The sequence below is a fragment of the Lutjanus erythropterus genome, chromosome 3 (genome assembly GCF_056507025.1).
Source record: "Lutjanus erythropterus isolate fLutEry1 chromosome 3, fLutEry1.hap2, whole genome shotgun sequence".
Taxonomy (NCBI): Eukaryota; Metazoa; Chordata; class Actinopteri; order Lutjaniformes; family Lutjanidae; genus Lutjanus; species Lutjanus erythropterus.
In genome coordinates, this window is record NC_139319.1 from 42551432 (window position 1) to 42623520 (window position 72089).

Consider the following 72089-nt stretch of genomic DNA (forward strand, 5'->3'; position numbering starts at 1 on the left):
CGTTTTTTTTTTTTCGAGAAGGGGAGAGTTGGGCTTCTTGTCACATGGCTACGTTGACACACGTTATATCTCCAAAACCACCGTTGACAAGTCATTTTTCTCTTGACGTGCAATAAATGTGATCTGAGGTGAGAACAATTTTCAGAATTTTCAATCACCTAAAAAAAAAATTAAACTAAAATGAAATATTTATGAAATAAACCTTTCATAAATCAGTACGTCAATGATATTGTTTTTATACAGTATAGTGCAGAGTAAGTGTGTATTTTGATACCTAAATTCAAGTCATATATTAAAGTTACTTTGTGATATAGCGAGCAACAACACATGTGACTCTGAGGCAAGTTGTCTCAGTGACTTTGCTGCAAATGGTTACATGTCACAATTTTCCCCAGTGTGCAGATCTGACCACAGCCCTGAAGAAACTGACTCTGTTAGCTGCTAAAGTTGATTATTATTAGTTTTAATCATATTCACTTACTGAAAATATCAGTGAGTTTAAGTCACATTTTAGTCTCTTGTTTTTGATGCTTTAGTTGTTTTTTGTGCTTTTTGTTCAAAACTGTTTATTCTTCATCCTTAAAACTAAAGTTCTTTCATACATGTGGATCTTAAATCAGCAAACTTCCTCTCATTGTTACATCTATCACCAGCTCATGTTTCAACCCACCCCAGCGGTGGGGCAGGTTGTAAGAATGGACCTGCTCATATGTCACATTAACACACATAATCTGTGATTGTGTAGGAGACGTCCAATAGAGTTTTATATGTAGTAGACACATCTGAGCGCTGTGCATCAAAGCTTGAGAGATCGAGCAACAACAACCACTGACTTACTGATGGTCAAACAAAAAATGTCACTAACAACCCCGGTCTCCCCTATTATGTACAAATACATGCATCGGTGATGACAGGATGCTTCTTTACTTCTGGGGGAGCGTTAGAGGGTCTCTCTATTCCTGCACATGCGCAGTCTGGAGCACAAGTCAGCCAATCCTGTGTGAGTAACAGCCCACTACTCTTCACCTCATGCACATACATATAGAGCCTCTTGATCGCTCTCAAGTCACTCGTTTGACCAGTCAGTTTGGTTGGAAGCGAAAATGCCTGAACCAGCGAAAGCACCGAAGAAGGGCTCAAAGAAAGCCGTCTCTAAAGCCACCAAGAGCGGCAAGAAGAGGAAGAGGACCAGGAAGGAGAGCTACGCCATCTACGTGTACAAGGTTCTGAAGCAGGTCCACCCCGACACCGGCATCTCCTCCAAGGCCATGGGCATCATGAACTCGTTTGTGAGCGACATCTTTGAGCGCATCGCCGGTGAGGCCTCCCGTCTGGCTCACTACAACAAGCGCTCCACCATCACCTCCAGGGAGATCCAGACCGCCGTCCGCCTGCTGCTGCCCGGTGAGCTGGCCAAGCACGCCGTGTCTGAGGGAACAAAGGCTGTGACCAAGTACACCAGCTCCAAGTAAACCCGCTACACTCACTCACTCACTCCAACAACACAAAGGTCCTTTTCAGGACCACACAACACTTCAACTGAGAGCGGAGCTCCTGATTCTTTCGTGATTTCATCACATGTTGGATTTAATTTTAAACAAGTTGACTATGAGGGATTAAACGATTATTATTATACCAGTTGTAGTTTTCTTGGAAGGCTTTTATTTCTAAACCTTTCAACTTTGGTTGAACTAATAAATTTCGTTCCAATAAAACCTTAACTCACTATCTTTTCAATAATATATATTACCATTGTCATTTTTTTTCTAAGTGATCAAAGAAAATGTAGATCTTAATGTTGATTGAAATCATCTACATGAACACTGAATAAAAACTCTGGTGGTACTTGAGGCAGAGGAGAGGTAAGGAAAAGCTTAATGCCTCAGATTTACTTTACTACTACTTTACTGCTTTTTTTAAAAATGAACTTTCGTGTCTTCATCACGTTTTTCTTCAAGTTTGTACAGTTTCGGAAGAAGTCAAACATTACAACTTAAACTGAACAAATAAATCCCATTGGCTCTGGCTCACAACATTTCTTCAGTTTGTCACAACAGATTTTTACCCACCATTAATTTTCACGGTAATCACTATTTCACAGAGTGAAAATAATTATTGGTTGCCTCGCAATATTGTAATTACTAAAACCTTTATAACCCCATATTGTTCGTTTGTTGTTGTTTAATGTGAGGTAAATATTTCATAAAAAACGAAAACTTTTGATAAAGCTTTGATTTTGATTTAAGATTTTTTTCAATTAACTTAATGTAATTCATATAATTATTTAATCTAATCTATATATCGATCTAATTTGCAATGTCTTAAAAACATTTACATTATTACATTATTAAAATAATTTTTCTTAAAAAATATTACCCTTTTCTGCTACAAGGAACACTGAATTTTTATTAAATTCAGATTTTTTTCTTTAGGCCAAGGAGAGTAAAGGAAGAAGCACCCTTGAGGATCCCACTTTACACACATTAAATATAACATTTTGCGTTTTCAAAATCTGAGATAACGTCATAATAACAATAGTTTATTAATACATGTATAACAGTATAATACCTACTTTGTTCATTAATCATACCATATTTTGCAATATTGTAAATTAAAATCCCTTAAATATATACGGAATAAAAATGATGTAGGAATATTGTATATCAAATTTACCAACATCCATATCCAACATGAGCTTTTTCTTTTTTTAACCAAAGTCTACACAAATACTGACAAAATAAATAGTTTGTGGTACAAAAGAGTAAAGCAGCTTAGTGCCCCATACCAGATTTATTACTACTTCACATATATCTTTAAATTTCTCATTTTAAAAATTTGAGATAACATTAAATGATAGTTTAAAAGATAAGAGTACTGATGAAGGACTTGAGCTCTTGACAGAGTGAGTGTGTGGTCCTTAAAAGGACCTTTGGTTTTTTTTCTCTAAAGACACAGAATGAGCGCTTTAACCTCCGAAGCCGTACAGAGTGCGTCCCTGTCTCTTCAGAGCATACACCACATCCATGGCGGTCACCGTCTTTCTCTTGGCGTGCTCGGTGTAGGTGACGGCATCACGGATGACGTTCTCCAGGAAGACCTTCAACACACCGCGGGTCTCCTCGTAGATCAGACCGGAGATGCGCTTCACTCCACCACGGCGAGCCAGACGGCGGATAGCGGGCTTGGTGATTCCCTGGATGTTATCACGGAGAACTTTACGGTGACGCTTAGCGCCTCCTTTACCCAGTCCTTTTCCTCCCTTTCCTCTGCCAGACATTTCGTTCGCTTTTTCTTTCACAGACTGAATCGAGTCTGCTGCTTGAGGACAGACAGTCTGTATTTCTAGACTTTCTGAGGACCTGATAGAGAGCAGATGGAGGGAGTTTCACTGGGCGGTCACTCAGTGGTCATTCCTACATTTTTAACAGCTGAAAGTGAAAATTGTTCCTTTTGATTTTCTTGATTAGGAAATTGTTACATTTTAAAAGAGAATATTGTCCAGATGAAGTGACAGTGACACTGATACTGACTGTGGTTTTACTTCATTTTTACTGATAATCTACAGTTACCTACAATAAGCAGCTTAAATATTATTCATAGTAAAATCAGACTTAGTGAAGTTCTTTAAAATACTACAATCATCATTCAGTGTTTCATGATTTAACATTTAATTCCACACACAGCAGTTATAAATGATCCATACAGGTGGTGATATACTGACATTAATAAACATTTAGAAGTAAAACCTTCTTCACTCAAAAAAGACAAAAAACAAACAACAAAGAAAAGGAAAACGACAAGAAAATACATCAAGCCAAAATTCAAGTTTATAAAAAGCCATCACAGCTCCTGGACAAAATGTAAATATCCCATCTGAAGTATTAATCATTATTATTTTTAAAAAGATGTGATAAATGAATATGATCATTACATTTAGATTGAAGTCCACTGAAAAAATCAAGACAGGAGATTAAAAAAGAAACAATAAAAAAAGAGAAAGAAAGAAGATAAGATTTTAAAGAGCTCATTATCTTTCTTCTATTTCATGGCTCCAAAACAAAGTTTTCACATATTCAAAACACTTTTTAGGATGATTAAATTATTAAGAAGTGAGAGGGTTTAAAGACAAAGAAACAGCCACCTATCAACAGCCTGCATTTATGAATCTTTTTACTTTGAAATCCTGATCTGTACCTGCATTAGATTTGTTCTTCTGGACATTTCTTGCACAGAAAAATATACAAGTGGTTGTACCTGTGCTTCATGTGACCATCTAAAAGTTGTTTACTTTGTAAAATCAAACATGGTCACACTTAATATTTTATGAGTTTATTTGTGAGCAACTTCTTCAAAGTTTGACCATATCTGAACAAGTTTCCAGTCAGATTATTTTTTACATCATATTCACATTCACAACTTCATTGATAATGATAGATATGATGCATGGTGGGTAAATTCATTGAAAAAAAAAATATACAGACAGTTGTGATAAAGTGAGGAGATATCAGGAATATCACTGACATTATTTCAAAATAAATGTTTGTGCGACATTCTGAGGAAGATGGGGTTAATTTGTTGAAATAGAATTAGTAAAAACACAATCAAAATGTAAAAATCACAGACTATCATAAATTCTGTTTACAATTACATACATGATTACAGATACAGATATCACATGAAATGGTTATTACACTGTTATACACTGAATTGATCAAGTCAGCTGAAAACACTTTCAATAAATTATGATATATTATTACTTCGTTATTGTTGCTGTTCTTATTTGTTTTCTATCTAATTCAATATTGAGTAAATCTGGGGTGAGGCATGAAGTTTCTTTTATTCTCCTCAGCCTCAAGTACTATCACAGAATCTGACTATTTATTCTGTGTTCATATAGACTAGATATCAGTTAATTTCAACTTAATTTCGTTGTATTTCATTGCAATAACGTTATTATATACTCTCCTCATTTCATCATTTAAAAAAAACAAAAACAAGACAAGACAAATGGATTGGTAATAGGATTTAGTGAAGAGCAACACGTGATGAAGACACGAAAGAATCAGGAGCTCCGCTCTCAGTTGAAGTGTTGTGTGGTCCTGAAAAGGACCTTTGTGTTGTTGGAGTGAGTGAGTGAGTGTAGCGGGTTTACTTGGAGCTGGTGTACTTGGTCACAGCCTTTGTTCCCTCAGACACGGCGTGCTTGGCCAGCTCACCGGGCAGCAGCAGGCGGACGGCGGTCTGGATCTCCCTGGAGGTGATGGTGGAGCGCTTGTTGTAGTGAGCCAGACGGGAGGCCTCACCGGCGATGCGCTCAAAGATGTCGCTCACAAACGAGTTCATGATGCCCATGGCCTTGGAGGAGATGCCGGTGTCGGGGTGGACCTGCTTCAGAACCTTGTACACGTAGATGGCGTAGCTCTCCTTCCTGCTCCTCTTCCTCTTCTTGCCGCTCTTGGTGGCTTTAGAGACGGCTTTCTTTGAGCCCTTCTTCGGTGCTTTCGCTGGTTCAGGCATTTTCGTTTCCAACCAAACTGGTCAAACGAGTGACTTGAGAGCGATCAAGAGGCTCTATATGTATGTGCATGAGGTGAAGAGTAGTGGGCTGTTACTCACACAGGATTGGCTGACTTGTGCTCGAGACTGCGCATGTGCAGGAATAGAGAGACCCTCTAAAGCCCCCCAGAAGTAAAGAAGCATCCTGTCATCACCGATGCATGCATTTGTACATAATAGGGGAGACCGGGGTTGTTAGTGACACTTTTTGTTTGACCCTCAGTCAGTCAGTGGTTGTTGTTGCTCGATCTCTCAAGCTTTGATGCACAGCGCTCAGATGTGTCTACTACATATAAAACTCTATTGGACGTCTCCTACACAATCACAGATTATGTGTGTTAATGTGACATATGAGCAGGTCCATTCTTACAACCTGCCCCACCGCTGGGGTGGGTTGAAACATGAGCTGGTGATAGATGTAACAATGAGAGGAAGTTTGCTGATTTAAGATCCACATGTATGAAAGAATTTTATTTTTAAGGATGAAGAATAAACAGTTTTGAACAAAAAGCACAAAAAACAACTAAAGCATCAAAAACAAGAGATTAAAATGCAACTTAAACTCACAAATATTTTCCACAAGTGAATATGATTAAAACTAAATGAAAAACTATTGACAAACTTAACGCTGTCTCCTTCCTTCATTTCCTGATCCTGTTTGAACATCCCTACAAACATATTTTATCATTAAAATCATTTCAGTAATTGAAGGCTTATTATGCATCCTCCTGTGAATTTAAACCATTCTGCTCATGAATCCTTCAGTTATTTCACTTACTACTAATCCAGAATAATTCCTCCTTCTAATACTGTGTGAAGCAGTATATCAACTGTAGCAGCTAGCAGAGTCAGTTTCTTCAGGGCTGTGGTCAGATCTGCACACTGGGGAAAATTGTGACATGTAACCATTTGCAGCAAAGTCACTGAGACAACTTGCCTCAGAGTTACATGTGTCGTTGTTCGCTATATCACAAAGTAATTTTAATATATGACTTGAATTTAGGTATCAAAATACACACTTACTCTGCACTATACTGTATAAAAACAATATCATTGACGTACTGATTTATTAAAGGTTTATTACATAAACATTGAACATTCTGAAAATTGTTCTCACCTCAGATCACATTTATTGCACGTCAAGATATAACTTTTGTCAACGTAGCCATGTGACAAGATGCCCAACTCTCCCCTACTTGAAAAAAACGTCATGAAAACGAATTTGACTCCTGACGGATTTTATCCTGTAACGTTTTCTTCATTTGTTGAAATGAAATTCGGGTGTCTATTCTGGTTGCTGCTAAAATGCACCGAGTTCTTTTCCTTGTTAGTTATTTTTTGTGTAGTTGTAGAAGTGTTTTTGAAAGAGTCGACAGCTGTTTGTCTGAAGGTCTACATGTTGTTTATTCTTCCTCTGTATTTCTCCAGGCAGATTTATAGTGAATTTGACTCATTGTTGATTTTCTTCTGTAAATTCAAAATGTTGTTAATTTGTTGAGAGAATCTAAGGGTTCCACTCTGGTGTCTGTTAAGGTGCACTGACTTCATTTCCTCTCCTGCACTTGTTCGTTATTTTGCTGACCTGAACTTCATTTCTGAAATAAAGAGGCACATTTAAATCTTTATTTTTATTTTATTTAAAGCGCTGCAGTGACTTGACTGCAGACGGTAATTCATTATGGACAAAATGACAGAGGGAAAACATGGTGACTATTGGATGTTGAACACATCCAGAAAAGTCATTAAAGCAAACTAATCATCTGTTTCTGGAATAATATTTCAGCGAGTGTATTCATATTAGAAAGTGCGGGGAAGAGACAGCAGGACGTTTTCTCTGGTGAACTTTGAGTGCGTCATGACGGAGAAACTTCCGTGGGATCAAAGTAGAGTAGATAATCCAGTCACGAGTGAGAAGATGTTGAATTAAAGACCACAATTGTAATGAGCTCATATATGTTAGACCTATTTAAGTGTAATTAAGTGTTTGAACATTTTAACTGAACATGAAATATTTGTAGTTGTAGAACCCAAATAAAACACATTTATAACACTGACATCGTCATTTCCATCACAGTATGTCTTTTCCTCCCTGAATCTGCATTTTATCCAGTGTGGTGGAAATGAGGGTGACCCAAAGGGACAGCTGTTCTTTTTATGAAAAAAGACATAAAATACTAATAGTTCTTACAACACATGATACATTTCACTAAAATGGGCGGTTTTATTAGATCAATATTCAATTTTAAAATAATGCAGAGTTGGATGTCTTTGAGACAAAAAAAATCACACGTTAAAGGCCACTTTTTATATCATAAAAATAATGACTGATTTACCATTATTTTTTTGTAGGTTTGTTTTAGTGTCAAGTAAGTGTGACAAAAAGAAAAAATGCTAAATGTTTGTTTTTTTAATATATTGCAAAAGTTGAAGAAGCGCTTTTCACAAGAAAGTTACAAAGTGATTTACAGAGCAGAGAGTGAAACATTTGAAATGTTGAATTTCTTCTTGTTGTGTTGTTCAACATGTTGTGAGTGATGACTGTATTATCTACTGTACTTTGACTCCGCGTCATGACGCACTGACAGTTGTGGACTGTAATGTAGTTTCCCTCAGAGAAAACGTGTTGTTGTCTGTTGTGTTTGATTTGTCATTTTAGTAATAATTGTAACAGTTGGTGTTTTCACTGACTGGACTGTTAAATGACGGATAGTTGGCGTTACTTGATCGATGGCGGAGAGAACAGCCGCTACTGCGAGAGGAAATGAAAAGAAAGTTGTTGTAAACTCCTGCAGCTTAATGAAGATGATGTGTGGTGAAAAGCCACTGTGGTTGTAAATGATTTTCAGAGTTCCACAACATTAGTAAGACATGGTGAGAGTTCCAGTGTGTTTGTGTGCTGTGCAGTTGTCACTTAGCACCCCCTGCTGGTTAACTTTTATAGCAGTCATGTAGATCACATGGTGTGTGTCTCTTGGTGATGACATCATCAGTAGGCGACTGATATTTCTCCATGTCAGATCCAGGGAAAAGCTCTTGCGTTTTTGTTTAGTCGGACATCATCCTGGTGTTCGGGCGTTTGAAAGCATCGTTGGTGTGTAAAAATAGACCTTGGTTTCATTCTTTATTCATTTCTATGTATATTTTTATATATTTGACATGTTTGATAGATTTATGGAGATAAACATGTGCATAGTGTATTCATGTCAGCCACAGCCAAATATGCTTAAGATATATTGTGCTAGCAACATTATGCTTCCTGTGGCCAACTTGTGGTATAGTTGGAAATTATTTGTATTGTTTAATGCACTTAATGCTTCCTTTATATATATTGTAATAGGGATTTGGACACATTGTAACTGTATCTCTTTTCTTTGTCAGCGTTACTCTACTGCCAGTTTCCTCATTAAAGACGGTCAACATGTTACATCGCTGTCTGCGTGGTAATTAGGGATGGAGTTTATCTGCCTGTCCATTTATGCAAGACGTATGAAGAGGACAGGACATATAGTTATATAAGCATTTAAAACACAGGCAGTCATTTCCATCATAATATCTCTTTTCCATCAACAGAGAGTTGAAAATGACTGTTGTGGAAATGACATTTTATCAAATATCAAATATCTGCTGATATATTAGCATGCTAATGTCTTTTTTTAGATTTAGCTTTAAATATAATCAAAATAAACAACAACAAAACAAAAAAATGACCTTGATATTTTGTGATTTCAGTTCCCTCCATGGAGCTAATTCAGTCCTCTGGTCATGTGTCCCCTGTCAAATGACTGATGCTGTGATCACCAAGTACACAAACCCCAAAAAAACCTCCCTGATTACACATTTTACCCAGTGTGGTGGAAATGACAGTCATCCCAAGAGACAGCTGTTCTTTTTAGGAAATAATGCATCAAATACTAATGTTTCTTACAGCACCTGGTACATTTCATTAAAACAGACTTTTGTGTCACTTATATTTAAAGTTAAGATTTGATCAATATTGAATTAAAATTCAGCAGGTCTGAATGTCCAGAATCTTTTAAAAAATAATAATAATCACTGATTTACCTTTGAATTTGTTTGAAAACGGCTTTTGATGGAGCTCAGATTCATTTCCAAACATTTTAGGAGAGAAATGAGTTTGAAAAGTGGCTGAGCAGCGCTGACATCAAGGTATCAAGGTCATTTTTATCATTATACAACACAGGCTTACACAACAAAATGGGAGTTGTAGTTCCTTCATGCTACTGAATTCAGAATGGAACCAAATAAAATATAAAACTAAATAAAATAAAGCAACTTTTACACTTAAACATCCAGGAAATAATTCTGTATTGCATTTCTTGAATTTGCATCAGGTTGAATGTTAACAGCAGCAAAAAGTTCAAGGTGTTGATGATAATATGGTGGACGTCTTCACAGAAGAAGTTCCACATGTGGAGAACATTGTCCATCATCTTTGACTGAGTTTGTGTTTGAAGCATCATGATACACAGCCCACCTCCCCTCATCCTGCTCCAGTCTTGCTTGTTGTGTCCTGTCAGCTCAGAGTTCAGTCCCCTCAAGTGCAACAGCTTGATCCTGTGATGGAGCAGCAGCCTGTACTATGAAGCAGGTTCAACATACCCAGAGTATCTTTGAGTGATCTGACTCGACTAAATCTAACAAAGACCATCAAGGAGAAGCCGTCACATGAAGCTGGTTATCAACTCTGTAAGTCACCCCAAGGTTTCCCAATATAGACACAAACATGTTCACATAAACAGGGTGGCATTTGTAGTATCTCACCGATCGCAGCATCAACAAGACTACTGACAGCACACAGGCATATTTTACAAATGAAGAGCAAACCATAATATTAGACAAATAATAAAGAAGAAGGAGATCATATCCATCATAATCCAGACTGAAGGAAACACTCCTGCAGCTGCCACATGCAGGAAGGACAGTCAGCAAAAGAGAAACAAAAAACTGCAGACTGTGTGAATAATGATAATAAGGATCATATGTTTCTTCTATCCAGCTCTTTTCAGGATACTCAAAGACACTTTACAAAGATTAAAATGATCAAAGAAAACACACAGTAAAATATTTGTCACACAAAACATTAATCACACATTAAAAACAGTTCAAGGCGTAAGTTAAGAGCGGGTATTTTGAATTGTGGGTATTTTCATAAGGGTGCCTGATGTTTTCAGCTGGACACAGGGCTGTATAATATCACTGCTCCATCAGTAGAGCACGAGTACATCTGACCATCATTACATTTGTGGATTCAGTTAAATGAATGTTCTGCTTAGATATAGACTATTCTTATTTCTTATGGTGTGTGAGAGTTATATATGATTTAATACATTTAGTCATCATCTGTCTGTCATCTGATCTGCAGACACATGATTAAATGTATTGAATTATATACATGTGAGTGCAGCTTTCTCTTTTTTATATGGGAACATTTAGAATAACACACCAGTCCATCAGAGCGCAGTATAAAACTGACTTGGGAGCAAATAAAAAGTCAATATAAAAACATCATTCAAAGCAGTCAGTAGACTGACTTTCATGGCTTTATAAGTACAACAAGTACAAGGCTTTAGTGCTTCAATCAGTCTGTGTTGTAGGATGAAATTGGTTTATAAAAGTACAATGAAGTAACACTTTTCCCTCCTCTGTACACCGAGAATGAAATTAATTTCACCTTTGACAAAGGTTTAGTCTTAATATCACACCTTTATTCAGTTTAATACACAAACATATTTGTTCTCCAGTGACATCATCAACATCAGTCATGATGACAACAGGTTTGGATCAAATGAACAGTTGTAGACACATTTTAAACTCACTAGGTGGCAGCACCTCTCAGCAAAAGACAAAAGACATCAGAGGACTGAGACAACTTTGTTCTAATGATGTAAAATGACACTGTAAAGAATTTCTCTGTAAAAACAGTAAAGTGCTGCCTACAGAGCGGAGCGCCAACATGGTTGAAAAGAAAGTACATTTGGCCTCAACATAATATTCTGCATGATCCAAGAGGTTCACACGGTAACTGTTATTTTACATTTATTTGGTTTGTATCTGTTTCTAACATTTGTGACCTTGAATGGACAATTTAATATGTTTTCTGTTGTTATGCTAACGTGTCGGGACCTGTCTATATCAGATATTCATGTGAAAGTCTATTGTTGAGCCTGTCTAAATGCTGGACATTTGTTGAGAGACTTTAAAATAATAAGAGATTTATTTTTCAAATTCTTTTTTATGTATTTTATTTTTCTAGTTTTCACGGTGTCTGCGGAGGATAAAGACATGGAATAAAACTCAAAAAGACATCTGTATGATGCGTGGCCATTATTTTCCTTGGACCGGTGTAGTTACAATCCTCATACTAGCTTACTACTATGTTATAGTGCATAAAAATATTAATGTAAATGTTCAAATCTTTGTTGAGTTAGGATGTAAATTGTTTATCGTAATATATGTTGTATTGTTACTGGGACTGACAATTATAACATGCACATACTGTGAAAAAATCAAAAAGGGAGCACATGTCAAGTCTGTGAGGACAAAATACTCACATTTCAGTTATTTATTTGTCTCACATCGCAAAAAACAAACGCTTACGCGTTTCGGCACAAAGCCTTCATCAGAGCGTTTGTAGTACTATGCAGGTTCAATATGATAATATACACAAGGTCAGAGAAAGAACACAGCTGGGGGCGGGACCCAATTATTTAATAACCAATCACTTTTCTTTATCTATGCCTCAGATAACTCACTTCCATATAACATTACGTTTCGCAGAACATTATTACTGACCACCTTTAAACTGTACCTTACATGTGAAAAATGAATAAATAAATAACTAAATAAATAAATAATAGCGACAACGACAACGACAACAACAACAACAACAATAATAATAATAATAATAATAATAATAAGAATAATAACAATAATAATAATAATAATAATAATAAATAAAAAGAAGAAAAAATCATTAAAAATAAATAAATGAAATGAAATAAAATAACATTAATAATAATATTATTAATATATAATAATATTATATAATATCCACAACCAGTTGGGTTTCATTCAAACTTAACCCTTATGCCCTCCTCAAATTTACTACCCTCTGGACACCTTCGTGGCAAAAATGGCCATGCACAGAAAAACTGCTATTAAATCATCATACATCAATATTTTTTTCTCCTTTTTTCATAAATCACATAAACAACTTAAGACTTGCTCAAAACTACCAAACATTCAATCATTTTCAGGATTTTAACCCTTTAAATGCCAGTTTAATTATTTGAATTACTGATGATTTTTTACCAAAAAATCACAAAAAATTAATTCTTTTCCATATAATAAATAGTAGGGGGATGGGACTTTGGTGGTGATTAGAGTCTTGGATGTGTCAAAGATTATCAACAAAATTGATTTGATTGCATTAGTATTTTTTATGTAGTGCCAGATACTCCCTCTGGACACCTTCATGGCCAAAAATGGCTCATTGACTATAAAACCATACATTCTGTAATGTCAGCATTTCATTTTGAAGAAAAGTAGTGATATTTGACATTTTTACCATATTCCACCAAATTCAACTGTTTTCCCATTGTAGGCCAATGTATGAAATTCTTGTATTTTTGCCATTAGATTACATTATATTATGGAGCTATGTGACTACCAGGGGGCCCTAAGAGTGATTTGTGGGTTTGTTTGTGTGTGTGTTTGTGTGTGTGTGTGTGTGTGTGTGTGTGTGTGTGAGTGTGTGTGAGTGTGTGTGTGTGTGTGTGTGTGTGTGTGTGTGTGTGTGTGTGTGTGCACATGTGTGCGTGCGTACATGTGTGTGTGCGGGGGGCCGGCAGGTGTGCGTGCATGTGAGAGAGAGTGTGTGTGGATCTGTAAGCACACACTGATCATTTCAGGGGTGAAAAAAGGGCATCTTTTGAGGGATGTGTGTCATTTGTCTTTGAAGAGGTGCTCTTGCCTTTGCTGTACTCAAAAACAAAAACATAAACAACTGTTAGTTTGTATATGCACCTGCTTTCACAGCCAAAGATAAACATGCAGCTTGGCTGAGGAGTCATTTCATTAGTGAGCAGAGACGGAGAAAGACTTGGAGCAAAAAGAGAGTGGAGAGGACCATGAGGATCCTACCCATCCTAGCAGTGAGTAGACAGCAAAGAACAGGCAAACTTGGTCTCCATCACATACACACACTGTCGGTCAAACACACACACACACACACACACACACACATACATCATATGTTCAAAGTCTGGATATTTCTGTTTCAAATTTTTATTCATATCTCATATGTTCTGTTGTGTTCTCTTTTGTTGTTGAAGTTTACAAAGTTGTTGTTGTTAATAACAATAAATGTTCGGAGTGATGAATCAGATGATGATTTAGAAATTATTTCACAAACACACACACACACACAGACACATACACACACACACACACACACACACACACACACACACACACATACACACACACACACACACACACACACACACACAAACACACACACAAACAAACCCACAAATCACTCTTAGGGCCCCCTGGTAGTCACATGGCTCCATAATATAATGTAATCTAATGGCAAAAATACAAGAATTTCATACATCGGCCTACAATGGGAAAACAGTTGAATTTGGTGGAATATGGTAAAAATGTCAAATATCACTACTTTTCTTCAAAATGAAATGCTGACATTACAGAATGTATGGTTTTATACTCTAATGGCAGTGAGAATTAAAAAATGTGTTTATAATGGAAGTCAATGAGCCATTTTTGGCCATGAAGGTGTCCAGAGGGAGTATCTGGCACTACATAAAAAATACTAATGCAACCAAATCAATTTTGTTGATAATCTTTGACACATCCAAGACTCTAATCACCACCAAAGTCCCATCCCCCTACTATTTATTATATGGAAAAGAATTAATTTTTTGTGATTTTTTGGTAAAAAATCATCAGTAATTCAAATAATTAAACTGGCATTTAAAGGGTTAAAATCCTGAAAATGATTGAATGTTTGGTAGTTTTAAGCAAGTCTTAAGTTGTTTATGTGATTTATGAAAAAAAAGCAGAAAAAAATATTGATGTATGATGATTTAATAGCAGTTTTTCTGTACATGGCCATTTTTGCCATGAAGGTGTCCAGAGGGTGCAAAATGCGTCACGGGAGTATGAATGACATGTAAAAGACACTGGATTTCAAAAATTTTACACAAAAGAAAAGTTCTTACAAAAAATCATGCCACAAGCTGTAACACAGCCAAAATGATCACCAAATGAAAAAAAAAAAAAGTTGAGAAAAATGTACAAAAATGCCCGAGGAGGGCATAAGGGTTAAAGTAAGAATATTAATGTTTCCTTCCCAGCTCTTCACTCCATTAATAAACTGATGACTACCTTTGATATTTGAAGCAGCAGCTAAACTCAAGCAGACAACATCCAAACAACAAGCTGCAAGAAAACACTGAGGAGAGCTGAGCTCATACTTTTACTCACCTGACACAAGTCTTTCTATTATATCATACTACCATGTTATAATGATTTATTCTTATAATAATGTAATTATGTCATTATATTAGTGATTTTACAATAACAATACAATGTGTGTGTGTGTGTGTGTGTGTGTGTGTGTGTGTGTGTGTATGTGTGTGTGTGTGTGTGTGTGTGTGTGTGTGTGTGTGTGTGTGTGTGTGTGTGTGTGTGTATCAGCCTCTGTGACGTCACAGACTTCCTTTGAAGATGTTCCTCTGATGACTCGTCAACATTCTAGAACCTGGTTAGAACCATATATAACAGGGAGCCTTTAGAACACTCAGGACACACACAGCTTCAGAGGGTCAAAAGATGCAGTTGGACTGGACAGGACTTGGTTTTCATTAAGAGGTAAGGTAAGAAACAATGACTCTTTGACATTTCAGACAGATTACTTTCAACTTGTTACTCTTGGTGATCAAGTGACCAACAGTTCTTTTAATGTGCATTTTGGAAATGTGAGTTTTGTTTGAAGACACACTTGAAAAGTATGTGAACCTATTCTTTAACTTCAAACTGTAACCAAGTTGTTTGTGTTGGTGAGACTTTAGATGGACAGAGGTTCAAATGTCTGCATTTGAGGTTGGTGTTTGATGCATTCAGTTTATTCCCATGATGCTTCTTATTAATGTTAACTTATTGGTCTTAGTTTGTAATGACAGTTCAGTAGAGGATTTTAAATGACATCCTAACTATTTGCTTGTCACTAGGAGGTGGTGTCTCATGTCCAGCTGTGCAGTTGTGCAGACAGTGCATGTTTGTGGTATGGGAGCTACAAAAGTTTTGCCCACCAGCAGCTGCACCGTGACAACCAAGATGCACAAGATTGTCCTCCTGAATGCACGCTAAGAGGCAAGTTATCAGGGAAATCATGGCTGGTATTTCCAACAGTGAAGCTGAGGGCACGCGACGGTTACTCCGGTTGATGGTGCTGTCATGTTGTCTGTCCTCATCTGTAAGAAAAGGTGCGTCACACGGCAGGTGGAGGAGACTCCGCTCATTAAGGCTGCCAACAGGCGCAGCAGCGTCAGTAACTGCAGTGATGCGGTCAACTCACAGAGGTCGGAATAAGTTATTAGTGACTTCCAGAACCATTGTGTGCAACAGTCCACAGTCCACCTCCCTCTCCAACACACACACATGCTGCTGCAGCCGTGTGCACAGCCACGCATCCAGCGCGCTCTCAGGTCAGATTATCTGAGCTCAGAGCGCGATAAAAAGGGTTAAACCCTGAAACTGTGGAATCCCATCTTTTTCTACACAGTTCAGACAAATCCCCTGGATAACAGGAGACAGTATAGTCCTCCACATGTGGACTACTGTTCTGTTAAAATTCGCTGTGAGGACATGAGGGGAAAAAACACAAAGAACGAGAGAGACAGAGAGTCCGTGTGTTTGATGAAGCCTCATTGTTTTGCTGCAATAATGAGGAATATATTTAGAAAAAAAAAGTCTGTTCATTTAAAAGTGCAGATCTTCACACAGAGACAGAGACGCAGCTTCTCTGCTCCGAGCGCAGGATCAGCACCTTGGACAGCACCGTGCGGACATCCTGACTGTTGAGCTTCTTCAACTCATCAAGTTTGTGATTTTAGAGGGAAAATCCTCACCTTTTTTCAGGTCAGTCAATATAATGACTGAACAGCGCGTGATATTCATACAGCAGGACCCCCCACCTCTGCTGCCTTTCCATGTAAGTCTTAAAATGTTTTTTGGGTTAGGTTTTTTTTAAATCATTTCATTTCATTTATTTATTTTTATTTATTTATTTATTTCTGTTTTATTATTATTATTATTATTATTATTATTATTATTATTATTATTATTATTATTATTATTATTGTAGCTTTTTTATTAATTATTATTTTTTATTTATTTATTTTTCACATGTAAGGTACAGTTTAAAGGTGGTCAGTAATAATGTTCTGTGAAACGTAATGTTATATTGAAGAGAGTTATTTGAGGCATAGATAAAGAAAAGTGATTGGTTCTTGAATAATTGGGTCCCGCCCCCAGCTGTGTTCTTTCTCTGACCTTGTGTATATTATCAAATTGAACCTGCATAGTACTACAAACGCTCTGATGAAGGCTTTGTGCTGAAACGCGTAAGCGTTTGTTTTTTGTGATGTGAGACAAATAAATAACTGAAATGTGAGTATTTTGTCCTCGCAGACTTGAGATGTGCTCCCTTTTTGATTTTTTCATTCTCATAACAGGGTTCGTATGAGGATTCCGAAAAGTCAAACACAATATTTCGTACAAAATCATACGAAATGGGCCACAACTCGAGCGACCTGTGCGCATGTGCAAGCACTGCCGCGCAGAAGCCTTCAGCATTTCACCGCCTCAGGTAAGACTTCTATGTTGTGTTTAGAAAAACGCTAATTCAGATTGCTACTTTGTAATTAAACCAGTCGATGTCGTTAACAACAACACACTTGAATGATCAACATTTTGAAACATGGTTAATTTGACCAATTTCTTTGTTAAAACTTGATTTTTTATATAGCAGTGCTAAGGCTACCGTCAACATAACTACAAGGCTAACAAATTAGGTTAGCTTATTTTTTTTTTTTTTTATTTCAGTCACTCTTTACCCCTCGTCTTTAAATGCAGTGCATGAAGTGTGTGTGTATGGTCACGCTAGTGTACTCTAACAAAATCACTCCCCCTGTGTTGGATTCTGCCATGAAGGAGTTTGGGAACCACTTCTGTAGAGTCTAGACTTATTAGCTAATGCTAACGTTATTAGACAGACGCGACTGTGGTCCCTGATGAACAGATTACTGCAGAACACAACTGGGAAAAGTTTAGTGCCTGTTACACTCCGATGCGCACTGTGTTTACCCCCATTAAATCACCTGAAAACGACACCATTCTGCTACAGACCTCTGAAGACATCAGACTGGTCAGTTATAACTCGTTATTAGACTTTTTGATTAAGGAAACGCTTTACTGAGCTGTCGGTATGACATTTAACTGTGATTGGCACAGCTGTTGCGGAGCGATGAGACCAGTGATGTGACTGCGGTATTTGATAATCAATTCGCCTGATCTATTGTTACCTGCTCTCAGCCTGTTCGCGCTGCCGCGCTTATATAAACCAACATAGAAGATGCACATGGAGACAGTTTGTGCGCACTAAGTATATTTACAAACGGAGCCGCACACAGATAGCTGCGGACACCGTGGATATACGACCTACCCCTTAGAGCATAGCATTTGTTTTTTTCAATTTCAACTCAGGGTGCAAAATATTAAACTGAGGGTACAATGCTTGCTTTTGCACCCCCGTTGAACCTGCGCTGAGAAGAGAAGGCTTTCATGACTATTCTCTAACTGTAGTTCTGTTCTTGTTTGTTTTTTATTGTTTTACAGATAACCAAGTTCCCTCAGTCATCAGTCTTTGTCATTATCCTTTTAAAAACATAAACCAACGGCACTTTTAAGAGCCAACTTGTCTGTCAGTCTACATATTGTCTCAGTCTCTTTTTGTGTCTAGTCTGTATCTCTGTCTCTTTCTCAGTGTCTTGTCTGTGTCTCTCTCTGTCTTGTTTGTGTATTCTGTGTCTTGTCTGTCCACCTTGCCACATAAACAGCTGCAAGATTTGCATCCCATTGGTCTCCTGTCTGACTCTATTATGGATGTCCCTGCACAGGCACTGTCCAGTAAGTACTATTGTGCTCTATTGAATGGATTAATAGTGGCTAAAATACTCATACTAATCAGGTTTTCCTTAAGTGGTAAACTAGAGCAGTGTGTAAAGATCTGGTCACCATTTATCTTGTATCTTTAACAACATACAAAACAATTATGCATTCATAAATTACATGTAGTACTGGGCAGGTGGGCAACTGGGTGGATTAGATAGCCCCCCTTTTTTTCAATATCCTGTCTCTTCCTACACTCTCTCTTTATTTCTCTCTCTTTTTCATGTTAGGTCATCCTTACGATTACTGAAAAATCTGAAGCAGTTTCTTCTTCTGTAAGAATCCAAAGTCCTTTTATAATTGCTTCCAATAAAAATATGTGAAACAAAACATCCTTAAAGACAAGAGCCCTCTTTACTATGCATACAATCATGAAGCTTGTACAAACCCTGATGATGGTGCCCCTGGATTGATTTCTCCAGTCTGGACCCTCCCTAGTTTGACTACATCCACACTGGATCGCATCTACACTGCCCTCCAATCATTCTTCCCTCTTCTTCAGGGAAACAACTAATGCTGATTGTCAAGTGTTATTTTTGAAGTCTTACCTGTAAGTTTTGGTGGACAGCACAGCTCTGTGGGGGGCTGAAGGGGAGAGGATGCACAGAGCAGGGGAGTGGATTCAGAACAAGCAGGAACAGGAGCAGGAACAGGAACAGGAGCAGGAACAGGAACAGGAGAAGGAGCAGGAGCAGGAACAGGAACAGGAACAGGAGCAGGAGCAGGAGCAGGAGAAGGAGCAGGAGAAGGAGCAGGAGCAGGAGAAGGAGCAGGAGCAGGAACAGGAACAGGAACAGGAGCAGGAGCAGGAGCAGGAACAGGAGCAGGAGCAGGAGCAGGAGAAGGAGAAGGAGCAGGAGCAGGAACAGGAACAGGAGCAGGAGCAGGAGCAGGAGCAGGAACAGGAACAGGAGCAGGAGCAGGAACAGGAACAGGAACAGGAGCAGGAGCAGGAGCAGGAGCAGGAGCAGGAGAAGGAGCAGGAGAAGGAGCAGGAACAGGAACAGGAACAGGAGCAGGAGCAGGAGCAGGAGCAGGAGAAGGAGCAGGAGAAGGAGCAGGAACAGGAGCAGGAGAAGGAGCAGGAGAAGGAGCAGGAGCAGGAACAGGAACAGGAGCAGGAGCAGGAGCAGGAGCAGGAGAAGGAGCAGGAGAAGGAACAGGAACAGGAACAGGAGCAGGAGAAGGAGCAGGAGAAGGAGCAGGAACAGGAACAGGAACAGGAGCAGGAGCAGGAGCAGGAGCAGGAGAAGGAGCAGGAGAAGGAGCAGGAACAGGAGCAGGAGAAGGAGCAGGAGAAGGAGCAGGAGCAGGAGCAGGAACAGGAGCAGGAGCAGGAGCAGGAGCAGGAGCGGGAACGGGAGTGGGAACGGGAGCAGGAGCAGGAACAGGAACAGGAGCAGGAGCAGGAGCAGGAGCAGGAACAGGAGCAGGAACGGGAGCAGGAGCAGGAGCAGGGTCTAAGGTAAAGTTGGGCAAAAGAGAATGGACAATTAATTGTACTTACTATACTGGATTACTTGTTTTTGGTTCAAAAAAAGCTTGTAAGAAAATTTACATGAAAAAAGATAGTGCTGAAGTGGACAAAACAATATTGTTATCTTGACGCAACTGTTCTGTTGATATCTGACAACTGAAAGAAATCCTCTGGCAATCTACAATTAAAGCCATATGTGTTTTACAGGGGATGAGGCATCCATATCCATTGAAGAAAGTATTTATTTATTTAGGTATTTAAAAATGATCCCCATTAGCTAGTGCACATGACACCTTCCTGAGGTCCAAGTAGTGATGCAATTTACCCTTTTCCCATCACCTGTTTTTCTCAGATGGGTGCTGGAGCCTAAGACTCAGCTCATGGCTGCGCATGAAAGCAGAGAAAAGAACATTTTTAAGAGTCTCTTTATGTCCAGTTCTCAGTGCTTTGGAAGGTTTGTGGTTCAAAGTTTAGTTTCTCCTACTTTCTCCTCTGTGTCTGTTTGTACTGTCAGCTATCTGCCTGATTTTACTGTTTCATCTTCAATTTGAGCTGGATAAGAGTTTGGTTTAATTAATACTACTTATGATATTGATGAAAACCCAACATTTACGGATTTACCAATTTTAATGCTTCATAATAAAAGCTTTTAGAAACCAAAGTAATCATGTCCTCTTATCGGAAAGAATTAATTGGGAATAAAATGTTTATCCATCATTTAGCCACTTCAATGAGCTTCATCAGTAATCAACAGGCTGCAAACTCTGCTATAAATACCTGTGACCACTGGAGAGTTATTTGTCCCACGACTGAATGCTGATTGTACCCTTTACCATTGAATACAAAAGCCAGATGTTAGCAGGTGTTAGTGGTTGGTTTTTTTCCACGTACAAAGAGCTCTCCACACCCTGCTTAAGTCGTACAGTCTGAAATGGTCCCCAAATGTGGTATGGTACAGAAATTTTCATTAGTCCTCCTCACCACAAGGCGTTAAAAAGAGAGTGACCATTCCATCTTCCTCCAAAGCCCCATGGTCCCTCAGTCCCTCTGGTTCCACCCGAGTGGAGGTTTGGGACAGCTTCTGTCTTTTAATAATGACTGTTTCAAAAAGAGTAATCTTAGTTAGTGCTGTATTATTATCATGATATATATTGTGTTTCATTAAATATGTCAAATGAATTATGGCTGTATTCTGAGTTATGGTCATTGAAGTGCACTGAATAAATATTTGCTTTAATACAGTTTCACAAGTATCAGATTAATACTTATCAAGCAACTGACACACTAAGAATGTCTTTTCAATGCCTCCTTGACTTAAAGTTTGAAACAGAACATTTTTACAAAGGTTTCATCTTTCTTCTGTAAGAATATTCAGAAGATTATTACTTTTTAAACGAGGCAACAGGAGTGCAGATATACCTCTAATTTGGTTTGTCATGTTGAAAGAGCTATTTCTGTGAGATTCTAAATTGTAAAATTAAACAAACAAAAACCAGGACTAAACAAGAAAAGAAAACATTCTGTGAACTAACCTTTCACGAGGCCCTCGTACAGGCTTTGGATGGCCTTGACTGTCTCCCTTTCCTGCTCGGTTACAACCTCCAGGCCACTGAGGCAATCGCAGGATATAAGGCGGTCAGTTTTGGGGTGACCAAATAAAAACAGAGGGTGCCTTCGTGCTACCTTGAACTTGTGAATCTGCAAACAAATCAGGAACATAATCAAAATGGATGAACTATAAAACCATTGTGTAATAAACGACTGTATACCAACTGTAATAAACAGTGGTCCATGATAAAGATATGGTTTATTGAGAATAAAATGAAGGGCTCATGAGGAGTATGAAAAAAAGATGTTTAGGCAAAATTTAAATTTTATCAGAATTATACGAACATCAGGATGCCCCTTTAGCTCAGTTGGTAGAGTGTGCGCCCCATGTACTGTCAGTCCTCTGCAGCGGCCACTGATTCACCTGTGGCACATTTGTTCTTATCTTCAGCTCTCACTATCAAATAAAGGCTAAAAAATGCCAAAAAAGTAATTTAATAAAAGGATTGTGACCATAAAGCCATTTTTATCAAAACTTCACAGACCTTGCATTATTAGTAGAAACATATATGTATTCTTTCATTCATTATCTGTCACTGTGTATCCTTTAAAGGTCGCAGGGGGCTGCAGCCTATCCCAGCTAACATTGGGCAACAGGTGGGGTGCACCCAGCTCATCTCAGGGATGACACATCTAATGTAGCGTCACCAATTAACATTATTAACCTGCATGTCTTTCGACTATAGGAGGAAGCAGGAGAACCTGCCTACCTAGGAAAATTAATGCACTACAATTCGTAAAATTTTTATTTAAATTTTGAGAGAATCAGGTGTTTAGGAGAGTTGGGGGAAAATGATGAACAATTCCTATGTGTTCAGTTTTTGATATATTGAATCATTTCAGTTACATTAACATGAGTGTTTCACATGCAATTCCACATTTCACTCATTGTTACCTGATGTGTCTTAGTACAATAAATTAAATTATATGATATATTCTGAGGGATCTGAAGTTCACCACTCTGTATATTCATCTGACTGTCACCTGTGCATGAGAATTGGTTTATCTACGATATAAAACTTGTGTAAAAAGTGTGCAAGTTAGCAAGTCCAACAGAGGTGGGATAGAGAATAAGAAAAGAGCTTACCAGAATCTGGGCCCTCTCAACCAGCTTGTGGGCATTATGCCCTTTTTTGAGCTTTTCTGCCCACTGTGCTGTGGCCTTGTCCTTGGTCTGTTGAACCCTTTGTTTAATGGGTTGTTTGGCCCCACAGATTTCATTGTGGAACCCGGCATTGTTACTGAAAGTGAAAAAAGAAAAAGCATTAGCTCACATCAACAGAGGGCAACGAAATTAGTGTTTCAATTATTATAATTATTATTCTTTCTATTAGTAACTAATTGGCTGATAATGCTCAGTTTGACATGATCTAGGAGATTAAGTGTAGAGTTAGATATCTGAGGGGAAAAAGAATCAAACTATTGAACTGTTTCGATAATCAATCGATTGTTAAAGTAAATGTCAATGTGAGATTAAAATGACTAATTATTTACAGTTAAGTAACCAGACATTAGCGGTTGGCTGCAGGTCTGATGCGGGATTAGCATTACTGTAATTTACTGTAACTGTATTTTACAGGGTGTTTTATTCTAGGAAACTATGAATATGGCAACAATTACTTTATATAGTATAGACTTACCTCGAACAATAGAATTCTCCAAACAAATAATTTCCAAATAACCTCCGACCTGGTGCCGAGTTTGACAATCTTTAAAAAGATTTATTCGACGTTATGGAGATTTACTACACTACCCACAATTCTAAAATGTTAGGTCGGTGATTGGCGGAGCGTGCCGTTACCATGGAAATGTAACCGCCCCCGCGAAAGGGTAGTTCCGCTAGCAGGCTGGCTAGTGAGATCGCTAACCCGATTCTTAGAAATAATTTACTTATGTCGCAGTGAATATAATATAAATACATACGAAATACAAAAGACAACATATTTAAGCACTCGCAGTCAGTCAACAGTAAAAACACTACAATAACGACAAAAGTAACATTTAAGAAGAAACGGTATAATTCGCAATGAACTGTGGGATGTGTAGTTTTTCCTTCTTCAAAAAAAAAAAAAGAATACAGTCTATACATACAGTATCTACGTGTTTTCGGAACCGAATCAAATGGTTTTATGGTCACGATCCATGGTTGATTTGGTTCCAGGCTTAAAACTCGTTATAAAATAAAATTATTTTCTGAAATGTCCATTGAGTTACTGAATAGGAAATACTCCTAAAGCAGGGAGCCTCCAGCGAATAAGTCACGTGACCACGGTCTTCTGGCTCACGATTACGTGGGATATGACGAATTTTCGTGCATTAATTTTCGTAGGTATAAGTACGAACTGTAAGTGAGACCAGTCTGATTTTTTAACAGTATGTGCATGTTATAATTGTCAGTCCCAATAACAATAAAACACATATTACCATAAACAATTTATAACCCAACAAAGATTTGAACATTTACATTCATATTTTAATGCACTATAACATTGTAGTAAGCTAATATGAGGATGTTTTCCATTTAAATCACCTTTTAAACTCTAATCAGTGTGTATCCATCCATTCATAACCGGGGGGTTCAAATAAAACGAGTGATTTAGATGAGTCACCACAGGATGGCAGCAATGAGTCTGTTTCTGTTTGACACAGGAAGAAAAGTAGAGAGATGAAAATGTGTGTCAGCTAACTGAGCGATTATCCAGGTTAATTTGATCAGAATGTTTTCACCGATGTTGTAAATATGATCTATTATTAAAACGGGTCATTTAGTGATAAACAGGACTGTCCCGATTTTTTCAGGATGTCTGATCACGCAAAAGACACGATGAATAAAAAAGTTAGAGTCTTAAAATGTGTCCTGTATTTGGACGAGCACATGATCAGAGAAGTCAATAAAAAAGATCACTTTGTTCTTGGTAGAATATCTGAGCTGCTGTTTTCATATTGGAAACTCTGCATGAAGAGACAACAGCTTGTTTCCTCTGAGGGAAACTACAGTACACAGTCCACAACTGTCAGTGCGTCATGACGCGGAGTGAAAGTACAGCAGATAATACAGTCATCACTCAGGACATGACAAGACATGACATATTTGACATGTTTCAGTCCCGGTTCAAACATGTAGAACACTTTGTGACTTTGTTTTGAAAAGCGCTGTGTAAATAAAGTTTATTATTGTGATTATTATTAATGAGCTCACACGTGTTGAGTCTGTATTCTTGCACCATTCATATATAATAGGGGAGACCGGGGTTGTTGGTGACACTTTCTGTTTGAGCGTCAGTAAGTCAGTGGTTGTTGGTGCTCGATCTCTCAAGCTTTGATGCACAGCGCTCAGATGTGTCTACTACATATAAAACTCTATTGGACGTCTCCTACACAATCACAGATTATGTGTGTTAATGTGACACATGAACAGGTCCAAGCCAGTTCCAGACCTCAAGTCTGAGGGAACAAAGGCAGTGACCAAGTACACCAGCTTCAAATAAAGCTGCTACAGTCAATCCAGCAACACAAAGGTCCTTTTCAAGACCACACAACACTTCAACTGAGAGCTGCAGTCTTACTACTGTTGTGTCTTCATCACATTAGATTTTAAAAAAAAATTTAAAAAAGTTTGTCGGTTTTAGTGATTTTTTTTTTCTTTCTTTAAAAAAAAAAAAAAAAAAAGAGTTCTTTTTAGAGTTTTGGAAGATTATTTTCCAAACATTGTAACATTTATTGAACAAATAAAACCAATAAACCAATATCTCTTCACTTTAACAAAACATAATTTTTAACCCACCATTAATTTTCTACACCATAATCACTACTTCACACCATGACAATAATTAATTGGTTGTGTTGCAATATTGTAAATACATTTAAAACCTTTATAACCCCATATTGTTTGTTTGTTGTTTAATGTAAATATATACAATATTAAAAATAATCTGACTAGAAATTAAAAAAAATCAATGAACTGTAATCATATTTCATTAATTTCAATTCATCTATCATAGTTATATGTATGTCAGTATCATTTGCAATGTTTAACTAATAATTATTAAAGGAATACATAATTAAAATAATACCTTTTTAAAAATGAGTATTACTTTGATTACAGAAAATCTACATCAACACTATAAATAAATAAATTCAGATGTCGGGGTGGTATTTAGGACAAAAGAGAGTGAAAGAAGAGTTTACTCCCCAGATTTACTTTACCACTAAACATTAAATTTTGACGTTTTGTGTGTTATTCATGCAGTGTATAACTGTAAGAACTACTTTCATTCCTTCATCAATGTTGGATTTAACTTTAGGTAAATTGTATATTGCAATAATCAATATAGGAGTACTCATGTTAATATTGAAGGACTTGAGCTCTTGACAGAGTGAGTGTGTGGTCCTTAAAAGGACCTTTGTTTTTTTTCTCTAAAGACACAGAATGAGCGCTTTAACCTCCGAAGCCGTACAGAGTGCGTCCCTGTCTCTTCAGAGCATACACCACATCCATGGCGGTCACCGTCTTTCTCTTGGCGTGCTCGGTGTAGGTGACGGCATCACGGATGACGTTCTCCAGGAAGACCTTCAACACACCGCGGGTCTCCTCGTAGATCAGACCGGAGATGCGCTTCACTCCACCACGGCGAGCCAGACGGCGGATAGCGGGCTTGGTGATTCCCTGGATGTTATCACGGAGAACTTTACGGTGACGCTTAGCGCCTCCTTTACCCAGTCCTTTTCCTCCCTTTCCTCTGCCAGACATTTCGTTCGCTTTTTCTTTCACAGACTGAATCGAGTCTGCTGCTTGAGGACAGACAGTCTGTATTTCTAGACTTTCTGAGGACCTGATAGAGAGCAGATGGAGGGAGTTTCACTGGGAGGTCACTCAGTGGTCATTCCTACATTTTTAACAGCTGAAAGTGAAAATTGTTCCTTTTGATTTTCTTGATTAGAAAATTGTTACATTTTAAAAGAGAATATTGTCCAGATGAAGTGACAGTGACACTGATACTGACTGTGGTTTTACTTCATTTTTACTGATAATCTACAGTTACCTACAATAAGCAGCTTAAATATTATTCATAGTAAAATCAGACTTAGTGATGTTCTTTAAAATACTACAATCATCATTCAGTGTTTCATGATTTAACATTTAATTCCACACACAGCAGTTATAAATGATCCACACAGGTGGTGATATACTGACATTAATAAACATTTAGAAGTAAAACCTTCTTCATTCAAAAAAGACGAAAAACAAACAACAAAGAAAAGGAAAACAGCAAGAAAATACATCAAGCCAAAATTCAAGTTTATAAAAAGCCATCACAGCTCCTGAACAAAATGTAAATATCCCATCTGAAGTATTAATCATTATTATTTTTAAAAAGATGTGATAAATGAATATGATCATTACATTTAGATTAAAGTCCACTGAAAAAATCAAGACAGGAGATTAAAAAAGAAAGAATAAAAAAGAAGAGAAAGAAAGAAGAGAAGGTTTTAAAGAGCTCATTATCTTTCTTCTATTTCATGGCTCCAAAACAAAGTTTTCACATATTCAAAACACTGTTTAGGATGATTAAATTATTAAGAAGTGAGAGGGTTTAAAGACAAAGAAACAGCCACCTATCAACAGCCTGCATTTATGAATCTTTTTACTTTGAAATCCTGATCTGTACCTGCATTACATTTGTTCTTCTGGACATTTCTTGCACAGAAAAATATACAAGTGGTTGTACCTGTGCTTCATGTGACCATCTAAAAGTTGTTTACTTTGTAAAATCAAACATGGTCACACTTAATATTTTATGAGTTTATTTGTGAGCAACTTCTTCAAAGTTTGACCATATCTGAACAAGTTTCCAGTCAGATTATTTTTTACATCATATTCACATTCACAACTTTATTGATAATGATAGATATGATGCATGGTGGGTAAATTCATTGAAAAAAAAAAACATATACAGACAGTTGTGATAAAGTGAGGAGATATCAGGAATATCACTGACATTATTTCAAAATAAATGTTTGTGTGACATTGTGAGGAAGATGGGGTTAATTTCTTGAAATAGAATTAGTAAAAACACAATCAAACTGTAATAATCACAGACTATCATAAATTCTGTTTACAATTAAATACATGATTACAGATACAGATATCACATGAAATGGTTATTACACTGTTATACACTGAATTGATCAAGTCAGCTGAAAACACTTTCAATAAATTATGATATATTATTACTTCATTATTGTTGCTGTTCTTATTTGTTTTCTATCTAATTCAATATTGAGTAAATCTGGGGTGAGGCATGAAGTTTCTTTTATTCTCCTCAGCCTCAAGTACTATCACAGAATCTGACTATTTATTCTGTGTTCATATAGACTAGATATCAGTTAATTTGAACTTAATTTCGTTGTATTTCATTGCAATAACGTTATCATATACTCTCTTCATTTCATCATTTAAAAAAAACAAAAAACAAGACAAGACAAATGGATTGGTAATAGGATTTAGTGAAGAGCAACACGTGATGAAGACACGAAAGAATCAGGAGCTCCGCTCTCAGTTGAAGTGTTGTGTGGTCCTGAAAAGGACCTTTGTGTTGTTGGAGTGAGTGAGTGAGTGTAGCGGGTTTACTTGGAGCTGGTGTACTTGGTCACAGCCTTTGTTCCCTCAGACACGGCGTGCTTGGCCAGCTCACCGGGCAGCAGCAGGCGGACGGCGGTCTGGATCTCCCTGGAGGTGATGGTGGAGCGCTTGTTGTAGTGAGCCAGACGGGAGGCCTCACCGGCGATGCGCTCAAAGATGTCGCTCACAAACGAGTTCATGATGCCCATGGCCTTGGAGGAGATGCCGGTGTCGGGGTGGACCTGCTTCAGAACCTTGTACACGTAGATGGCGTAGCTCTCCTTCCTGGTCCTCTTCCTCTTCTTGCCGCTCTTGGTGGCTTTAGAGACGGCTTTCTTTGAGCCCTTCTTCGGTGCTTTCGCTGGTTCAGGCATTTTCGCTTCCAACCAAACTGACTGGTCAAACGAGTGACTTGAGAGCGATCAAGAGGCTCTATATGTATGTGCATGAGGTGAAGAGTAGTGGGCTGTTACTCACACAGGATTGGCTGACTTGTGCTCGAGACTGCGCATGTGCAGGAATAGAGAGACCCTCTAAAGCCCCCCAGAAGTAATGAAGCATCCTGTCATCACCGATGCATGTATTTGTATGTAATAGGGGAGACCGGGGTTGTTAGTGACACTTTTTGTTTGACCATCAGTCAGTCAGTGGTTGTTGTTGCTTGATCTCTCAAGCTTTGATGCACAGCGCTCAGATGTGTCTACTACATATAAAACTCTATTGGACGTCTCCTACACAATCACAGATTATGTGTGTTAATGTGACATATGAGCAGGTCCATTCTTCCAACCTGCCCCACCGCTGGGGTGGGTTGAAACATGAGCTGGTGATAGATGTAACAATGAGAGGAAGTTTGCTGATTTAAGATCCACATGTATGAAAGAACTTTAGTTTTAAGGATGAAGAATAAACAGTTTTGAACAAAAAGCACAAAAAACAACTAAAGCATCAAAAACAAGAGATTAAAATGCAACTTAAACTCACAAATATTTTCCACAAGTGAATATGATTAAAACTAAATGAAAAACTATTGACAAACTTAACGCTGTCTCCTTCCTTCATTTCCTGATCCTGTTTGAACATCCCTACAAACATATTTTATCATTAAAATCATTTCAGTAATTGAAGGCTTATTATGCATCCTCCTGTGAATTTAAACCATTCTGCTCATGAATCCTTCAGTTATTTCACTTACAACTAATCCAGAATAATTCCTCCTTCTAATACTGTGTGAAGCAGTATATCAACTGTAGCAGCTAACAGAGTCAGTTTCTTCAGGGCTGTGGTCAGATCTGCACACTGGGGAAAATTGTGACATGTAACCATTTGCAGCAAAGTCACTGAGACAACTTGCCTCAGAGTTACATGTGTCGTTGTTCGCTATATCACAAAGTAATTTTAATATATGACTTGAATTTAGGTATCAAAATACACACTTACTCTGCACTATACTGTATAAAAACAATATCATTGACGTACTGATTTATTAAAGGTTTATTACATAAACATTGAACATTCTGAAAATTGTTCTCACCTCAGATCACATTTATTGCACGTCAAGATATAACTTTTGTCAACGTAGCCATGTGACAAGATGCCCAACTCTCCCCTACTTGAAAAAAACGTCATGAAAACGAATTTGACTCCTGACGGATTTTATCCTGTAACGTTTTCTTAATTTGTTGAAAGGAAATTCGGGTGTCTATTCTGGTTGCTGCTAAAATGCACCGAGTTCTTTTCCTTGTTAGTTATTTTTTGTGTAGTTGTAGAAGTGTTTTTGAAAGAGTCGACAGCTGTTTGTCTGAAGGTCTACATGTTGTTTATTCTTCCTCTGTATTTCTCCAGGAAGATTTATAGTGAATTTGACTCATTGTTGATTTTCTTCTGTAAATTCAAAATGTTGTTAATTTGTTGAGAGAATCTCAGGGTTCCACTCTGGTGTCTGTTAAGGTGCACTGACTTCATTTCCTCTCCTGCGCTTGTTCGTTATTTTGCTGACCTGAACTTCATTTCTGAAATAAACAGGCACATTTAAATCTTTATTTTTATTTTATTTAAAGCGCTGCAGTGACTTGACTGCAGACGGTAATTCATTATGGACAAAATGACAGAGGGAAAACACGGTGACTATTGGATGTTGAAAACATCCAGAAAAGTCATTAAAGCAAACTAATCATCTGTTTCTGGAATAATATTTCAGCGAGTGTATTCATATTAGAAAGTGCGGGGAAGAGACAGCAGGACGTTTTCTCTGGTGAACTTTGAGTGCGTCATGACGGAGAAACTTCCGTGGGATCAAAGTAGAGTAGATAATCCAGTCACGAGTGAGAAGATGTTGAATTAAAGACCACAATTGTAATGAGCTCATATATGTTAGACCGATTTAAGTGTAATTAAGTGTTTGAACATTTTAACTGAACATGAAATATTTGTAGTTGTAGAACCCAAATAAAACACATTTATAACACTGACATCATCATTTCCATCACAGTATGTCTTTTCCTCCCTGAATCTGCATTTTATCCAGTGTGGTGGAAATGAGGGTGACCCAAAGGGACAGCTGTTCTTTTTATGAAAAAAGACATAAAATACTAATAGTTCTTACAACACATGATACATTTCACTAAAATGGGCGGTTTTATTAGATCAATATTCAATTTTAAAATAATGCAGAGTTGGATGTCTTTGAGACAAAAAAAATCACACGTTAAAGGCCACTTTTTATATCATAAAAATAATGACTGATTTACCATTATTTTTTTGTAGGTTTGTTTTAGTGTCAAGTAAGTGTGACAAAAAGAAAAAATGCTAAATGTTTGTTTTTTTAATATATTGCAAAAGTTGAAGAAGCGCTTGTCACAAGAAAGTTACAAAGTGATTTACAGAGCAGAGAGTGAAACATTTGAAATGTTGAATTTCTTCTTGTTGTGTTGTTCAACATGTTGTGAGTGATGACTGTATTATCTACTGTACTTTGACTCCGCGTCATGACGCACTGACAGTTGTGGACTGTAATGTAGTTTCCCTCAGAGAAAACATGTTGTCTGTTGTGTTTGATTTGTCATTTTAGTAATAATTGTAACAGTTGGTGTTTTCACTGACTGGACTGTTAAATGACGGATAGTTGGCGTTACTTGATCGATGGCGGAGAGAACAGCCGCTACTGCGAGAGGAAATGAAAAGAAAGTTGTTGTAAACTCCTGCAGCTTAATGAAGATGATGTGTGGTGAAAAGCCACTGTGGTTGTAAATGATTTTCAGAGTTCCACAACATTAGTAAGACATGGTGAGAGTTCCAGTGTGTTTGTGTGCATGAGACATAAGACAGAGCTCTTTATGAGGAGAGTGTGTGGCTCTGAAAAGAGCCGTTTTGGGGTCTGGTTGAGGATCCAGCAGCTTTACTTCTTGGCGGGCTTCTCGGTCTTCTTGGGCAGCAGAACAGCCTGGATGTTGGGCAGCACGCCGCCCTGAGCGATGGTGACTCCACCCAGGAGTTTGTTGAGCTCCTCGTCGTTGCGGACAGCCAGCTGCAGGTGACGGGGGATGATACGGGTCTTCTTGTTGTCGCGGGCAGCGTTTCCAGCCAACTCCAGGATCTCAGCGGTCAGGTACTCCAGCACGGCCGCCAGGTAGACGGGGGCGCCGGCACCCACACGCTCCGCATAGTTGCCCTTCCTCAGCAGCCTGTGAACACGGCCGACTGGGAACTGGAGCCCAGCACGAGAGGAGCGGGTCTTTGCCTTAGCTCTGGCTTTACCACCGGTCTTTCCTCGTCCGCTCATTGTTGGATACTTTCCGAAGTCGAGACTAACAGAAACTGAAGACCAGACAGTCAAACCCCAATTATATGCTCAGGGAGCGCGCGCGGACGGGGTCTGGGGTCCGTCAGACCAACCACAGCAGAGCCTCCAGCAGAGGTCGACCGCTCTGGATTGTGGCGGACTTTTTGAACACATTTGTCTCCAATCAGCAGCGGAGATTCGGGCGGTGGGTCGCCCCTCCTGTCGGTGCTGAGCTCCAAGAGGAGCCTCTCACCAATCAGGAGGCGGAGGTCTGAAGCAGCGTCATGATCCCAGCCGGTCCCACAGTTTAAGAGCAGCGTGTCTCGTGTCTCTACTTTTCATACTTCTGTTGAGAGAAAGAAGGAACGATGGCAAGAACCAAGCAGACCGCTCGTAAATCCACCGGAGGCAAAGCTCCCAGGAAGCAGCTGGCCACCAAGGCTGCCCGTAAGAGCGCCCCGGCCACCGGCGGCGTCAAGAAGCCTCATCGTTACAGGCCCGGTACCGTGGCTCTGAGAGAGATCCGTCGCTACCAGAAATCCACCGAGCTGCTCATCCGCAAGCTGCCCTTCCAGCGCCTGGTCAGAGAGATCGCTCAGGATTTCAAGACCGACCTGCGCTTCCAGAGCTCCGCTGTCATGGCTCTGCAGGAGGCCAGCGAGGCTTACCTGGTCGGACTCTTTGAGGACACCAACCTGTGCGCCATCCACGCCAAGAGAGTCACCATCATGCCCAAAGACATCCAGCTGGCCCGTCGCATCCGCGGAGAGAGAGCTTAAACTATCTGCTGCTGCTCCACAAACACAACGGCTCTTTTAAGAGCCACCTCACTCTCTCTGAAGACACTCTCCCTCTGCTGCTCCGAGCTTTAACACCTTCAATTACTTCAATTATAACTCCCCCAAAAATAAAATATCACTATTATAACAATAATAATTATCTGAAAATGTTTTTCCGACAAATGTGTTTAGTCCCCGCAGTGAAATATTTCATTTGTTGGTTATATCATATTATTACATATTCACAGAAATTACTAAGTGGTGTTTTAACTATTTGTGAAACATTCTAATTAACACAGTAGGTTTCCCTACCTACAAATTTAGAAAATAAAACATCATTGCAGCAACAGGAAAAATGTCCTTGTAATATAGCCATACACTAATGAAAGTATTTGACAGCAAAATAAAATAGTAATGGCATGTGTAATATTATTTTTCAGATTTAATGTTAGACACGTGTATATGTTTTGTTGTGTTGCTCTTACGGGTCGAGGACACGGAGCGCTTTAATTCATCACTTAACAATCACAGAGTGTCATCAATTCAAACATCTCTCATCATTAAGACACTAACTTGTGGATCTACCATCTGAATGAGACACACAACACCACGTCTGACACCTGCGTGTAGAAATACTTCACATTATTTAACAAGGAAGATGCAAATTGTGCGCTGGAGGGACAAAATCCTCTGGACTGAGGTTTGCTGTCACATGTCCTCACTCTGTCTCTCTGAAGACACTCTTCCTCTGCTGTTTGTCTTCATTTATTTAGTACATTTCATTAGCAGTGGATGTTGATGTGCAGCTTGTCATCGGAAACTAGAAGCAGGTTTATTCTTTGCAAATAACAGGCTGATTGTCACATGGAAGAAAGTGAGTTAAAATCGACAACATTTTGTCACGATACAAATTTCAGTCATTTTAAATTCACTTTCTTGTTTCACTTCCGGTCTTACACGCGGGATCAAATTTTCATCGGGCTGCTTCTCTGGATACACGAGACGCGTGTAAAGATAAAGATCAGCGCGCGCCTGTTTATATTAGAATAAACAACCAAAAGAATAACGTCACATAGTTAAACCTGAATCTGACATATGAACCATATCAACAAGAATATATAAACCTACAACAAACATCTGATGAGGAAAAGTGTTTTGTGCTGTTTTCTATAACGTCTAATTAAAGATGCATCACGTTTCAGATCCTGCAAATCCTGGAAATACGTCATCTAGACGCGCTTTGTAACAAGAACAAGCAAGTTCCCCTCTTTCATTCAAACAAAAGTCAGTAATGTTGACGGCAGGAGATTATAATTAGAAAGAGAGAAATAATTCCAGGGAGGCTTTTAATGTTGGATTGTTTTTATCCAGGTGAAAAGTACCACATAATAAATGTATATCTGCCCCTTTTTGTTTTTGATTGTACTCAAGTGTGTGTGTGTGTGTGTGTGTGTGTGTCAGCCTCTGTGACGTCACAGACTTCCTCTGATGATGTTCCTCTGATGACGCGTCAACATTCTAGAACCTGGTTAGAACCATATATAACAGGGAGCCTTTAGAACACTCAGGACACACACAGCTTCAGAGGGTCAAAAGATGCAGTTGGACTGGACAGGACTTGGTTTTCATTAAGAGGTAAGGTAAGAACATGCTTCTAATTACGGGGAAGCTAAGAGGAGCTCGGCTCACCTGAAAAGATCATCAACTCCCCTGAAAGTCTAATCTGGAACATTTGAGGGCAGCTCTAAAACATGATGCTCCTCAAATAATAATAATAGTGAAAATATTCCAATGTTGTGAGTTTATTCACACATTACATTATAATTTGTGAACATTAATTAACACTATGCTCTGTGAGCTGTTGTGTGTAGCAGCCTGACAGCTGTGCTGTCCATGGTCCTGACACGGAGCAGAGGTGACTGACACACAGACACAACATGTTACTTACTTCGGTTCCTCTTTGATTTTCGTTGTTGCAAACTGAACTTTGGGCTCTAATTCCACTTTGTCCTGATTCTAACAACCAACAGACAGAAAGGAAACGAGAGAGAGAGAGAGAGAGAGAGAGAGAGAGAGAGAGAGAGAGAGAGACAGAGAGACAGAGAGATTTTGATTTTTCAAACCACTTTTATTTGCTCATGACTGTTACGAAATCAAAAGTACAAAACAAACAAAACTCAACAATGAACTGAACAAAAAAACATGAAATAAATGAAACATCCTCAATTCAAAAAAAGACCAAAAACCAGCTCATCGTCCTTCACAGAACACAACACTTCTTTAAAGCACCAGATCTTTTCAAACTCATCCACATTGTTTGTCAAAAAATAGAAACTGACATCAGTTTTCAGACGCACCTTCAACATACGTTTAAAAATAATCGTTGCGTCAACATCAAATGAATTTTCAAGCTTGTTTTTCCGGCTGAGATAAATTGCCATTTTGGCTTGACCCAACACAAAATGTAAAAGGTGACACTTCATTTTCTTTTTCCTGTTGTACCTGTAACCCAGTATGAACATGTGATGTGAGAAAACCTCATCGAACAAAGAAAACATATGAGTCAAACACTGAAGTAGAGAGAAGAGACGACCACACTCTAAGAAACAATGGAAAACTGTCTCTCTCTGTGGACAGAAAGGACAGCTATCAACAACATTTGGATTGATGACAGAAACAAATGCATTGACAGCAACAGCACCGTGTAGAACCCTCCACTGTAAATCACCAACCCTCTTTGTTATCGGTGGTTTATAAAGTGTTCTCCACTCAGGCCTCTGAGCCTCCGTCAGGGCCAGATGAGCTCTCCATGGACTGTCAACTCTCTCTTTCAGTTTGTTCTGGTTCAAACATTTCACTAACAGATAATACATTGTCTTACCTGTCATGGTGCTCAGTTTGTAATCAGCAACATTATTCAGTTTTAACAGAAAACCACCACATTTAAAAACAGGAACAATTTTCACATCAGGAACAGGATCACTAACATCAGGCTGAATCACACCGTCACAATAAGCAGCAATCAGTAACATTTCAGAGTCAGTTAGCTGCTGTTTCCAGCCTCTCAGCAGGAGGCTGACCACCCTGACCGACCTGATCCCCAGGCGTGAGGCCAGACCTGTGGCTTCGTCCAGGTGAGGGCCACACACCTCCACCACACGGCCCAGTGTCAGGATTCTGGCCTCACACAGTTTCTGGAGCACGGTTGGTTCTGCTTCACACCGGAGCCGAATCCCGTGAACCACCGGCTCCCTAAGAAGCCAGAACACCGAATCACATGTGTTCAGTCTGTCCTTACGGAACATTCCCCATACTTTAAACAGTCCTTGATAAAAACAGGGAAGGTCGTCCAACTTACATCCATTTAAATCCATTAAAAACAGAGACTCAGCCAGACCCAGCCCACCACACCTCTCCAGTATGGCACGAGCTACAGGTCTCCAGACCAGGTCGACAGGTCCAGTCAGGAGTCTCTGGATGAACTGGAGCCTGAAAGCAGCTCCTCTGCTCGCCAAGTGGACAAGCCCATGTCGTCCTTCCTCCTTGGGCAGGAAGAGGACGCTCTGTGGGACCCAGTGCAGACGGTCCCAAAAGAAATCCACCATGACCGCCTGCAGAGAGAGAGAGAGAGAGAGGGAGAGAGAGAGAGAGAGAGAGAGAGTTGTTTCTCAACATTGCTGATGTGTGGATGATTAAAAAACGACACCGACTTGATTATATAATAAAAAGTTTATTACAAAAAAGTTCAGCATCGTCAGGCACCATATGACGTACTACTAGATGTACACAGCAGAACAGCTGTGATACTTTATGAAGTCCTACCATGTAAAAACAAATGTGAGTTCATTTTGATTGAAGAACTCTCCACATTAGTTTACATTCACAAAGATCAGACCATGATGTTAATATTGAAGCCAAAACGCAGTAAAGACGTCTGACGCTCGCGGCAACGTGATGCAAGAGATTTCTGAGTTTTCTCAACTTTTGTCTACTGTTGTTGACTTAACTAAGGTTTACAAGTTCTGACAAGAGTTCTGCCAACTTGGATCTTCTTGTTCACCTACTTAGGACAATCCTGGAAGGCTAATGAAGAAATTCTGGTTTTAATACCATGTATTTCTGCCTTCACCAAATGCAGATATTCTTGTTGAATAAACATACAATTATTCCTTCAATGCCATGTATTCCTAAATTCACCAAACACAGATATTCTTGTTGAATAATCATACAATTCTTACTCCAGTGAATTGAAAACTTACCTATATAAATAAAGGAAAATGTATGTTGCTGTAATTATTATTGAAAAATGCTCAATAAATAGATATTGAATAAAACAAAGCACAACTGAATGTTATCTGAAATCCTATTTATTTTTTTTAACAGTGCCTCAAGTACATTTCAGAAGGTCATGGGTAGTCGGGTCAATTTCTGTACAAAAGTATTGCCGGTTTCTTTTCTTTTTTTTTTTTTTTTGGGGTGCTTTGAGCACCGCAGCGGAGATGTTAAAATTGAAGTCCAGAACCAAAAAAGACAAAGTACGTGAAAAAAAAGTTTCCAGCAACATATAGTCACTGTCTTCTAAAAGGTGAACTTAACCACTTGCACATTAAATAGAACCCAACAGAGTAGCGTATTCACCATTTGATTGGCAGCAGTTAACAGGTTATGCTTTATATCTCATATCAGCATTACGTGACGCATGTTTAATTTAAGGTCAACCCCCCAACGTTGAGAAGAAGCAGGAAAAATACAGTTGTCAAACAGCAATAGTCTAATATATTTAATTGGCATTTGACATTAAAGGAAAATAAAGTCATAGAATGCTGCTATATTATTCTTAGTATTTGATTTCCATGTGTACTGGAGTGTGTTTTGATGATCTTATGTGTTACTGACTGAGCAAAACGAGCGCTTTAATTAATTAGTTAGCGAGCACAAAGAACCATGAATTCAAGCACCTCCTATTATTCATGCACTTAACTTTTGCTCTACCATCTGAATGAGACACACAACACGATGGCACCAACTCAACAATTATGCGCTGCGCTGGAGGGATGAAATCCGCTGGACTGAGATTTGCTGCGACATTTGAAATATAGACAAAATTCCGGGTTAAAGCCCAAAGCTTCAAGAACACTGGAATTATAGTTTATCCAAAACAATAAGCGGTAAGATTTTAGCTTGCTGTCACTTACTCTTCGGCTGCACAGAAGACTCTCTAAGCTCACGAGCGTCCCCTTCCATGCGGCAAGAGTATTGCCTGCCTCACCTCGTGCCCTTTTACTGCAGTTTATGATCGATCAGCGAGACTAAACACGTTACACACATACATTATATATACATCAGCTAGACTATGGAAAGTCAGGGCGTATGATAAAAGTGTTGAAAACATTTTATACAGAGAGACAGCAACACGCTCTAATCGCATGGTATGCCAGCACAGTTTGTGAGGGATTGCGCAATCCAAGGTGAGGCTCAGCTCGCTGGTGCCGCACCGTGCGACTCTTCCCTGTATTTGAACGGAATGCGAAAATTCAGCGATTTTGAACGAAAAAATAATCAAAATTGTTGGAATTGTATAACTTTATAGTACAGATCAGTGGGCAAATATCAACATTTATTTTATTTTATCATTATTTGTTTTTTTTCTTTCCATGATGTCAGGTGAGTCTCTGCCTCCCCGACCGCACGTCACTGATGTATTTATATATATATATATATATATATATATATATGTATTGTATTATATATATACTGATGTATATATATACACATCAGTGACGTGACGTCAGTGACGTGACATCAGACACGATTAATTAATTACAGAAAAAGAAAAAAAACGCTTCAAAAAATCGCAGTTTGCACTCCAGACAACACAGAAAGTTTGTCAGGAGTTCCTGTTCCACCAATCACACTGACACCTAATTCACACCAGGCACGGCTGCGTCGCGGCACTCGGACTGATACGCTGCCATTCTAGTCAATGCTGTAATTTATACCAGAAGCGCTGCGGCGCGTCTCAGCAGCGTCCCAGAAGCGGCTCAGCGCTCCGCTCCACGGAGAAGAATACACAGCAAGTCTATTTTTGACGGATGGCGCGTCATTTGACACACAGCAGGTCGAACGGGTAGGAAGTCAGGCACGGAAAACAGGGGAGAATCCGGTTGATTTTCAAAACAAAAGACCCCGCGCAGACTCGCGATTATAAAGACAGAGAAAATAAATAAAACACGTAGCCTGCTTAACCGTGCAGAAGCACAAAAAGCAAGGAAAGAGAACTTAATCAACCAAATCAGAGCAAGTAAACATAATCAGACGGGCAAAAACGCTTCTGAGTTTAAATAAAGTTCTGTGAATGCAACATAAACAATATTTTGTTGTTTAAATGTATGCATGTGTTTAATCATATAGCAAAATCCATTTAAGTTGAAAATTGTTGTTTCTTGTTATGCCATTAAAGTACGATTAATTGAGATTAATTATCATAAAGCCTCTAATTAATTCTATTAATTTTTTTATCGAGTCCCACCCCTAAGATATACATATATATATATATATATATATATATATATATATAATGTATATGGTGAAAAGAACTATTTATATCACTCAATTTTTAATGTGTTTGGACATGTGCTTCTTAAATGTAAGTAAATGATATCATTTGGTGTGTCAAAATGTAAAACTGTCTTCATCAGGAATCATGGCATTTTAACAAATCCAATTTTTCACTATTGAGGATTAACATTTTCTGCAGGTGATTTTTGAGGACAAACAGTTAAAGGGTTATTCTTCAGTTATGGTCAGTTTTGCACTGAAAAGTTTTAGAAAATCTAAGATATTATTTAGAGAAATGTGTTTATATGTTTTATTTCTCCATCATGTATAGAAACACTTCCTAATAGTAGTTGTGCTGAAAATATTAAATATTGTATCTTTTTTGTTTTGTTTTGTTTTGTTTTGTTTTTTACCATTTTCTGGAAACATTCAGAAGAAATCATCACACCACAAAAACGTTTTTTTTTTTTTTTTTTTTTTTTTTTTTTTTTTTTCCAGAAAATTATAGACATACTTTGTGTTTTCAATGTATCTAATGAAATGCAACGGACAGATGTGAGCAAACGTATAAAAGGAAATTATTTTCAGATTTTTAAATATTTTCTGTTGGTAGAAAGAAACTACAAAAGACAGTTCGTCATGTTTAGCTTGAAACATCTGTAAACAAACATTTATGATCTGTGAGAACTTCAAAATGAAATCAAACAGAAAATAATTTTGACAAAATATACATTTTTAAGTTTAAATGAAACAAACAAAAACTTCTGTCCTCAAGTTTTAAATCAAAGTTAGTTAAAACAGAAGATAAAATAAATAAATTAAATCAAATTTGATTTTTAAAACACAATGTTAAACTAAAGTATATGAAACATTTAAACAGATCACTCCTCTTTTACAAAACAAGTGCTGGTTGAACATAGAATATTTTTAGTTATATAAGTTATAGTGTTCTGCTTTACCCGTGTTATTTTATTAATCAGTATGTTTAGTTGTCACTTAGCACCCCCTGCTGGTTCACTTTTATAGCAGTCATGTAGATCACATGGTGTGTGTCTCTTGGTGATGACATCATCAGTAGGCGACTGATATTTCTCCATGTCAGATCCAGGGAAAAGCTCTTGCGTTTTTGTTTAGTCGGACATCATCCTGGTGTTCGGGCGTTTGAAAGCATCGTTGGTATGTAAAAATAGACCTTGGTTTCATTCTTTATTCATTTCTATGTATATTTTTATATATTTGAGATGTTTGATAGATTTATGGAGATAAACATGTGCATAGTGTATTCATGTCAGCCACAGCCAAATATGCTTAAGATATATTGTGCTAGCAACATTATGCTTCCTGTGGCCAACTTGTGGTATAGTTGGAAATTATTTGTATTGTTTAATGCACTTAATGCTTCCTTTATATATATTGTAATAGGGATTTGGACACATTGTAACTGTATCTCTTTTCTTTGTCAGCGTTACTCTACTGCCAGTTTCCTCATTAAAGACGGTCAACATGTTACATCGCTGTCTGCGTGGTAATTAGGGATGGAGTTTATCTGCCTGTCCATTTATGCAAGACGTATGAAGAGGACAGGACATATAGTTATATAAGCATTTAAAACACAGGCAGTCATTTCCATCATAATATCTCTTTTCCATCAACAGAGAGTTGAAAATGACTGTTGTGGAAATGACATTTTATCAAATATCAAATATCTGCTGATATATTAGCATGCTAATGTCTTTTTTTAGATTTAGCTTTAAATATAATCAAAATAAACAACAACAAAACAAAAAAATGACCTTGATATTTTGTGATTTCAGTTCCCTCCATGGAGCTAATTCAGTCCTCTGGTCATGTGTCCCCTGTCAAATGACTGATGCTGTGATCACCAAGTACACAAACCCCAAAAAAACCTCCCTGATTACACATTTTACCCAGTGTGGTGGAAATGACAGTCATCCCAAGAGACAGCTGTTCTTTTTAGGAAATAATGCATCAAATACTAATGTTTCTTACAGCACCTGGTACATTTCATTAAAACAGACTTTTGTGTCACTTATATTTAAAGTTAAGATTTGATCAATATTGAATTAAAATTCAGCAGGTCTGAATGTCCAGAATCTTTTAAAAAATAATAATAATCACTGATTTACCTTTGAATTTGTTTGAAAACGGCTTTTGATGGAGCTCAGATTCATTTCCAAACATTTTAGGAGAGAAATGAGTTTGAAAAGTGGCTGAGCAGCGCTGACATCAAGGTATCAAGGTCATTTTTATCATTATACAACACAGGCTTACACAACAAAATGGGAGTTGTAGTTCCTTCATGCTACTGAATTCAGAATGGAACCAAATAAAATATAAAACTAAATAAAATAAAGCAACTTTTACACTTAAACATCCAGGAAATAATTCTGTATTGCATTTTGTTAATTTGCATCAGGTTGAATGTTAACAGCAGCAAAAAGTTCAAGGTGTTGATGATAATATGGTGGACGTCTTCACAGAAGAAGTTCCACATGTGGAGAACATTGTCCATCATCTTTGACTGAGTTTGTGTTTGAAGCATCATGATACACAGCCCACCTCCCCTCATCCTGCTCCAGTCTTGCTTGTTGTGTCCTGTCAGCTCAGAGTTCAGTCCCCTCAAGTGCAACAGCTTGATCCTGTGATGGAGCAGCAGCCTGTACTATGAAGCAGGTTCAACATACCCAGAGTATCTTTGAGTGATCTGACTCGACTAAATCTAACAAAGACCATCAAGGAGAAGCCGTCACATGAAGCTGGTTATCAACTCTGTAAGTCACCCCAAGGTTTCCCAATATAGACACAAACATGTTCACATAAACAGGGTGGCATTTGTAGCATCTCACCGATCTCAGCATCAACAAGACTACTGACAGCACACAGGCATATTTTACAAATGAAGAGCAAACCATAGTATTAGACAAATAATAAAGAAGAAGGAGATCATATCCATCATAATCCAGACTGAAGGAAACTCTCCTGCAGCTGCCACATGCAGGAAGGACAGTCAGCAAAAGAGAAACAAAAAACTGCAGACTGTGTGAATAATGATAATAAGGATCATATGTTTCTTCTATCCAGCTCTTTTCAGGATACTCAAAGACACTTTACAAAGATTACAATGATCAAAGAAAACACACAGTAAAATATTTGTCACACAAAACATTGATCACACATTAAAAACAGTTCAAGGCGTAAGTTAAGAGCGGGTATTTTGAATTGTGGTATTTTCATAAGGGTGCCTGATGTTTTCAGCTGGACACAGGGCTGTATAATATCACTGCTCCATCAGTAGAGCACGAGTACATCTGACCATCATTACATTTGTGTATTCAGTTAAATGAATGTTCTGCTTAGATATAGACTATTCTTATTTCTTATGGTGTGTGAGAGTTATATATGATTTAATACATTTAGTCATCATCTGTCTGTCATCTGATCTGCAGACACATGATTAAATGTATTGAATTATATACATGTGAGTGCAGCTTTCTCTTTTTTATATGGGAACATTTAGAATAACACACCAGTCCATCAGAGCGCAGTATAAAACTGAATTGGGAGCAAATAAAAAGTCAATATAAAAACATCATTCAAAGCAGTCAGTAGACTGACTTTCATGGCTTTATAAGTACAACAAGTACAAGGCTTTAGTGCTTCAATCAGTCTGTGTTGTAGGATGAAATTGGTTTATAAAAGCACAATGAAGTAACACTTTTCCCTCCTCTGTACACTGAGAATGAAATTAATTTCACCTTTGACAAAGGTTTAGTCTTAATATCACACCTTTATTCAGTTTAATACACAAACATATTTGTTCTCCAGTGACATCATCAACATCAGTCATGATGACAACAGGTTTGGATCAAATGAACAGTTGTAGACACATTTTAAACTCACTAGGTGGCAGCACCTCTCAGCAAAAGACAAAAGACATCAGAGGACTGAGACAACTTTGTTCTAATGATGTAAAATTACACTGTAAAGAATTTCTCTGTAAAAACAGTAAAGTGTTGCCTACAGAGCGGAGCGCCAACATGGTTGAAAAGAAAGTACATTTGGCCTCAACATAATATTCTACATGATCCAAGAGGTTCACACAGTAACTGTTATTTTACATTTATTTGGTTTGTATCTGTTTCTAACATTTGTGACCTTGAATGGACAATTTAATATGTTTTCTGTTGTTATGCTAACGTGTCGGGACCTGTCTATATCAGATATTCATGTGAAAGTCTATTGTTGAGCCTGTCTAAATGCTGGACATTTGTTGAGAGACTTTAAAATAATAAGAGATTTATTTTTCAAATGCTGTTTTTTTATGTATTTTATTTTTCTAGTTTTCACGGTGTCTGCGGAGGATAAAGACATGGAATAAAACTCAAAAAGACATCTGTACGATGCGTGGCCATTATTTTCCTTGGACCGGTGTAGTTACAATCCTCATACTAGCTTACTACTATGTTATAGTGCATAAAAATATTAATGTAAATGTTCAAATCTTTGTTGAGTTAGGATGTAAATTATATGTTGTATTGTTATTGGGACTGACAATTATAACATGCACATACTGTGAAAAAATCAAAAAGGGAGCACATCTTAAGTCTGTGAGGACAAAATACTCACATTTCAGTTATTTATTTGTCTCACATCACAAAAAACAAACGCTTACGTGTTTCGGCACAAAGCCTTCATCAGAGCGTTTGTAGTACTATGCAGGTTCAATCTGATAATATACACAAGGTCAGAGAAAGAACACAGCTGGGGGCGGGACCCAATTATTTAAGAACCAATCACTTTTCTTTATCTATGCCTCATGTACCTTACATGTGAAAAATAAATGAATAAATAAATAACTACAAAAAAATAAAATAAATAAATGAAAAATGAAATGAAAATAAATACATAAATAAATAAATACATAAATAAATAAATAAAACAAAATCCTAACCCAAAAAACATCTTAGACTGAAATCATCATTAAGTCAATTTGGTGCCATAGTGTTGAGTGTGTATATGCAGAACATTTGTCTTTGGGCCACTTTCTTTAGAATATCTCCTCCTCCAGTGGGTATCGTGACTTTCTCAATCCCACAGAACTTCAATGAAGAGGCTGAACCGTGATTAGCTTCAACATAATGTTTTGTAGTTGAATAATCCATATTGTCTGTACCGTTTGCAGTTTTGTGCTCAGATATACGTTGTTTCAGGGGTCGTTTGGTCTGTCCCACATATTCTAGCCCACAGGGACATGATAACATGTAAACCACATGGGTCGACTTACAGTTTATAAATTCCTGAATATGAATTTTGAAAGGCTCAGTGGATGAAATATAATTTTTAAAAACATTTCATATGTTCTTGTGTGGAAGATTCTGGAGGTTTCCTCTGTGGTTACACTTCCTGAATTCAAAACCACTCATTTAAACAAACTCCCAGTTGTCTTTCCCAGCTGATTGACTCCAACTAATCTTCTGCCACTCTCAACTACTAGTTCACCAGATTTTACATGAGGAAACAATTGATTAAACTCATCTTCAAACCTTGACTCTAACCTTCTTCTTTCATCATTCAGTTCTCTGTCATGATCTTCCTTCAGTTTATTCATCATGTTTGTCATCTCCCTCTCTTTCTCCTCTCTTTCTCTCTGTCTCTCTGCCTCTCTCTCCTGTCTCTCCCTCTGTCTCTCCTCATTCATCTCCTGCTTCTCCCTCTTCCTCTCCTCATCTCTTTCTTTCCTCTCTCTCTCTCTCTCTCTCTCTCTCTCTCTCTCTCTCTCTCTCTTAATCTCTCCTAATTTCTGTTTCATATTTTTCCTGAATCTTTCTCTCTATCTCCTCTCTTTCTTTGCGTATTTTTTCTTCTTTCTCTTTGAGGATGCGTTGTTTCTCCTCTTCGATCGCCCTCTCAGCCTCTTGGAACATCTCGTTGGTGTAGTGGCTTCCTCCGTTCTTCTGGACTATATTTCTGATCTTCTGGAGCAGCACACTGACCTGAGTGTGATCCGTCAGCTTATTGTTGAAGACGTGGTACTGGCCGTTACACCTGGCAACGAGTTCCTGCAGGTCTGTGCTTCCACCCAAGAACTCTTCTATGGTCATGTCTTCAAGTTGGTCACCACCAGTAAAGAGAACCATGCTGTATCTGTCTGCTGCCTGGCCAAAGATTTCTTGAATCCTCTGCACCGTCTGCTTTTCTTCCTCTGTGTATCTGCCCAGCCTGATGACCACCAGGAATACATGGGGTCCAGGAGAAGCGAAAGAGATACACTGGCATATATCTTTGGTGGTTTGGTCCATGTCAAACCTGGTGTCAAACAGGCTTGGAGTGTCGAACAGCAACCTGTTGTCCATCCACCGTACCTCTGCCCTCAGAACAGTCTACAGTCATAGACTTGGCACTGAACTTTGATTCAAAGCACTGTCGTCCCAGAATGGTGTTTCCAGTGGCACTCTTCCCAATTCCAGTCTTCCCCACCATCACTATCCTCAGCTCCTCATTATTTGTTCTGCTACTTCCTGAGAAGAGGAAGGAAAGACACACCTTAATACATTTCCTGTGAAACTCCAGCAGTGTTTTGTGGACGAAAAACTAAATCCAGCCTTCAATCAGCATGAGTGTGAGTAGATAATGACTGAGTTTTCATTGCTGGGTGAACTATTCCTCACATTTCCATGATCTAATATGGATTCAGGGTTAGTGACCCTTAACTGAGTCCTGTCCCTGACATGATGAACTGTTTGTCCCCTGATTGTCTCAGTTGTGTGTCTGCTCTTGTTTTATTTCCCTGTGTTAACTGCAGATCTCAAACCTTGCTCTCCCCTCCCTCACCACTGACATGAAACAGCAGCACTAAACTGCAGCACAGAGCAGCACTGAGCTCCCCACCCCTCCCTCCTCCTTTATTTACAAGAAATGCCAGCAGTTCTTTTAAGCTCCTATACTGTCCACTGCTCCCCATCACATGAACACAGAACAGCAGTGTTAAAATGTGTCTGGGTTTAGATTCAGTTGGTTGGAAGTTTTAAGGGAACTCAACATCTTTCAAGCACTTTAATGTTCTTATATAACTTATTCAGTGCTTTCCTGTATTTACAGATGTCATATGCACATTTTTGCTGAGACTGTTAATATATTTTAATGTAGTCCACAAAGGACGCAAAAGTCCTAACTGATCTCTTATTAATCATAATCTTATCAAATCAGAAATTAAAAGTCCATTTCTATGAGATACAAACACCGTCAGTTTTGGTAAAATTTCCTTTAACTCACTGATGTTTTTCTCAGAGAATTTCTATGGACCTCAAATAAAATCAATAATCAGTCAGTAATCATTCTCCCTGAACTGTTGTGTCTTCTGATCACAACAGTTCACTCAAATTTAACCAGTCCCTGTGAATTCTGCAGGATCTTGCAGTTTTTTTTCCCAAAACTGCAACTTTTGACCAATCATCATTGCTCCTCACAAGTTCTACCAATCACAGCAGTCCACTGCACAAACATGATACACAAATGTCTCACTGAAACAACTCAGTGTTTCCTTTTATTATTCACCATTTTTTTACATTTATGTTTTTTCATTTTGTCATGAATATGGAAAAGAACATTTATCATCATTACTGACATTTATCACTGCTATGTGCACTTTTATTTTAGAGTTTTGTGAGTTTGAGCTCCAAAAAGATTTTGCTTCTTTGTGTAATAGTCCCCTAATGTTTTTCTTAATTTCAACAGTCATGTCATGATCAATAATTCATGTTTGTCAAAATTATGTGAAATTTTTAACTTTTCCTTTGTTGCCATTTGTTGTTTAGAGAGGAGGAGAGGAGAGGAGAGGAGAGGAGAGGAGAGGAGAGGAGGAGAGGAGGAATGGAGAGGAGAGAAGAGGAGGAGAAAGGAGGTGGGAGGGCACCATGAGGTTTAAACCCTCTCATATTAAGGTAAATATCTAATGTTTTTCTTAATTTCAACAGTCATGTCGTGATCAATAATTCATGTTTGTCAAAATTATGTCAAATTTTTAACTTTTCCCTTGTTGCTATTTGTTGTTTAGAGAGGAGAGGAGAGGAGAGGAGAGGAGAGGAGAGGAGAGGAGGAATGGAGAGGAGAGGAGAGGAGAGGAGAGGAGAGGAGGAATGGAGAGGAGAGGAGAGGAGAGGAGAGGAGAGGTTTTTGGTTTTCAAAATCCCTTTATTGAACCAATGCAATGCCTAATGTACAACAATAACAACCACCATTAAACCAGAAAAACAAAAATCTTCAATCAGAAATTCATAATCAACTCCTCATCCTCCCCCACAGAGCACAGAACCCTCCCAACAGTCCATGTTTGACAAAAAGCAAACATATTGTCTGTCATCCTATAATAGGCATGTTCCACTCTCAGTCTAGCCTGTTACAGGCCCTCCAGAACCGGAACCGGCTCCACACTGCCGACATTCTGAACGCGGTTCCTACGTGTCAGCCAGATGGCCAACTTGGCAGAACCAGAGACAAAATTTATCATGGAATGAACAATCTTCTTCTTGGCACAGTATTTCGGACCAAAGATGAATAAACCAAAAGAAAAAACTTCACCAAACCCCTGGAACAACCTTCTTAATAGTTCAAAAAGAGCTGACAGCCGAGGACACTGTACAAACAAATGTGCCAAAGTTTCAGTCTGACCACAGAAAAGACACTCCTCCCCTACCCCCGGATCCATGTGCGCTCTGTGTCTGTTTGTAGCTATTGCACCATGCACAACCCTCCACTGGAGGTCTGCTGTCCGCTTTTCAACGGGCAGCTTGTACAGGGACCGCCAGCTGCCTTTCGGGGAAACGTCTGTGCCAAAAAACTCAGTCCACCTCGACTCCTTCAACCCTGCCAAAGATTGCAGGTTCAGAACCTTGACGCAGACGTGGTAAATTGCTTTTTTCCCTGCATCCTTTAGCTTGTTCAGGTGAGGAGTTGTGAACGACAGCAGCTGGTCTCCTCCCTCCTGCCACGCCCCCACTGCTGGGGTGATGAGCAGAGAGGGAAAACTGTATTCACTGTTCTCAGTCCACTGGTCACATAAAGTGCAGTTCCCTGCAAACGCTCTCAGTTTTTGTGGAAGGGCAGCACGGACTTCCTCCACCACTCTATTGATAAGCCTGATAGAGGTGATGTTGCTCCTCGTTCTCAGAGTGTCCACTGATGTTGCTGTCATCTTCATTAGATGGCCCAGTTTGGTGCAGCCAGCTTCTCTGAGACTTGCTCGCAGGCTGGCAGACTGCAATGTCTGCGTCCTTAAAAAGTTGTTAAAAAATAAAGGCTCCTCAAACAACCACATACCTGGAGTCTCATCTGTGGTACGAGCAAACCTGAAAATCTGCCATGCTTGCAACACAGAGCTGTAAAATGGTGTCAGTCCAGCAAGAACCACATCTTCAGGTTGTAACAGGAAAAGCTGTTTGTCGTAGCCCAAGCGCCCAGCTCTCCTCAGCAGTAGCCTAGCTGTATCAAGCCAGCCTGGGCCAGAGGTATACAGGAGTCTTTGTGCAGTCTGGAGTCTAAAGGAGGCAATTTTACACTGAATATTAATCAACCCCTGTCCCCCTTCAGCTACAGGCAGATAGAGGACTACTGCTCGGACCCAGTGCTTACCAGACCAGAAAAAGTCCACGATGGCTCTCTGAATATCCTCTATCAGGCTTCTTGGTGGTGTCAAAGCATTGAACCTGTGCCAAAGGGCCGAGGCAACCAAGTTATTGGCAACCAGAACTCTTCCCCTATATGACAACTGGGGTAGCAACCATTTCCATTTAGACAACCGCGCGCACACTTTCTCCTTGACACCCTCCCAGTTCTTTGCCTGAAAGCCTTCTGTGCCCAAGAACACCCCCAACACTTTCAGCCCCTCCTTCCCCAACTCAAGACCTCCAGGCAGACTGGGCACTGCCTGATCCCTCCACTGTCCCACCAACAAAGCTTCACTTTTCGCCCAGTTCACCAGTGCAGATGAGGCCTTTTCATACAGGGACAGGGTGTCCTGCAAACAGTGAACATCCCCCTGGCTCGTGACAAAAATACTGATGTCATCTGCATAAGCCGAAACAGTAGGAGGATGAGCAAGATCCGAGGACCCAAGCAGTGAGAGACCACTGAGCCGACCCCTCAACCTGCATAGCAAGGGCTCAATGGCTAAACTAAAGCTGACCTGATATAGGACAGCCTTGTCGTATCCCTCGCTGCACAGGGATTGGCCAGCTCAGCCCTGCCCCTGTCTTTACTAAACACTGAGCACTACTGTACAATAAACCAATCCAAGCTAGAAACCCATCACCAATACCAAAAGCCCTGAGTGTAGAAAACAAAAAGCCTTCTCCTGGTCCAAACACACAATACCAAAATTGACATTATTATAAGATCTGCACACATCAATGACATCTCGAATGAGGAAAATGTTGTCCATAATAGTCCTGTCAGGCACACAATATGTTTGATCTGTATGAATGATTATGTCCAAGATGTACTTAAGTCTATTTGATAAGGCTCTAGAAAGCACATTATAGTCTGTACATAGCAGGGCAACTGGCCTCCAGTTCTTAAGTAAGGCCAAATCCCCTTTTTTGGGCAGTAGGGAAAGTACTGCTCGTCGACAAGAGACAGGGAGAGATCCTGCTCTAAAACATTCCAGCAAAACAGAATGCAAATCAGGACCAAGAATATTCCAGAATCGCTTAAAAAAGTCAGCAGAGAGACCATCGATCCCAGGTGCCCGTCCTGACGCTAGCTGGTTGACAGCAACTGTCAACTCCTCCAGAGTCAGCTCGCAGTCCAGATCAGCTTTCTCTTCCAGGGTGAGCTGAGGAAGCCCCTCCAGGAGCTCCTCACGACATTCCATGCTGCATTGCTCCGCCCTGAAGAGTTCAGCGTATGGAATAGCTCCTCATCTCACTAGGACTTGTGGTCACTCTGCCTCCTGGCAGCTTAAGGCAGGTCATCTGCTTCCTCTGTGCCACCGATTTCTCCAGATTGAAAAAAAAAGAAGTTGGGGCATCCATGTCCTTTAGCTGGAGGAAACGAGACCTGACGAGGGCCCCCTTGACTCTTTCCTGCAGGAAGGAGCTCAACTTGAGCCTCTTTTCCTGCAGCACATGACCCATGGTAGGATCAGAGTCCCTATGTAACCCTTCCTCAATGTTTTTAATACTGACTTCAAGTTCCTGAACTGCTGCCTTGATTTTAGCAGTGGAATGGGAGGTGTACTGCTGACAAAAAACACAAATTTGTCTTGCAGAAGTTTGTTATTAAAAAACCAGTGGGACTTAACCCTGTCACCTGGTGAACTGACCAAATCTATGCTGACAAAATGATGGTCAGTGAAACCAACTGGATTTATGTTGCTATGAATTAGTCTAGAGCTGAGATTCTGGGAGATATAGAGCCTATCTAATCTGGCTGCACTCACCCTGTTGTTACTAACCCTCACCCATGTATATTGCCTGGATTGTGGATGTTTAACCCTCCATGTGTCTAACAGATCCAAGTGTGTGATAACGCTATTAAGACTCTGAGATGACTGTGGGTGGGGCTCCTCACCCGTCCTGTCCATTGTAAAATCTAGAGTACAGTTTAAATCCCCACCAATAATCAACTGATCCTGGTGATAATTAATCAGCTCATTTTTTAGCAAGGTAAAAACCCCTACTCTTTCTGGCCCTTGATTTGGGGCATACACATTAACAAAACAAAACAAAGAACTTTCTATTTCAGCCCTAACAATCAACAGTCGACCCTTCACCACTTCAGTGGAAGATAAAACTGTTGCATTTGCAGTTGATCTAAACAGAACAGCTACCCCTGCACTGAAGTTGGTGCCATGGCTAAGAGAATATGAGCCCTCCCACCATAAACCCCAGTCTACCTCATCTGCTGGATTTGTATGTGTCTCTTGCAAAAAAAGCACATCTATTTTTTTCTGAGTAGAAACTTCAGAAATTAAAGCCCTTTTCTGTCTGTCCCTCCCACCATTAATGTTTAAAGACCATATTTTAAGGTTCTGCACAGAAAGGTGAGAGAGGAGAAACAGGCAAGAAGAAACAAGCAGAGAACAGTAAAGAGAGGAAAACACCGAGAGATACATGATCATGTTACTTTTTTCGTTTTTCGAGCAGGTCTACTGTTTTTTGCTTTTCTCAAAGTTGTAATGTGTTTCTTCAGGCGAAAACGTTTTTTTTTTCATCCAAAAGATCAAAACCAACCAGTCTTTTCAGTATGTCCACAGATTTGATGAACTTATCAGTATCACTAAAGTAATCACTGACTTTAACAGACTTTTTAAAAGTTACATCAAGGAAATTGTTTATGTCATCTAAAGAATAGAGGTCATCTGCATTCCTGTTGCTTTCACACACAGATACAGTATCTGACTCTGAGCCAAAGTCCATATCATCTCCCTCATATGATACCTGGCTATTGAGCACTTCACTGGTAATGACGTTTTCCATGCCTGCAGAGCTTGTAGAAGCTGCTTCCTCCTCAGGCTGAGACAGAATCTTAGTGCCTGCAGACTGAGAGCTGCCCAGGTTCTCTGCTTCCACAGGAGCCTGCTGCTCAGGCTGGACATATTCCTCCCTGTCATGAGATCTACTAGCTGTTGTAGTCACAGCACCGCGCTCCACCGCCGCACTGGCGGCCACAGACTCAGCCTCGGGCTCAAGGACCGCAGCGGTATTTGGCGCTGTGTCGGGCGCGGCGGTCAGCGCAGCGTCATCCGCCACCGCAGCACAGGGCAAGACACCAGAAGCTGCCACAGCACCGCGCGCGGCGTCAGTGGCCACCGTGGCATCAGCCGCCTCGGAGTCAGCGGCGCGGGCGGCAGGTGGAACACCTGCCTCTTATGCGGACACACAACACGTTTGTGTCCCACATCACCACACTCAAAACATTTCAACTGTCCTGAACTAGCATACACCATATAAGCGCCATCACCGTGCTTCACTCTGAAGGACACCTCCAGTGTTTGAGAAGGTGAATCCAAAAACATGAACACCTGCCGTCTCAGAGACTGCACATGCTTCAGCTTTGGATCCTTACATCCCAAACTCACCGTCTTAAATCCACTGGCAAACTTGCCGAACCTACGGAGCTCGCTCTCTAACGACTCGTTAGGTATAAACGGCGGAACACCGGACACGGTGATCCGCGTGGAGGGAACTGACAGCGGGGATACCTGCACAAAAGAGTCCCTAATAAACACGCCGCTCTCTATCAGCTGATACACATGAGGCTCATCTTTCAAAAACACGTACACAGCTTTGTTCATTCGCGATGCAAAACAAAGATTGTCATGTCCTACCTGCTCACCGGCAGCCAGCAGAACCTCCTCCACGGTAACAAAACTATCCGGCGGCACTATCCGCACTCCCTGCCGGATAGACGGAGGTGGCGTCTCGGAGGACGCCATTCCTCCCGAAAAAGCACCGGACAAAACCACTGATCACTCAGCCAATACTCAAAACAATATTGAAAAAAAGCTTACCTGATCATGTACATAAGACAGATGAAGAAGTCAGAGTGAAACCCGTAAAAAACAAGGACAGACAACTCTTCAAACTCCGCGCCACTCGCACGTCCGCCACCACAACTCACACTCACCGGAAACGGAAAGAGGAGAGGAGAGGAGGAGAGAGGAGGAGGAGAGGAGAGGAGAGGAGAGGAGGAGAGAGGAGGAGGAGAGGAGAGGAGAGGAGGAGAGAGGAGAGAGGAAGAGGAGAGGAGAGGAGAGGAGGAGAGGAGAGAGGAGGAGGAGGAGAGGAGAGGAGGAGAGGAGAGAGGAGGAGGAGAGGAGAAGAGAGAGGAGGTAGGAGGTCAACATGAGGTTTAACCCTCTCATATTAAAGGTGAATATCTAATGTTTAATTTGTTGATGTCATGTAGACATCAATATTTCATCTCACCTGGGAACCAGACAAATGTGTGAGTTCATGTTTGGTTTGTTTTGGCAGGTTCCTGTGGACGCCCTCCTGTTCAGACAGAGTGTGAACTTTTACCACCTCTGGATATATCAATAAATATTGATACAGAATATTTAAAATGCTTTCAGTACTATTTTTTTTCAAAGTATTGATACGCTGGTATCAGTTGCATTTTCTCACTCTGTCCTCTCTCTGACTGTGAGTTGACACACTCACATCACTGCAGTTGTCATAGTAATGTCACTAGTCTCATTTTCTATAGTCACTGTCATGCTATAACCTTCTTATTCTTGTCTTTTAAGGAACATCTAATTTCATGCCCTCAATTTTAGTCAACTTTTCTCTGTGGTATCAAAAATGGTATCCGTCTGGATATTTTTCAAGGTATCATATCAAAATTAGAAACTGGTATTGTGACAACACTAATATAAGTTGCCTTATTATAACGTGAAACGTTATAACCATCTTATGACATTATAACATAATGAATTTGTTTGTATGTCATCATAATAATATCAAAATACTATAACATAAAAATCTATCTTATCTGTTGACGATCAGTCATCATTAACAGGGAGAGAGTTGAGGTATTTTCATTCTCAGTTGCAGTGGCCTCATGTTGAATATGTTCAAAAATCAGCATTTTCTGTCAAGGAGCTGATAAAAGAATGATGTTATTGTTCAGCAGAGCAGACACTGAATCCATTATTCGTTCTGACAATGTCACAACTCCAAATCCTAATCAGAGGGTCTGGAAAAATAATTGGCATGCTGCCCCCATCCTCTCTCCAGGTCACAGTGAGGAGGCTCTTTAGGTTGCATGGATCTGGGGATGACTGTCTATGTTAACTGTAGTTTGATTGTACATTTGTGTGACCATGTTGCCTATTTTCTCTAGATTGTCCAAAACAAATCTCTCCTTAGGGAGAAAATAAAGGTCAATCTAATCTAATCCAAAATTTCTATCATCAGCATCCATAAACATCTGGCAGCTGCTGCTCTGTGGAGACACTGTGTGACTGACACTGCTGTACTGTAGGGGCATTACATGATTTCACTACACTGGACACACACACTCTGCATAAATGTGCTGTTGTATAGGGAATAAAATTTATAGAAAAATTCTTGTCATAACCATAAAAATATATAATGTGTAAATAAATAATTAAAAGCACACTGAAAGTCAACATTTAATGAACTAATACATCTGAAATATTTCTTGTTCTTTATTTCAAAGGTAACTTGATGTTTAACAAAAAGCAGCTTAAAATGGGTTGTTGGAATGTCAACAGAGATAGAAAATATTTATAGATATAGTATTTGGTGTAGACAGTTTACCTAATTTTTGTCCCTTGGGTGAATTGTTAAATTGATCAAATTACACTTCTTCATACTTTAAATATCAACTGTTTTATTTATTCTGAAGGTTTTATTCATATTTATGCCTTTTATTTAAGTTTAGTGTTTCTTTTGTTAATTTTTTTTACTAGGCTTTATTGTAAATGATGCAATGAGTTTGATGTAATAAATGAATGGATCCAGTGGTTTATAGAAAATTCCCCATATCTGAGTTGAGAGTGAAAAATAAAAGGATAGGTTCACATTTTTTCACAATATTACTGTAAGTTTATGTACAAAATAAGACAAGTACTTTTTCTCTTCTGGTAGTAAATTTATAAGTTAACATTTAATTACAGCCCTACTAATATGACCAAGATAGTTCAGATCTCACAAAATGCCATTATATATTCATATTTCATCACAATATGTTGCAGAGTGGACAAAAAACAGAATAAAACTGAGCACATATGCGAGCTACATGCTTCTGAAGTTATTTACACCTGAATTATACCACGGAGGTGAAATAAAACATCGTCCTCCAGACTTTAAACTGTTAGGAAATATTGCTGTGTTAGCATTTTTTAAAATATTTTCCAAACATTTTGAATTGCCTAAGTTATTATTTGACCATATATCAGGCTATATTTAGTTGTTTTCTGACAGAAATCAAATCATGACAAAGTATCATTTAATGATACCATTATTATATGTACCGTTACCTTTCTGTTGCAATACTTGATAAATATGAACACATAAATATTATAGAATATTTGTGTGTTAGTATACCAGTTAGATTTCAAATTCTATTTTCTCTATTTTCCAAAAATGTGGAATTGCATAAGTCATTATTTGACCATAATTACTTTGAATAAAATGTCAAGTCAAACTCCTAAGCCTTAAATAATGGTGGGACTTAGAGGAAGAGGAAAATGAAAACGTCATTTAGGAGGAATATGGACTGTATGAATAAAAGAGGATAAATAAACAGACAATAAGAAACAGCTTCCACGCGGACCACTGAGAGAGCAGGCTGGAAGGAACGACTCTGCGAGCGCCCCCGTGTGCTGGCCGGACAGTAAAAAGCAGCGCACGCCTCAGAGTGGAACACGACCAGAAGTGGAAATACAGACGCCGCTAGAAAGAGAGGCTGTTTGTTCACCTGTCTGTGACCGTCGGTGGGCCTGAGCAGAGCAGAAACTCCCACAAAAGATGGAGACTTTAAAATGACACCAACTGTTCTCTGCAGGTGTCACTGCTGAAAGTCAAGTGTTTGTGCTAATGCTAGCTTAGCCACGGTAGGTTGCCCAGCAACATGTGACTCCATGATTAACTCTTAAATAGCCACGTGGCTTGTTTATTTATTTTCTGAATATTTGTGAAGGCTATTAATGTGATGTTTGCTAAAAAAAAAAAAAAAAGAAAAAAAAAGAAAAAAGGAAATGGTTATGGTATGATTTTACACTGTTGGTTGTTTATTAAATGCATTTAAAGTGCTTCATTATGGTCACAAATTGAGAAAGATAAAACATTAAAAGTTAATTTTATTGTGATTTTTAGCTGTAGCCGAAATTCATAATTGGATGGTTTAATAATATTTCATATTTAAAAACACTGTTTAAAAATATTGCATATGTAAAAACATTGCATAATTTAAAAGCTTTGCATAACTGAAAACATTAGGCTGCATGGTTAAAAAAACATTGTATAAGTTAATTTGAGATTACTTTAAAATAATATGATTAAAAAAAGATCTAAAATGTTGCAGCAAATATTTATGATCATAAATGTTAAAATACAGTGAGTGTTAAAATATGTTAAAAAAGGTAGCAGTACAAAGGAAAAGCTGTTGGGTCATTTGAATGGAACCTCTGGATAGAGAACTCCATCACTTCCAAGATTTTAAACTATAACGTGACAAAAAATGTCATTTAATGATACTACTATTATACTTATTATGTTTGTGTTGCATGAAAACTTAAAGCCTAATTATGAAAATAATGTGATTCAAACCTTGATCAGTCCCAGATCTTTCAAAATTTTACATTTTAAGTTAAATTACAGTAAAGTCACAGTTGGTAGAATTTTTATTGAAATGATCAATAAGACATTTGCTGATAATTCTGAGATTTTTATACTCCTAGGATACGGAAGATTTGAGCTTTTCTGCCACACTTTCATACCCAGCACCACTGAGTTTCTGCCTGTCAGTGATAATTTATTTTACGTGGGATAAGTATAAAATAACAAAAACTGATTCATTTGTCAGATTTTTATTTTAAATACTGTCATCATTTGAAGACATGTTTAAATAAATCAGCTACAGTTATTCCTAAATTTAGTTCAGATGACTTATTGTTTGTGTAAGTAATTACATGAGCAGAAGGATGAGGACTTTTGTGATCAGTTCATACAGTGTGTGTGGATGGAGCAGCTGCTCCTGCCTGTCCTCCCTCAGGTCCTCATCGGTGTGCACAGGTTTCCTGGGCAGGATTAGAAGAGGCAGAGGAGAGCAGGTGGAGGGGAGCGGAGGACATAAAAACTGCACACCAATGACCTTCTCTGACCTCAGCTGCTATGTGGAAGGCCAGAGATGGAAAAAAAAAAAGAAAGCAGACAGCATAAAGAAAGAAAAGAAGAAGCGATGGCAGAGAGTGAGGAGAGGAGAGAGGGGAAGAGAAAGAAAGAGGAGGCTGTGAACAGATGTGGAGAAGGAGGGGAAAAAAAGACTGGAAAGGGGGAGAGTGACTTGACAAAGACAATCCCTGGGGTTGTCTGTGCTCTGTTTGTGTCTGTGCTCTGTTTATGTGTGTGTGTGTGTGTGTGTGTGTGTGTGTGTGTGTGTGTGTGTGTGCAGACAAATTATGGGGGTGCAGAGCCTGTAGAGACTCGATTGTGGTACCTTTGGATCCGGAATGTCCGAAAATGGGGGTCCAGAGCCTGGTTTAAAGTCTGTATCACTTTCCCTTCAAAAGTTAATCCACAAAAACCCATCGAGGTATGCACCAGAGTCCTCGAGGTTCTGGTTGACCCACTTGCTGACCTCGTAGAGACTCCATGGTGGTACCATTGGAACCAGAATGTCTGCAAATGTGGGTGCCGAGCTTGGTTTCAAATCTCTACCACCTTCCCTTCAAAAGTTATCCCCTGAAAACCTGTTGAGGTATGATAATGACATGGTGATAGGGTTATCACCTAACACTGATGGTATCACAGAGCCTATGTTAGATCAAAGCACAGGATCTGTGACGTCATCACATTCCCTTTGATGACATCACAGCCACCTAACATTTTGATGTGTTCACTTCTGTGTGTGTGTGTGTGTGTGTGTGTGTGTGTGTGTGTGTGTGTGCAGACAAATTATGCAGGTGCAGAGCCTGTAGAGACTCGATTGTGGTACCTTTGAATCCGGAATGTCCGAAAATGGGGGTCCAGAGCCTGGTTTACAGTCTGTATCACTTTCCCTTCAAAAGTTAATCCACAAAAACCCATTGAGATATGCACCAGAGTCCTCGAGGTTCTGGTTGACCCACTTCCCGACCTCGTAGAGACTCGATGGTGGTACCATTGGATCCGGAATGTCCGCAAATGGGGGTGCAGAGCTTGGTTTCAAGTCTCTACCACCATCCCTTGAAAAGTTATCCCCGAAAACCTGTCAAGGTATACACCAGAGTCCTCAAAGTTCTGGTTGACCCACTTCCCGACCACGTAGAGACTCAATGGTGGTACCGTTGGATCCGGAATGTCCGCAAATATGGGTGCAGAGCTTGGTTTCAAGACTCTACCACCTTCCCTTCAAAAGTTATCCCCTGAAAACATGTTGAGGTATGATAATGACATGGTGGTAGGGTTATAACCTAACAATGATGGCATCACAGAGCCTATGCTAGATCAAAGCACAGGATCTGTGACGTCATCATATTCCCTTTGATGACATCACAGCCACCTAACATTTTGATGTGTTCACTTCTGTGTGTGTGTGTGTGTGTGTGCAGACAAATTATGGGGGTGCAGAGCCTGTAGAGACTCGACTGTGGTACCTTTGGATCTGGAATCTCCGAAAATGGGGGTCCAGAGCCTGGTTTAGAGTTAGGGGCCAGCCATTCAAATAGATACGGTTCCGGCATTAGGAACACGGGGCCCATATCAGCCAAGAGGCCAGGTCGTGAGCTGTCAGTCGAGCCTAGTCCCATGTCTGTAGGTGTTTCCTGGGGGAAGTTATCAGGCAGGAAACACCTTCTGGAATTCTATCTACAGGGACACGTAAAAATAGATACAAATCTGGATGGCCATAGATACAACTTTGGATTTAATGACTCTTTTTGGCCACTAGGCTGCCCCAGGGCACGTTAGCGACAAAATTCATAACCCATAGTATGCAGGCAAGTGGGAGGTACCAGGAACCGTTGAGTTTTCAAAGGTCTGGGCCTTATCTTGAGCACAGGGCCATTTTAGCAACCATGTTCCGTACCCCTATCTACCACATGCAAACTTCAAAGTCATTTTTTGGTGTCTTCCCGGACAGCTAGGGAGAGGAGACACACGCGAGGTTTCTGGAAAAACAATTTTCGGGGCGATACGCCCCCGCAAGGCTGAGTTAAGGGAAGGATTCCAAATTACATGCTAAAGGGTTCTTCCGCCCCCAGATTTGTATCTATCTGACCTCTTGACCTTTTGCTTTCAAACCCTCGTAACTCTGTGACAGAGGGGGCTAGGAAGCTGGTCGGAACTGTGTCACGAAGGGCTCGACGGGCTCTATCACATATGTCGGGCATGGATCCGTGGCACATACTTTTGCACAAAGTCACTCGCAGAACCCGATGGCCCATGCCAGGCGAAAGACCTTGAAAAATGGTGTGCAGACATGCCTCAGTGGTCTTCCTACATTGCTCCGGTCCCGAATTACGGGCCTTTGAAAGTTGCCCCTTTCAACCGAAAACGGCCCGTAACTTGGCAACGGAAGCACCTAGAGAGGTGGGGTTGACTGCTCTGGAAAGAGCTCAGAGAGTACTACAAGACTGCCAAAAAAAACTTCATGTCTCGGGGGCGGAGTTACAGTGGGGACAAAGGTTACCAAAATCCAACCAATTAAGGTCCATAACTAAGGAACGCAAGCACCTAAAGACATGAAAACTTAGCCCTAGGCATAATCCGAGGAGAGCTATCCATCCCTACTAGCCGCTTCTCTCTAGAACCTTGCGTTCACAACTTAGGGTTAGGGTTGATGAATTGCATCGCTTCCAGTTTGGGTGGGTTCCGCCCCTCCCCAAACACACCCACAAAAAATTTCAAGTCCCTACACCCAACCGTTTCAGAGTTATGAACTTGAGACGGAGCACATTTAAATACAGTCTGTTTTAAGTTCATAACCTCGGCCAGGAACGTCACAGAGGCGTGGTTCAGGTATCCCTTGGGTCGGACCGACCCCCCACACCCACCCCTATAGTTTAGGGTCGATAGCGCCACCTAGGGGGAAAAAGTGGGATCGACTCCAAACGGCCCAAAAACGTGTCTATCCCCCCATTTGTGGGCCTTCTGAATCCAACGGTCCCACCCCCGAGTTTCTACGACCTAGGGTTAGGGTTATATGATCCCTTATAAGGCAATGGCAGTAGTGAAAATTTGACCAAGTGTCACAGCCCAAAAATGTTCTCCAGAAAGTGGTTAGGAGCACGTTTCGGGCCATTCTGAGTCCATCGGCCATGGTCCCAGGGGTAGTTTTTGGGACATTTTACGGCCCATAACTCCCGAGCCGGACGAGGTAGAGCCACGTGACCTGCACCTACCCCCCCCCCATTTGTGGGCGTCCCGGATCCAACAGTGCCACCCCCGAGCCTCTACGCCAAAGAAATTGCACAGAGTTGACATTAGGAACCCGGGACCTATATCAGCTGACAGTCCAGCTCGTGAGCTGTCTGTTGAGCCTAGTCCCATGTCTGTAGGTGTTTCCTGGGGGAAGTTATCAGGCAAGAAACACCTTCCTCAATGCTAACTAGGGGAGAAACGTAAAAATAGATACAAATCTGGATGGGAATAGATACAGTTCTGGATACTATATAAGTCAATGGGAGTGTCACAGCCTAGACCTTCCATCACCTCTAACTCGGCAACGGAAGCAGGTAGGAAGCTGGTTGAAACTGTGTTGCAAAGGTCTCTCTGTCCTCTATCACATGTGTCAGGCTCAGGTCCGTGGCACCAACTTTTGCACAAAGTCACTCGCAGAGCTGAATGGCCCATGCCACGTGAAAGCCCTTGAAAAACGGTGCACAAGTGTGACAGAACCACCCTCCTATGTCGCTCCGTTCCCGAGTAAGGAGCCGTCAAAAGTCTCATTTCTCCGACCTTTTAACCTCTGTAACTCGGCAACGGAAGCAGGTAGGAAGCTGGTTCAAACTGTGTTACACAGCACTGAGAATTGTCTACAACATACATTAATTTTTTTTAGCATTCAAGAAATGTGTCTCTTAGGGTGCTGTATTACATTCTATTCACTGTATATTGAATCACCAGCAGAATCCTGCTAACTTGTTTTACCGTAAAGCTACAGCATCATCAGTGTGAGAGAATTTAATATGTAAATATATTGATTTATGGAATCTGGAGAAACTCATAGATGGAAATATGGAGGGGACAATTTGTGGAATAAGGGCCCTGGGTTAGGGTCAGGGGCCTCAAAAATTTCACTCAAAATACCTTTACCATGTATGTCATTTACAGATTTGTTGACCACGGTTAAACTCATATATACTCTTGTATGAAGTGGTTATGCAGCTACTCACACCTGGTTTGTGTGGTTTTAGTTGAAATTGAGCATTTTATAATGTTTTAAAAAATGAGCTCATTTGCGTGCTAATATGCTGTTAAATAGATACAAATCTGGGTACCGTTTTTAGCATTCCATATCCCTATCTATCCTTTGTCAGGAAACTCCAGATTTGTATCTATTTGAATAAATTTTTTCTTCTTCTTTCAATCTTTTCTTTTCAGTTCTGAAAGACAAGAGAAAGCAACGATGGAGAAGGTAAGTACATACAAATTTGGGTCTATGGTCTTCACATGATTTAGAGTAGGGTAGGCTTATTTCATTATTCAGATACATAGGAAAACAGGATAAAATGGTAAAAGTTATTAATATGCCATGACACCATATTAAAAAAAAAACAAAAAAAAACGTACAGTCTACATCATGTCAATTTTTTTTCCTTTATAGGTGAGATTGTGTGGGCTCTGCTTCAAGGATTTTCGAAACCTGCCCCAGCACTTCATGGTGTCTCACACCATAAACAATGAGGAAGAGCGTAAGCTCTTGCTTAAATATGGGAGTGCACGGTAAGACAAGTCAATTCTCATTTTTAATTTATATGGAACATTTTGTATTTCTTTGGCTTTTCAATTACCTCACTTCCTCCCACAGTGTTGACAAACCACTAGATTGCCCCATGTGCGACAAACAGAAGTTAGCCAGGTTGGACAAGCACTTGGCTGAGGTCTATAGGATCCACGATCCTGTTGTAAGTTTAATAATTTCATTCAAATCACTTATGTTGTCTTACGTCAGGCAAAAACTATGGTATTTTGTGAGAATACTGTTGAATGTAACTAAGTAATATTTCGTAGGACCGCCAGGACATTGTCACTCAGGTGAAGCGGACATATTTTGTCCGCCAGCTCGCGGTCCTCAGGCGTTTGAACCCAGACGTGTCGATGGTCTCTGCCTTGAACATCGGGACTAATTTTGAATTAGGTGAGTATGACTACTAGTACTCCTACTTCTACTACAACTAGTACTCATGCACTTTGAAATTAATCTTCTGTAGATCCCAAGGACTGTGAAATACCACCACCTGAGTCTGAGGAGGAAAACGAAGAGGGAATCCCCAACGCAGAGGTGGATGTCGCAAAAACAGAGGTAAACACTTTGCACAGTTTTTTGGTAAATGGTATATGGAAGCCATATCAAGCCAATATCAGCTCGCAGGCCAGGTTATCAGCTGTCTGTCGAGCCTAGTCCCATGTCTGTAGATGTTTCTGCGGGAAGTCATCAGGCAAGATGCATCTTCCACAATTGTATCTATGGGTGACATGTAAAATAGATACAAATCTGCAAGTCCATAGATGTAATTCTGTCAATGGGAGTAGTGAAAATTTGACTGTGTAACCCTATCCCTAGTCTCTACAACCTATGGAAGGAAGACAGACATGTTTTCTAGTCTTAGACCGTGCAAAGCACTTTTAAACTGTTTTCATGCATTTGTTTTTTGTTTCTGTTCTCTTGTTATTGTCAGGGGCTTGAGCATCTGGCGCTGGAGGAGCAGCCCATTACATCGTCACCTGTTCCTCTCCCACCTCCACCCAGGCCAGAGACGACTTCACCAGGTGCTTCGCTGGGGGCACCTGACTTGCCTGAGCGCCAGCAATTGGCAGTGACATGTGGGGATAGCTCTGGTTTGGGATCGATGTCGGTAAGTGTTACTGGCAGTTCGTGTTCCGCCTGCGCTTCCCTGAATAAGGAAATGGAAGGTCTTTTGAGCAGAGTTGAGAAGCTGGAGAAGAAGGTCCAGCACCTCTTCACTCCACAAAAAAGACCTTTTCCCCACACTGGATCGGCACAAAAGGGGGAACAAAACCTCGCCGACCTCAGGTGTTCACTCTATGGTATGTATGTTTTATGTGTATTAGCTGTGATATTGACATAGATTTGTCCATGACTGTTCTCATTTGTCCAGGTCATTGTAATTGATACAAGCTGAAACTGACACTCACACGTTGTGCTGCAGGGAGAATCCTGGTGGACTTTGAACAGTACCACTGTAGCGGTCGAGCAAACCCCAGGGCAAAGGACAATGCCCGTCTGGCACGGAGCCATGTCTTGCGCTTCTTAAAATTTATGTTGTCCGCCGACCATTCAGGGTCACCAGTGACACCAGTGACAACCTGCTGTTCTTGAACAACGTGATGAGGTTGCGCTTGTAAGTATTTTTCCTTATATTTCTTAAATTTTGAATGACAAATAAATGACCATAAAGACATAAACAAAGTGTTTTCATGTTCATTTCACCAGCCACCACATGTTCGTCAGAGTCCATGTAAAAAGGTTGTATACATTGTTCTGGAACATGCACTCTATTTGCTGCGGGCCTTCAGTTGTTCACAGGTGGCTAAGAGTTTAGGGTTTTCCCTGTTTTCATACACTAGTAATGGGTGTCAAGGAAAATGTCACATTCAAGGGTGGTCCGTCTTCCTCCTTCACTCCATCTCTTTGCCCAGACTTAAACCTTCTTGTTTTGTGTTGGTGTCTACAGATGGCCGACCTACCTGTCGGAGAGAGGCTACCAAGTCACAAGCATCAAAAATATGATGCTAAACGTTGTGCATTATCTCCGGCACGTGGAGAATTGCTTTAGGAAGGAGAGCAAGTTGACCTCAGCTGACATCAGCAAGCTCTTCTACGAACTGAAGCGCCTGCAGTCAAATGTCAGCTCCAAGTTGGTCGCCCATTGCCAGCAGGTCCTGAGGAAAAAATCAGGTAATCGGAATTTCAGGAAAAGATTAAATTGAAAGCAAATAGACTTATTGAAAAGTCTTATGTTTCGCCCCTCATCCAAGAAGCTGGTAAATGGAATGAATGTAATATGTAATGTATAACACGATGATAGAGCTGTCAGAAAAAAAACTAATGACATACGGTCGATATTCAATTGTTTTTCCAGAAAATGCGTTTCCTCTCAAAGGCCAAACAGAAAATCCCTGAACTACTTGGTAAGTGGTACACATACTTTAATGTTTGTAGGTGTTTCCTGTGCAAAGTTACTGGGGAGGACACATATTCCCAGAATGTATCTAGGCGTGATCCAAAAAATAGATACAAATCTGGACGTCCATAGATACAATTCTGGAAGCCATGTAAGTCAATGAGAGTGGTAACCCTAACTCCGTACGTACGACTCATCGGAAGGACATAGAGCCGTGGGACCTTGACCTACCCCCCCATTTTTGGGCCTTCTGAATCCAACGGCTCCACCGCCGAGTCTCTAGGACTTACCGTTCAAAAGTTTCTGCCAAACTTGTGAGATTCGGCGATGGGACCTTGATCACCACCGCCATCCCAGGGGAGGAGGAGCCTGGTCCTGCCGTCCCAGGGGAGGAGGAGCCTGGTCCCGCCGTCCCAGGGGAGAAGCCTGGTCCTGCCATCCCAGGGGAAGGGATGGCAGGTCCTGCCGTCCCAAGGGAGGAGGAGGCTGGTCCCTCCATCCCAAGTGAGGAGAAGGCTGGTCCCTCTTCGTCAGACAGTCCAACGTCTGTTTATTGGTCCGCATGCGAGAGCATGGGCCACGTCTCACCATACTGGACCCCGTATTCATCGCCGGTGTCAAGCCCCTCACCCTACTCTGTGGTGTCTGGGACCTCCACGTCGTGTGAAACCACGCCAGTGAAAAGCAAGAGTGGCGATGAGCAGAAGAGATAATTTGTTTTGTTATTTTTTTGTTCTTTGTTCTGTGTTCATGTGTTCATGTTTTCTTTATTAAAAGTTAACTGTTCAAGTGCACAATGTGTTCATCTTTCTTCTCTATGATGTATGTGTCCAGAGTTGACAATTGTATCTATGCGCTAGGGTTACATAGCTACAAATCTGAACTCAATAGACACTCGTGTCACAGCCCAAAATTGTTCTCCAGAAAGTGGTTTAGAACATGTTTCAGAGCATTCTGAGTTGATCTGACATGGTCCCATGGGTACTTTTTTTGTACAGTGTATGCATGAAATTGCACAGAGATGGTATTAGCAACCTTAGACCAATACCAGCTTGCAGGTCAGGTCATCAGCTCCCTGGCAAGCCTGGTCCCATGTCTGTAGGTGTTTCCTGTGGGAAGTTATAATGAAAATTCCAATTGGATTAGAAAAATGCTGGTGGCATTTGATACACACACACACACACACACACACACACACCAGTAGTGTGCTGGCGCAACTGCAGGGGAGGAGGTGGAAATGGTAAACAGCTACCTTTCTTGTTGCGCCCTCACCACCAAGTATATGACAAAATCTGGTAAGTGTTTCTTATAATATAATATGATATAATATAATATTTTGAAACCTGTCTTTTGTGCTTTCTTTTTTCATTTTAATACTTTATCCAGTATGAGATAAAAGAATGTTCGCAAAATTTTTAATATTCTCCTAGTATTATATTACATTAATAAAACTCAGTCTTGTCATTAATTAAAGCTCAGTTGTCAATGCAGTGTTGAACTGAAATACCATGACAACTGATGACACTGTCCTGCTTTTTATAATATGTGCTGTTAAAAAGCCAGGAATGACATGCTGACAATCCACGCAATTGGGTGGAACAGACGGAAGCAGGACGGCCTTCATCTTGCCTTATCCAGCAGATACATCAAGGTATTGACCAGATACCATGTGACAGGATCAGGTTTTTGATCTCATTTATAAAGAACTAATGAACTTTTTGAGCAGTGAAGTTGGGTGTCCTGAGAACATGGTGCAGCAGTGGGTACATGATGTCAAACAGTGGTCTACTGATGGTACAGTATTTTATGAGCATTCTACAAAGTAGTTTGCTAATATTGTAGTCTGATAATCAAATGTATAACTGAGGTTCTATGATCTGTATGGCCCATCACCTCCTGCAGACATTAGCTTTGCTGTAGCTTTTTGTGTGCCATATTCTCTCTTTGTTTTATCCAGTCTCCCAGGTTGTTGTTTTGTTTGTTTGTTTGTTTGTTTTAGGAATTATTTCTTGCCAGCTGTGAGAATTAAGTCGGAATGTCATTGTCTTTTGTTTGCTGCAAATTTGTTGAGCATTTGGCCTTCAGATGAACTTAAATTTGGAACTCTTGATATTTACTACCCAAAAAACATCATTATGTTTTTGTTGTTTTTTAAAATTCTGCTGGTACCCAATGTGATGACCTTCAGCAATCAATCGAACAAATGTTTCTTGGTGTACATAAAAAAAAAAAAAAAAAGCCAGCCTTTATACTCTGGTATGTTGACACATCTAATGTTTTTCTTAGTTATACTTTATACTTACACCTCGCAGATTATCTGGATAGTTTTTAGTTATTAAATGTCATTAAATTTTACAATGTGACGACCCGTCCTCCCTGCCCCCGTTCTCTCTCTCTCTCGCTCTCGCTCGCTCTCGCTCTCGCTCTCTGCAGGAGGGTTGTTAGTAGGATGGGACACACCTGGGCCCGGTGTGCTCCTCTCTTGAAATAGCTGCCACAGTCTGCAGTCTTTCTCTTCTGCTCTTCTCCTGCCAGCACTCAGAGAGACAACACCTCCGCAGCATGAGACCAGCATGTGTTTTCTTTAGTTTCTTCCACACACACACATATCCACATGCACCCATACCTGCACTACACCACTGATCTACTGATCTCCTACACGTTACTTACTACTACTACTTAGTACTTTTGTTAAATAAATTACGTTCTTCAGCCTGCCACCTTGTGTCTGTCTCCATATATGTTGCAGCCATTGAGCCAGGCTGTAACAACAGATACAGGCTTATTATGCCTTTTCAGTAATTAGATTTAAATTTTGATTTATTCATTGTTAACTCAGTAGTAAGTATGATTCTTAACAGTATTACATGCAACTTTCTGATATGAGCTTACACAGACTTGTACATTATGTTTCCTGTGGTTTGCAACTGTATAGACAGCAACAAAATTCGACACTTGAGACAAATAAACTCAAAAACTGGTGTAATTGTACTAGTTGCATTTTGATGCTGTCTGGTTCTATACTTTTTTTAGTATCACAGTTGATAATAGTATGGTATAATGACAATGTTTGTAAGAAGCTAACCTTTATCTCTTTGCAGATGGTTTTGGGGATACTAAATATTTGCACCCAACCACCACTGCAGATCCTGGATAAGAACACTACAAATGTTTACAAGTTTTTTTTTGTTGTTTTTTCACGTGTGACTCCTACACAAACAGTTGTATTGATTTTGGTGACCCCGTGACCTTTCCTCTAACACAGTGGTCTTTAACTCAACCCTGAATAAAGGATAGGTTCAGACTTTTTGAGGTCTATTCCCCTTCAATGTCCAGTATCAAGCAGTGGAGGTCACATTTTCACCTTAATCCATCTAGTTCCACTGTACTAGAGGCACAGCTCAACTACAACCCAGTTCAAGTATACGGGGCCAAAATTTGCAATTTATTTCAGTACAAAAACCCACCAGAATTTACAGCCAAAGATAATCTGATACTACGGAAGGTTCTTGTTACAAAATGGAGCGGAAATCTTTATTCACTGTTCCTAAATTCTCTCTTTGTTAGGATAATTTGCTCACTGGCAAGATCTCTCCAGGTTAGCCTTGGTTGGTCTTGCTAGTTGATATCCTAACAAGGAGGAAATTAAGCCACAGTGACTCTTCACCACTAAAAGGTGTTGAGAGCTCAAAGTCCATTCCAACACACCCAGGTTGTCACTTTGAGACCCTCTGGTGTGGCATTAGAAATTGCTTGTGGCCAGGGTTCAAATTACACAGTGGCTTTCGGGGGAGCCCTATTTTACTGGTGCACGCGCATACATATAAAGCTGCAGCAGCGCAGTCAAACATGCTGCGAAAAACATTATACTATTACTATGACAGGCAGTTAATACTGTCAGTAAAATTTCATACAGGAAAAATAACAACAACATAAGAATCAAAGAAGACATTTCTGTGTTTCCACTCAATCCATTTCTTCCTTGTCCAGTTCAAAGGTAATGATGCATCACTGGGTTCAGGCCCACTGCTGCAGGTGGCAGCAGTGGTGTCTTGTGCTGAGGCGTCTCCCTCTGTGGAGCTCTCACTGCCAGCAGGACTCGCTTTGCGGTGCAGTCAGTGCACTGTTGTCATCATTTGCTGTCGTCTTTGTTTGTTTGGTGAATCCAAATTGTCCGAGGCTTGGTTGTTTCCGTTTTGACATTCTGACTTATCCATAAACTGCCAGAAAAATGAAAGCACTGTTTGTTTTACGATTTACCGCCGCCACATATGGATTGCCACGGCAGGAATGGACAAAGAATTGTGTCAATTTGAGGACGGATTTGTGAAAATGGAATATAATGAGCAAAATGGATTCAAAAACTAGAGTTGATGATTTGTGGATGTGTTCAGTGAGTTTTACTTTGTTTCTGTCTAGTTGGAATGAAGCTGGTGATAATGACTAAAATTGCAGCTTTGCAAAGGGAGTCTGGTTGGTTAAGCGCAGTAAAATAGTTATTTCTGAAAAAAGTATCTTACTCTATTAGTTATATTTCTGCCACAATCCTTTACATTATGTTGTTACACATGTATACAAACAATCTGGGTCTGTCAGTGACAAAGACAAGCACAACCAAACAAACAAAAAACCAAAAACAAAAGAGTTAAAACTGAATAACGAACGACTCATGTCACCCTCTCTCATCAGTTAACCACCAACATTATATATTTATAATTCCTCATTGAAATGTTTTCCCTGTGCATTTCTTTAAAGTTCTGTCATACTCATCATTCATCATAATCCAGTATAATGTCATTCATGGTGACAGTGTTACTCATTTTTGGAATGAACCATTTATATACATGTCACTACATGAAATACTTTCCAAAACATGACATATGATCAGGTCTTGAGTGTTTATTGTTGTCATTACTGCTGTTTCTTGTACCAACAAAAGGACCTCATTTGCCATGCCATCAAGTAACTACAAAACTGTCACAGGGCATGTAAACTCGATGATGCTGAGGTGTTTTGTTTTTCTCTGTTTTCTTCAAAATAAAATAAGTATGTGAAATTGCTGATTGTTGATCATTTTTATCTTAATAACAGTGTAATCCATTTATGTTCATGAGTCCACAAATTGTTGAATCCACAAATTCATTATTTCATCATTTTTAATTGTTGCACAAATAAATAATGAAAAAAGAGCAATTATCATTATTATTATTATCATTATCATCATCATTATTATTATTATTAATTATTATTATTATTATTATTATTGTTATTGTTATAATAATAATAATAATAATAATAATAATAATAATAATAATAATATTACATAAGTCAAGATACGTGGCGTTATTCATGTCTAGAAAGGAACTCTTGATTTGTGAAACTGGTGAGATTTGCACATGTTGTTCCTTCATTATGCACCAAGAACTATATAATTATGTTTTATAATGTGCCGATGCTGTAATTAAAATCTGAATAGATTAAGGGACAAAAAACGAGTGTGCAGGAACAGAGAAATATCATAGTGTCACGGTGTTGGATTTTGGTGGTTTATTTCCTGTTTTATTTTGGTAGTTTCTAGTCCTCCCTCGTGTGTCCTGTTTTTACTTCCTGTCTTTGTTCTGTTTTCCCGCCCTTTGTGTTCACTAATGATTTTCACCTGTCTGACTGCCCTCACCTGTGTCTTGTTTTCCTTCCCCTTCCTAGTGTATTTAATCCTTTGTCTGTCCTCTTTCCTTTGTTGGTTCATTCACTTTGACTCTCACTGTCACTTTCACTCTCACCCTCTCGTCTCGTCTCGTCTCGGTCAGTGTTTTCCAGTGTTTTTGAGTCATGGACTTTTTGGTTTTTCTCCCTGCCTGTTTTCAGATTCTCACGCATGTACGTTTTGTTTTTTGGTCTTGAGTTTATTAAATATCTTTTTGAACTGCTCTCCTCTGCCTCCTGCGGTGCCTGCGTTTGGGTCCAACCCTGCCTTTCCTGAGCCCACCACAACACATAATTTGTGCTAAAATGATAACTCGCGAGGTGTTTCGCGGATCTGTCGAATCATTACTTCCGTGTCTGCGTACAAACTACACGCCAATGGCAAAATGGTTACCTTAACAATGAGCACAACCCTCCCAAAAAAAAAAAAAAAGTACTATCATAATACAATGTTTATTGCTCTGAATTCGTACAACAAGTATTATGCTTTTGCATTAGCATGTCTGTTTGGAAGTTAAGTACTTTTTAAAACTCTAATTGCTTACAACCCTAGTTTGCAACCCGGAAGAACTACATATTTAACAGACTTTCCTGTCACTTTGTAATGCATAGCAATAGGGAATTGTAGTTTTGTTTTGTAAATGACTGTTACGCATAGGTGGCGGCATGCAATATAAAATTGACAGTGTATCAGGGGGCTGGGCAGATGGGGAACACTGTTGTTTGGGCAGATTAAAAAAATTAAATGATAATTTGGTGAAATTCAGTTTTTATCATACATACCAACTGTAGCTCACATGACAGAAGAATTCCACACCTTTGTATAACAGTTGGTCCTATGATTATGGTCCATTCTGTTGCTGAATTGTAAGACTTATAAAATGCACCAAAGTCAAAGTTCAGAGGTCAATATCTCAAAGCAGGAGCTACACAGAGCCCTCAGACTGTCATGATATTACTGTCCTGATCACAATCTTTCCGATGATGTATTTGGTTTGATCGTATGACAAAGTTTTAATTTTCACCCCTTGGCCCCGTCCCTTCTGTCAGGAATGCATTTCAGGGAGATGTAGAAGGTGAAGTGCAGATAACTTGATTAACATTTGATTTTGTGGACATTGGATCAAATTCCTAAATTATCATTTTATTTTGACCTATATGAAATCAAAGCAGCCATTGTGTACCGTTATGAGCATGTTTTTTTTTCTCCAAATAATTAAACATTTTTGACAAACCCCAACCCTAACACCAAGAAAATCCTTATTGGTTGCACTGTATGTCAAGAAAGAAAGTTTCAGATTGATCAGAAATTAAAAGTATGATCCTTTGTGACAATGAAGTTGCATTTTAAAAGAACTGAAGTGCTCAAAGAAGTAAATTGCCTGGCCCACAGCTTCAATACTGCAAAACTTCTGTGTCCATCCTACCATAGTATTACTTTTACAGAACACCCATTCATAATTAAGACTGTTTATGCTCTGATCATATGGCTATGTGGTATAAACATTTATTGAAAATCACCAATTACTCCACATCATCACATCATTTACAATAAAGAGGCCATTATATTACACTTCCAATAGCATTATCTCCAAGAGTAATACACCTTTTGTTATATCCAATGGAAAGAACTGGACCCAAAAGCGAGACCCGGATAGCAGTTTTAGGTGGTTTTA

The 72089-nt window shown here is 39.5% G+C and overlaps 7 protein-coding genes and 1 pseudogene across 7 annotated transcripts; 2 read left to right on the plus strand and 6 right to left on the minus strand.

Annotated features, from left to right (window-relative positions):
• The first annotated feature begins 1059 nt into the window (after positions 1 to 1059).
• On the plus strand, positions 1060 to 1528 carry LOC146330792 (histone H2B 3-like). The gene has a single exon (XM_084747547.1). It carries the CDS (start codon positions 1104 to 1106, stop codon positions 1470 to 1472), a length of 369 nt encoding a protein of 122 aa, XP_084603673.1. The 5' UTR covers positions 1060 to 1103; the 3' UTR covers positions 1473 to 1528.
• Positions 1529 to 2909: 1381 nt separating this feature from the next.
• On the minus strand, positions 2910 to 3342 carry LOC146330793 (histone H4). The gene has a single exon (XM_084747494.1). It carries the CDS (start codon positions 3275 to 3277, stop codon positions 2966 to 2968), a length of 312 nt encoding a protein of 103 aa, XP_084603620.1. The 5' UTR covers positions 3278 to 3342; the 3' UTR covers positions 2910 to 2965.
• Positions 3343 to 5092: 1750 nt separating this feature from the next.
• LOC146330794 (histone H2B 1/2-like) lies at positions 5093 to 5535 on the minus strand. The gene has a single exon (XM_084714299.1). It carries the CDS (start codon positions 5515 to 5517, stop codon positions 5149 to 5151), a length of 369 nt encoding a protein of 122 aa, XP_084570425.1. The 5' UTR covers positions 5518 to 5535; the 3' UTR covers positions 5093 to 5148.
• Positions 5536 to 26318: 20783 nt separating this feature from the next.
• On the minus strand, positions 26319 to 26733 carry LOC146330795 (histone H4). Its single transcript, XM_084714303.1, has one exon. It carries the CDS (start codon positions 26664 to 26666, stop codon positions 26355 to 26357), a length of 312 nt encoding a protein of 103 aa, XP_084570429.1. The 5' UTR covers positions 26667 to 26733; the 3' UTR covers positions 26319 to 26354.
• Positions 26734 to 28487: 1754 nt separating this feature from the next.
• On the minus strand, positions 28488 to 28953 carry LOC146330796 (histone H2B 3-like). The gene has a single exon (XM_084714310.1). The coding sequence runs from the start codon at positions 28910 to 28912 to the stop codon at positions 28544 to 28546; it is 369 nt and encodes a 122-aa protein (XP_084570436.1). The 5' UTR covers positions 28913 to 28953; the 3' UTR covers positions 28488 to 28543.
• Positions 28954 to 31885: 2932 nt separating this feature from the next.
• On the minus strand, positions 31886 to 32351 carry LOC146330797 (histone H2A-like). The gene has a single exon (XM_084747378.1). The coding sequence runs from the start codon at positions 32317 to 32319 to the stop codon at positions 31936 to 31938; it is 384 nt and encodes a 127-aa protein (XP_084603504.1). The 5' UTR covers positions 32320 to 32351; the 3' UTR covers positions 31886 to 31935.
• Positions 32352 to 32657: 306 nt separating this feature from the next.
• Positions 32658 to 33145, plus strand: LOC146330798 (histone H3). The gene has a single exon (XM_084747291.1). It carries the CDS (start codon positions 32688 to 32690, stop codon positions 33096 to 33098), a length of 411 nt encoding a protein of 136 aa, XP_084603417.1. The 5' UTR covers positions 32658 to 32687; the 3' UTR covers positions 33099 to 33145.
• Positions 33146 to 44925: 11780 nt separating this feature from the next.
• LOC146330799 (GTPase IMAP family member 9-like) lies at positions 44926 to 46194 on the minus strand (annotated as a pseudogene).
• Positions 46195 to 72089: the final 25895 nt, after the last annotated feature.

What these genes read in the sequence shown, in the direction of transcription:
- LOC146330792 (XM_084747547.1), top strand. Translation starts at nt 1,104, where the DNA reads ATGCCTGAACCAGCGAAAGCACCGAAGAAGGGCTCAAAGAAAGCCGTC.
- LOC146330793 (XM_084747494.1), bottom strand. Translation starts at nt 3,277, where the DNA reads ATGTCTGGCAGAGGAAAGGGAGGAAAAGGACTGGGTAAAGGAGGCGCT.
- LOC146330794 (XM_084714299.1), bottom strand. Translation starts at nt 5,517, where the DNA reads ATGCCTGAACCAGCGAAAGCACCGAAGAAGGGCTCAAAGAAAGCCGTC.
- LOC146330795 (XM_084714303.1), bottom strand. Translation starts at nt 26,666, where the DNA reads ATGTCTGGCAGAGGAAAGGGAGGAAAAGGACTGGGTAAAGGAGGCGCT.
- LOC146330796 (XM_084714310.1), bottom strand. Translation starts at nt 28,912, where the DNA reads ATGCCTGAACCAGCGAAAGCACCGAAGAAGGGCTCAAAGAAAGCCGTC.
- LOC146330797 (XM_084747378.1), bottom strand. Translation starts at nt 32,319, where the DNA reads ATGAGCGGACGAGGAAAGACCGGTGGTAAAGCCAGAGCTAAGGCAAAG.
- LOC146330798 (XM_084747291.1), top strand. Translation starts at nt 32,688, where the DNA reads ATGGCAAGAACCAAGCAGACCGCTCGTAAATCCACCGGAGGCAAAGCT.